The sequence below is a fragment of the Schistocerca serialis genome, chromosome 4 (genome assembly GCF_023864345.2).
Source record: "Schistocerca serialis cubense isolate TAMUIC-IGC-003099 chromosome 4, iqSchSeri2.2, whole genome shotgun sequence".
In the NCBI taxonomy this organism is placed as follows: Eukaryota; Metazoa; Arthropoda; class Insecta; order Orthoptera; family Acrididae; genus Schistocerca; species Schistocerca serialis.
In genome coordinates, this window is record NC_064641.1 from 312,719,151 (window position 1) to 312,791,239 (window position 72,089).

Below are 72,089 nucleotides of genomic sequence, written 5' to 3' on the forward strand. Positions count from 1 at the left end.
TCTCGCGTACAGACGTATGACACACGTGACACTCAGTCACCTCACCACATTCGAAGTACGTGAGTTCCGCAGAGAGCACAATGCACCTAATATAGGAAACTTATGGTTTTTGGGGTGTCCGGATACTTTTAATCACATAGTGTAGTAGTGTGGAATCGAATGTATATTTTCGAGAAAAATGTACAAAACTCACACTTTTACAACCTCGTTTCTACCTTGGTAATGAGTGGTGGTCAATGCTTTATTTTTGGTTCAGAGAACAGAGCCACACATTAGTTAAGAGGAGAGTCATCCATGATTACATCGTGTATTAATCTTGGTGCAGCCGTAAAGACAATTTCTTACTGAGCACTGTCCCTGTTCTTTGAATGTTTCGCCGTTACTATGGCTCCCGTTCCTGTTCTCCTTATCTATTTCCCACTTGAGCAAGTCATCAAACTGAAATTATTTCAGTATCAAGGGGAAGATAACCTCAAACCTGTTTACACTTACTCATACTCTGAATTTCGTCCTTTGACTTTTTTTCACGAGTAGGTCTATGTTAAACGGATTGCAAGGTACTCTCAATTATTGACATCCTTAAACTGTGTAGATCACAACAGCAAAAACTGTCCATCATATGTTCTTCTAGGCCATAATGATCCTTATGACCGCGGAGTAAGGGCAATTTTTACATACTTTTTACTGATTTAGTAAAATTATAAAGTATTCAAGTTCGCAAGGGCGCTGACATGTTCTTTTTCATGATGAAACGACCATGGCTTACGATTTGGGTGGAAGGGGTTCACATTGCGGTGTTGAGCAGGTATGAGCTTACTTTGACATATAGTTATATTGAACACAAAAATGCCTTTGTTGGCAATTAACGAAGTAGGAAATAACAACTGAATATAAGAGGGGGCCTTATTATATTTCTTTAAGTCAGGAAATAAAAACAGAACGATAAAAGGATTAAAAACTCATGAGAACAATGGTAACAGAAATGAGATAAATACCTTCCCTGTAAGAGTAAAATTGAGGCAACAGCAACAACACTGCAAATCACGATGTATGGCCTTTTTGCAATAAGCCACAGTAGACACAAAACGAAGATATCTTCCATACAGAACACCAGAAACGACTTATTTAAGCATTCACACACTCTTACTCACGTAACCTAGATCAGCTAAGTATTTCCTTCAGCAGGTACTCCTTATTAACAACTCTTATCACATCAATGAAGTATTGTGTACATAAGTTTAGATATTACACATCTCTCCATGAAGTTTCAGCTACGATTACAGCACAATAAACCGGAAGTAAGCTCTCGAGATTCTCAATACCGACCTGAATGCACTATTGAAATGGGCGCAGGAAATAAGGTAAGGCTCAGCCCATCCAAAATCCACGCGGTATTGGTCAGTCATTCTAGGTTCATTAGTCTGAATCTTTAAATGGGGAAAATATCAACTTCCGCCTCTCAGGAGCGGATCTAGGAGTACTAATGGATGAAAATCTGAATCTGACTGAGCACGTAACTACAGTATGCCAGAAGGCATCAGCGCTTCTCAATGTACTACAAAAGCATAAAAAGGTCTTCTTCCTTGACCTGAAAAAGAAATTTGTGCAAATACTTACACTTCCAGTGACTGAGTACAGTAATCTTAGCTTGCAAGGTCTTTCTCAGGAACTTTCACAGCTCTTGGATCTGGCTGTGAATGCCTGTCTTTGTTTTATCAGTGATGTTCGATTGTTTGATCATATTTGACCATCATATGCGAAGCTATCACGTCTGCGTACAGACAAAATTGGAGATTGGCGTGGCCTCTGTCTTCTACACTGACTTATTGACGTCCACTGTCCCTCATTTCTCTCCTTGACCCTAACGTTCTTGTCTCAACAACATGGCTGAATCTCCTGTTCCCATTACAGTAATATCCTTTTTGTTCCATTCCATCGTTCAGCCACTTTCTCGATGTCCTTCTCCGTAGGAGGAACCCGACTCTGGAATAACTTAGCGCTTTATAATGGAGAACTGAATGACATTTCCAGATTCAGAAGGCACTTAATAAAATATGTTGTTGTTGTGGTCTTCAGTCCTGAGACTGGTTTGATGCAGCTCTCCATGCCACTCTATCCTGTGCAAGCTTTTTCATCTCCCAGTACCTACTGCAACCTACATCCTTCTGAATCTGCTTAGTGTATTCATCTCCTGGTCTCCCTCTACGATTTTTACCCTCCACGCTGCCCTCCAATACTAAATTGGTGATCCCTTGATGCCTCAGAACATGTCCTACCAACCGATTCCTTCTTCTGGTCAAGTTGTGCCACAAACTTCTCTTCTCCCCAATCCTATTCAATACCTCCTCATTAGTTATGTGATCTACCCATCTAATCTTCAGCATTCTTCTGTAGCACCACATTTCGAAAGCTTCTATTCTCTTCTTGTCCAAACTATTTATCGTCCATGTTTCACTTCCATACATGGCTACACTCCATACGAATACTTCCAGAAATGACTTCCTGACACTTAAATCTATACTGGATGTTAACAAATTTCTCTTCTTCAGAAACGCTTTCCTTGCCATTGCCAGCCTACATTTTATATCCCCTCTACTTCGACCATCATCAGTTATTTTGCTCCCCAAATAGCAAAACTCCTTTACTACTTTAAGGGCCTCATTTCCTAATCTAATTCCCTCAGCATCACCCGACTTAATTAGACTACATTCCATTATCCTTGTTTTGCTTTTGTTGATGTTCATCTTATATCCTCCTTTCAAGACACTGTCCATTCCATTCAACTGCTCTTCCAAATCTTTTGCTGTCTCTGACAGAATTACAATGTCATCGGCGAACCTCAAAGTTTTTATTTCTTCTCCATGAATTTTAATACCTACTCCGAATTTTTCTTTTGTTTCCTTTACTGCTTGCTCAATATACAGATTGAACAACATCGGGGAGAGGCTACAACCCTGTCTTACTCCCTTCCCAACCACTGCTTCCCTTTCATGTCCCTCGACTCTTATAACTGCCATCTGGTTTCTGTACAAATTGTAAATAGCCTTTCGCTCCCTGTATTTTAACCCTGCCACCTTTAGAATTTGAAAGAGAGTATTCCAGTCAACATTGTCAAAAGCTTTCTCTAAGTCTACAAATGCTAGAAACGTAGGTTTGCCTTTCCTTAATCTTCCTTCTAAGATAAGTCGTAAGGTCAGTATTGCCTCACGTGTTCCAGTGTTTCTACGGAATCCAAACTGATCTTCCCCGAGGTTGGCTTCTACAAGTTTTTCCATTCGTCTGTAAAGATTTCGTGTTAGTATTTTGCAGCTGTGACTTATTAAGCTGATAGTTCGGTAATTTTCACATCTGTCAACACCTGCTTTCTTTGGGATTGGAATTATTATATTCTTCTTGAAGTCTGAGGGTATTTCGCCTGTTTCATACATCTTGCTCACCAGATGGTAGAGTTTTGTCAGTACTGGCTCTCCCACGGCCGTCAGTAGTTCCAATGGAATATTGTCTACTCCGGGGGCCTTGTTTCGACTCAGGTCTTTCAGTGCTCTGTCAAACTCTTCCCGCAGTATCATATCTCCCATTTCATCTTCATCTACATCCTCTTCCATTTCCATAATATTGTCCTCAAGTACATCGCCTTTGTATAGACCCTCTATATACTCCTTCCACCTTTCTGCTTTCCCTTCTTTGCTTAGAACTGGGTTTCCATCTGAGCTCTTGATATTCATACAAGTCGTTCTCTTTTCTCCAAAGGTCTCTTTAATTTTCCTGTAGGCGGTATCTATCTTACCCCTAGTGAGATAGGCCTCTACATCCTTACATTTGTCCTCTAGCCATCCCTGCTTAGCCATTTTGCACTTCCTGTCGATCTCATTTTTGAGACGTTTGTATTCCTTTTTGCTTGTTTCACTTACTCCATTTTTATATTTTCTCCTTTCATCAATTAAATTCAATATTTCTTCTGTTACCCAAGGATTTCTACTAGCCCTTGTCTTTTTACCTACTTGATCCTCTGCTGCCTTCACTACTTCATCCCTCAAAGCTACCCATTCTTCTTCTACTGTATTCACTTCCCCCATTCCTGTCAATTGCTTCCTTATGCTCTCCCTGAATCTCTGTACAACCTCTGGTTCTTTTAGTTTATCCAGGTCCCATCTCCTTAAATTCCCACCTTTTTGCAGTTTCTTCAGTTTTAATCTACAAGTCATAACCAATAGATTGTGGTCAGAGTCCACATCTGCCCCTGGAAATGTCTTACAATTTAAAACCTGGTTCCTAAATCTCTGTCTTACCATTATATAATCTATTTGATACCTTTTAGTATCTCTAGGGTTCTTCCATGTATACAACCTTCTTTCATGATTCTTAAACCAAGTGTTAGTTATGATTATGTTGTGCTCTGTGCAAAATTCGACCAGGCGGCTTCCTCTTTCATTTCTGTCTCCCAATCCATATTCACCTACTATGTTTCCTTCTCTCCCTTTTCCTACACTCGAATTCCAGTCACCCATGACTATTAAATTTTCGTCTCCCTTCACAATCTGAATAATTTCTTTTATTTCATCATACATTTCTTCAATTTCTTCGTCATCTGCAGAGCTAGTTGGCATATAAACTTGTACTACTGTAGTAGGCGTGGGCTTCGTATCTATCTTGGCCACAATAATGCGTTCACTATGCTGTTTGTAGTGGCTTACCCGCATTCCTATTTTCCTATTCATTATTAAACCTACTCCTGCATTACCCCTATTTGATTTTGTGTTTATAACCCTGTAGTCACCTGACCAGAAGTCTTGTTCCTCCTGCCACCGAACTTCACTAATTCCCACTATATCTAACTTCAACCTATCCATTTACCTTTTTAAATTTTCTAACCTACCTGCCCGATTAAGGGATCTGACATTCCACGCTCCGATCCATAGAACGCCAGTTTTCTTTCTCCTGATAACGACATCCTCTTGAGTAGTCCCCGCCCGGAGATCCGAATGGGGGACTATTTTACCTCCAGAATATTTTACCCAAGAGGACGCCATCATCATGAAATCATACAGTAAAGCTGCATGCCCTCGGGAAAAATTACGGCTGTAGTTTCCCCTTGCTTTCAGCCGTTCGCAGTACCAGCACAGCAAGGCCGTTTTGGTTATTGTTACAAGGCCAGATCAGTCAATCATCCAGACTGTTGCCCTTGCAACTACTGAAAAGGCTGCTGCCCCTCTTCAGGAACCACACGTTTGTCTGGCCTCTCAACAGATACCCCTCCGTTGTGGTTGCACCTACGGTACGGCTATCTGTACCGCTGAGGCACGCAAGCCTCCCCACCAACGGCAAGGTCCATGGTTCATGGGGGGGGGGGGGTTATAAAATATATACTACAGTAATACAGAGGAACAACTGTAGTTATTAATAAAATATATACTACAGTAATTACTACAGTTGTTCCTCTAAGCGCTCTTTACCCTTATACATTTTTCTTCCAACCAGATCCTCCATATTTCCCAGGATTCTTAGCTGGTGCAGTCCCCTTAAGCTCCTTTCCCCAGAACGTACTATTTCAGAAAACATATATTTCATACAATTGTAAATTGATTTTGTATTTGCCATTATCAGTATTGTTACTTTTGTCTCCGTTTGTATTATTATTAATGTTATCATTATTTCTACTCTCACTATTAATGTTTGCAGCAGAACTAGAAGAAATACTGTCAGTATTAACATTATTAATTCACAGTCAGTATTATTTACTTATTATATTGTATTGTATTGTATTGAAGTGCAGACCTAGAAACAATGGAGAGGCTTCGTCCCCGCCGTAGCCCTCAGTGGTACACAACCCCACAACAGGCTGCAGCAGTCCACTCCCTCCACCGCCGCCTCACAGGTTTGTTGTGCGGTTCGGCCCCCAGTGGACTCCCCCGGGAACGTCTCACACCAGACTAGTGTAACCCAAATGTTTGCGTGGTAAAGTAATTACGGTGTACGCGTACGTCGAGAAAGTGTCTGCGCATCAATCGCCGACATTGTGTAACTGAGGCAGTATTAGGAGAACCAGTCCGCATTCGTCGAGGCAGATGGAAAACCGCCTTAAAAACCATCCACAGACTGACCGGCACACCAGACCTCGACACTAAACCGTCGGGCGGATTCGTGCCGGGGACCAGCATGCCTCCCCACCCGGAAGGCAGTGCGTTAAACCGCACGGCTAACCGGGTGGCCTTATTTACTCATGCTGTCACTATAGAGACTCAACATATTTTAATATATTTGTCACATTAAAATTGTTATTTCTTAGGTAACTACAATGTCAAAATGGCACTGTATGTATAAAACCCAGGTCCAGCGTTTGAGAGGGCCTGATCACCTTAATAAGAACAAATTACATAAACAAAATAATACACTACTGGCCATTAAAATTGCTACACCATGAAGAAATGCAGGTGATAAACGGGTATTCAATGGATAAATATACTATACTAGAACTGACATGTGAATACATTTTCACGCAATTTGGTTGCATAGATCCTGAGAAATCAGTACCCAGAACAGCCACCTGTGGACGCAATAACGGCAGAGATACGCCTGGGCATTGAGCCAAACAGACCTTGGATGGCGTGTACAGGTACATCTACGTCTACCTCTACATCCATACTCCGCAAGCCACCTGACGGTGTGTGGCGGAGGGTACCCTGAGTACCTCTATCTGTACTCCCTTCTATTCCAGTCTCTTATTGTTCGTGGAATGAAGGATTGTCGGTATGCTTATGTGTGGGCTTTAATCTCTCTGATTTTATCCTCATGGTCTCTTCGCGAGATATGGAGGATGGAGCAATATACTGCTTGATTCTTCGGTGAAGGTATGTTCTCGAAACTTTAACAAAAGCCCGTACCGAGCTACTAAGCGACTCTCCTGCAGAGTCTTCCACTGGAGTTCATCCATCATCTCCCTAACGCTTTCGCGATTACTAAATGATCCTGTAACGAAGCGCGCTGCTCTCCGTTGGATCTTCTCTATCTCTTCTATCAACCCGATCTGGTACGGATTTCACACCGGTGAGCAGTATTCAAGCAGCGGGCGAACAAGTGTACTCTAAGCTACTTCCTTTGTGTTCGGATTGCATTTCCTTAGGATTCTTCCAATTAATCTCAGTTTGGCATCTGCTTTACCGACGATTAATGTTATATGGTCATTCTATTTTAATCACTCCTTAATCCTACTCCCAGATACTTTATGGAATTAACACCTTCCAGTTGCTGACCAGCTGTATTGAAGCTAAATGATAAAGGATCTTTCTTACTATGTATTCGCCGCACATTACACTTGTCTACTTGAGATTCAATTGCCATTCCCTGCACCATGCGGCAATTCGCTGCAGATCCTCTTGCATTTCAGTACAATTTTCCATTGTTACAACTTCTCGATATACCACAGCATCATCTGCAAAAAGCCTCAGTGAACTTCCGATGTCATCCACAAGGTCATTTATGTATATTTTGAATAGCAACGGTCCCATGACACTCCGCTGCGGCACACCTGAAATCACTCTTACTTCGGAAGACTTCTCTCCATTGTGAATGACATGCTGCGTTCTGTTATCTAGGAACTCTTCAATCCAATCCCACAATTGCTCTGATAGTCCATATTCTTTTACTTGTTCAGTAAACGACTGTGGCGAACTGTATCGAATGCCTTGCGGAAGTCAAGAAACACGGCATCTACCTGTGGACCCGTGTCTATGGCCCTCTGAGCCTCGTGGACGAATATCGCGAGCTGGGTTTCACTCGACCGTCATTTTCGAAACCCATGCTGATTCCTACAGAGTAGATTTCTAGTCTCCAGAAAAGTCATTATACTCGAACATAATACGTGTTCCAAAATTCTACAACTGATCGACGTTAGATATATAGGTCTATGGTTCTGTCCATCTGTTCGACGTCCCTTCTTTAAAACGGGGATGACCTGTGCCCTTTTCCAATCCTTTGGAACGCTACGCTGTTCTAGAGACCTACGGTACACCGTTGCAAGAAGGGGAGCAAGTTCCTTCGCGTACTCTGTGTAAAATCGAACTGGTATCCCATCAGGTCCAGCGGCCTTTCCTCTTTTGAGCGATTTTAATGGTTTCTCTATCCCTGCATCATGATGCTCTAAACAGAACCAGGATTCATCCGAAAAAATGACGTTTTGCCATTCGTGCACCCAGGTTAGTCGTTGAGTACACCATCGCAGGCGCTACTGTCTGTGATGCAGCGTCAAGGTATACCGCAGCCATGGTCTGCGAGCTGATAGTCCATGCTGCTGCAAACGTCGTCGAACTGTTCGTGCAGATGGTTGTTGTCTTGCAAACGTCCCCATCTGTTGACTCAGGGATCGATACGACGCTGCACGATCCGTTACAGCCATGCGGATAAGATGCCTGTCATCAGGACTGCTAGTGATACGAGGCCGTTGGGATCCAGCACGGCGTTCCGTATTACCCTCCTGAACATACCGGTTTCATATTATGCTAACAGTTATTGGTTCTCGACCAACGCGAGCAGCAGTGTCACGATACGATAAACCGCAATCGCGATAGGCTACAATCCGACCTTTATCAATGTCGGAAAGGTGATGGTACGCATTTCTCCTCCTTACACGAGGCATCACAACAACGTTTCACCAGGCAACGACGGTCAATTGAGGTTTGTGTATGAGAAATCGTTTGGAAACTTTCCTCATGTCGGCACGTTGTAGGTGTCGCCACCGGCGCTAACCTTGTGTGAATGCTCTGAAAGGCTAAAAATTTGCATATCACAGCATCTTCATCCTGTCGGTTAAATTTCGGATCTGTAGCACGTCATCTTCGTGGTGTAGCAATTTTAATGGCCAGTAGTGTAATAACGAACAAGATGAAAATGGTTTACCCATAGAACAACACTCTCAACACACCTTGCTACCAAACAGAGTATCGTCAACACATGAGCTGTTCACACTGCTCTTCTGCGTGTAATATTAGTAGCAATTCATTATATTCAATGCATAGCTTCTCTTTAGTGCACGCTTACTTATAATACTCCCCCAATATAGCACTGTCGCTCACAAAAGCTCGTAGTTAATGCTCCTCCTAAAATCCTAGGGCCCTGAGTCTCCTCTCGAATCGCTGTCCTTTCCTCCAAGAAGTGGCTCCAACAACCCCTCCTGGTCCGTTTGTGTCTATGGTTAGCGGTCACATCCGATTTTATCCGTAATTGAAGTCGTGATTCCAGTTCCTCAGCACACCAACTGTCGAGAAGTTTTCGTGTTTCCGTTGTCCACCGACTAACTGCTCGACTCTGACCCCACAGCTGCAGCTGTGACCGCTGCGAAACCTTCGTCCTGAGACTCTGAGACTGATGATGATGGTGATGATGATGGTGTGTGGTTTGTGGGACGTTCAAATGCGCCGTCATCAGCGCCCGTACACATTCCCAATCTGTACACAGTCCAAGCTGGAGACTTTCATGAATGATAAGGAATGATGAGGACAACACAAACACCCAGTCCCCTGACAGAGAATATCCCCAAACCCGTCGAGAATTGATCCCGGGACCCCGTGATCCAGATGTAGCAATGATAGCCACTCGACCACGGGCTGCAGACTCCTGAGACTGAGACGAGTCGAGGCAACACGCCAGGATGGCGCCATCCCACAACTCGTCAGACGAACATGTCACTGCTACCTGCCTAAGCTCTGCTTGTTGGCATTGCACTGCTTTTCCTGCTCCACTGTCCCCTTCTCCAAGAGCACCCGCATTCAGCAACCTCGGCCACCGCCCCATTCTGGCTCAAATGGCTCTGAGCACTATGGGACTCAACTGCTGTGGTCATCAGTCCCCTAGAACTTAGAACTACTTAAACCTAAATAACCTAAGGACATCACCCACATCCATGCCCGAGGCAGAATTCGAACCTGCGACCGTAGCAGTCGCACAGTTCCTGACTGCGCGCCTAGAACCGCTCCATTGTCTGTCACGCTCCGCCATGACCACCGACGACGCCGCCGGCTTCCCGACCTTCATCCTGCAGTCACTCGAGGTCTGCTCACACTGGAAGCCGAAGAGGTGACTGACTTCTCTTCACCTAGCACTGACCAAGATCAGCAGAAGCCGGGCTAGTTGTGACACAAACACCACCAACCATTCTCTCTAAACAAGCACAAGTGTATTTCAGATTCAAAGTACACAAATATTTGAAATCTGATAGTTATTTTTCTACATCCATTTTTAAATATGTGTTGGAACTACTTTTCTGTTCCTGAAGAATGCAACACAGCAGAAGTTATTTCTGTATCGAACCAAAGGCAACAGGAAAGACATAGACCATTATAGAGGAATAAGTTTACTAAATGCAGGATATTAAATTTATCGGAAAATTCTTAAGCGGGATTCAAGCTGTTGCTGAAACAATAATTTCCGCAGAAAAATGAGGTTTAGCAAACGGACGTGTATGTAATGATGATAAATATATATCGTAAAAGTAAATGTACAATGTGCGTGCTGCTGAAACTTAGATTCGATCAACGGACTTTTATTGTTTGGTAGCACTCTATCCTCCATCCATGCAGATAGTTCCCGTTTTTACGTAGAGGGCGTGCCTTTGAAGACATACGGGCAGGGAAGCTTCGTCCTTTATAAATTTCTGGAACCCTCGAGAACATTCGAGAGTATTTTAGAACATCCAGAACAATGGACAGTATCTGCGAGCATTCCCCAACATTCCAGAATGTTCAGGAATGTTCCACAATGATCCAACAAGGTCTGGAATGTTCGGGAATAGTGTGAAAAATTCGGCAAGATTCAAGAACGATCGGGAACCTCCTGGAACATCCTAGATCATTGTGGGACGTTTCAGAACTTTCCTCGAATCTTGTGGAATGTTCTGGAACATTGGGTGCCGATCGGAGCTTTTTTGGTATGTTCTGGTGGGGCTACCCATTGACTGGGGTATATAAAGCATGAAATGTCGTGGGTTCGAACGTCAGTTCCTTATCAATGACGAAGAGAAGAATCGAAAAAGTAGTAGAGAGAGTGAATAAAAACAAATAGTGAAGTCGAAGCCGGCCGGTGTGGCCATGCGGTTCTAGGAGCTTCAGTCTGGAACCGCGTGACCGCTACGGCCGCAGGTTCGAATCCTGCCTCGGGCATGGATGGGTGTGATGTCCTTAGGTTAGATATGTTTAAGTAGTTCTATGTTCTAGGGGACTGATAACCACAGATATTAAGTCCCATAGTGCTCAGAGCCATTTTTAGTGAAGTCGAGTTCTTAAAGTGATACAGTATAGAATATAAATAAAAAGTAATGTGTGAAAAGTGTGTAAAGTCTACGTCGAACGAACAGGTGCACATATGGTTTAAATCTTGATTCTGCGGGCAGTAGCAAACATTGTTCCATGAAAGGAAAGTCCTTGTCTGACAGTGGGGTAAATTTGTTAACAGTTGTTGCGTCAACATTTGGAATAATAAACCGTTTACGTACTTTTATTCCATCTGTCACGTTTTCATTTGACTGCCCTTCTACTTTATGAAGTTAAATAATACTCCGAGGATAATTCTTAATAGCTTGCTGATCGGTTTGGGCAGTGAATATGATCATTCACGTTGGAAGAAAGATGCAGCCAACATTCGGGCGTTGTTAGCGACTTCTGTAAAAGAAAAGTGTGAAAGGAAGTAACCTGGAGCGTTATTTAGGGAATTGCTTAGACTTACGTCTGGAGGAATTTTTGGAAAGAGGAGCACACAATACGGATACCAACGTATGTACTACTACTAAGTTACGAACATACGGGGATAAGATACTAGAATCGGGGATGCAAGGATATGCGTGGAACATCCCTTCCATTTGTAAAACGGGTATACTTACTACAAGTTTTAAAAAGCGATAAGGCAAACATCTAGATGTCGTATGTAAATTGAAGGTGGAGGGAGGAGAAATGTCCCGATGCAGCTGATATCGGTAATCCCCTTTCCTTTCTTTTCTTCCCTCCCTCCCCCCCCCCCACCTCCTTCTTATGTATCATATATCACATCTGAGGATTCTACATGTGTCTGTTTTTTCGAAATCATCCGAAAGCACAGACCCCACGTAGTCATATGATACATTACACCTACACGCAACACGCATTCTCCGCGTTTTGATTCAGAGATTGTAGCCAATTGAGGCTACTGCTTACACTATTATACATCTATTTAAAGGCTATCCGCCTAATTACTCAAAATTTTCAGTACTAATGGATTACCGCATCCATTATACGTATGTAAGGGTGTTGTAGATATGAGTGACGATCTTACATTGCTCCATCACAAGAAAAGAAAAAGGAAAGCTGTGTTTTTTCAGTGAATCTGGAGCTGAGAAAAGAATATTCAAATAAACTGATATCTATTTAATATCATCCGTAACTTCTACTTTTACAATTATTTACAAATGTTTATATTTAATGAAGTTTATCTGTTACTAGGGCAAAAAATTTCAAAACAATTTTAGGCCCACAACGTTGTGGTACAGTTTTAAACAATTTCTACTAAAATAATATTATTTCACCCTCCTTTACAATTGTCACTATTGTACATCTACATCTATACTCCGCAAGTCACCTGACGGTGTGTGGCGGAGGGTACTTTGAGTACCTCTATCGGTTCTCCCTTCTATTTCAGTCCCGTATTGTTCGTGGATAGAAATAGTGTCGTATGCCTCAGTGTGGGCTCTAATATCTCTGATTTTATCCTCATGGTCTCTTCGCGAGATATACGTAGGAGGGAGCAATATACTGCTTGACTCCTGTGTGAAGGTACGTTCTCGAAACTTCAACAACAGCCCGTACCGAGCTAGTGAGCGTCTCTCTTGCAGAGTCTTACACTGGAGTTTATCTATCATCTCCGTAACGCTTTTGCGATTACTAAATGATCCTGTAATGAAGCACGCTCCTCTCCGTTGGATCTTCTCTATCTCTTCTATCAACCCGACCTGGTACGGATTCCACACCGGTGAGCAGTATTCAAGCAGCGGGCGAACAAGTGTACTGTAACCTACTGCCTTTGTGTTCGGATTGCATTTCCTTAGCATTCTTCCAATGAATCTCAGTTTGGCATCTGCTTTACTGGCGATTAATTTTATGTTATCATTCTATTTTAATCACTCCTAATTCCTACTCCCAGATACTTTATGGAATTAACTCCTTCCAGTTGCTGACCTGCTGTATTGAAGCTAAATGATAAAGGATCTTTCTTACTATGTATTCGCAGCACATTACACTTGTCTACTTGAGATTCAATTGCGATTCCCTGCACCTTGCGTCAATTCATTGCAGATCCTCCTGCATTTCAGTACAATTTTCCATTGTTACAACCTCTCGATATACGACAGCATCACCCGCAAAAAGCCTCAGTGAACTTTCGATGTTATCCACGAGGTCATATATATATATTGTGAATAGCAACGGTCCTACGACACTCCCCTCCGGCACATCTGAAATCACGCTTACTTCGGAAGACTTATCTCCATTGAGAATGACTCACTGCTACACGCGACGCCTTTTCTGTCTCGTAGTCTCCTTTAAGAAAATCACGTACAGACATGATAAACATTTCAGAAAGAAACTTCTCAGGTCTGTAATGCCTCGTTTCTAAGAGAAGACAGGTATTGTAATAATAATCAAACCCACAACGCAAAACTATTTACATTCATTATTGTTTTGTCTACCTCACAAACTCACTTTAAATAGTACATCATTATCCAATAATAAAGTTCATATAAACAAGCAACAAAATAATTATGTGAGAGGAACTACATTCATTATATATTTCATATGTTATTGAACACTGGAATTCACAAACATACAGAAAAAAATAAAATAAAAATTGAATATATGTAGTACATTAAGTTCTTGAGATAAACTTAGGTAGATTTTAGAAGCTTTATGTCTGTAGAAACAACATTAGCAACAATCATGATTCATTTGTTCGAAGGTCTTCACACTAGTATAATGTTTGATTAAAAGTTTGTCAAATTATTATGGTTATATAAAGACTGCCAGTTAGCACGCATCTCAGTCACTGTATGTAAACAAGCAACATATGACAAATTGGACATAAATAATAAACGTATTTAACCAAAGTGCACATCATTCATTAAAATATAAAATAAGCAATAAAATTACTTCATGGTGACAATTTTTACTTGTGGACCGTCTAATTACAACTGAATGAAAAACTTTCCTGACATACGTCTTTCGCATATATATTTTGGAACCCATTTTCAGTCTCCTGGAATATGTATATTTTTTCTTGATACTATTCTTCATGTTTATGATGTCGTACAAATAGGCTGTGGACAGCTGTGACACATTTTGATTTTCTGTGATGTAGAAATAATTTAAAGCTCTAGTTACAAATTTAGTGAATGTCTAATTCCACGTTCTAGTTTTGGTCCTTTGTTATTGTTGTTCAACTTCTTTTAACTCCCATCTGAAATCTTCTTTTATGCTTCACAGCACTAGGAACTGAGCACTCGTTTTGATGATATGGGCCGGCCGCTGGTGGCCGAGTGGTTCTAGGCGCTTCAGTCTGGAACCGCGCGACCGCTACGGTCGCAGGTTCGAATCCTGCCTCGGGCATGGATGTGTGTGATGTCCTTAGGTTGGTTAGGTTTAAGTAGTTCTAAGTTCTAGGGGACTGATGACCTGAAATGTTAAGTCCCATAGTGCTCAGAGCCATTTGAACCATTTTAAATTTTGATGATATGTTTTGGTTGGTGTTGCGAACTGTGGAGTCTTATTGTCTGCTATTGTATTAGTTTTTGTGGTTCTACGATGGATTTGTGTGTGTGTATGTGTGTGTTTGCCATTACTGTTTACAAGCTACAAATGCCAAATTCTGAATGCAAACTGTTATAACCAGGAATAACACAATAACTTCTCCAGTCTGGTTTATTAAATCACAAATCACTTTTTAACTATTATGTATGCCAAGGGTCTACCCAGGCTCACACTCAGAAGTAATGCATAATTAAAGTTCGGTTATACCAATGTCCAAATGTGCATGGTGGGGTGCACGTCCCGTAATTGTTCCCAAGTCCAGTGAAGTTCAGTCTCTTCAAGTGAAGTCGCAAGATTTCCGCCGAACAGCCAGGTAACCTCGAGTGGTGCGGCGAGTCATCCACAAGCAGCTGGAACACGGCGTACTGCACTTCCCGATGAGAACTGTCGTTTGCGGCGGCGGCCGGGTTTATATAAGGCTTGCTAGTTAATGGAGCCGTCGGCTGGGGTCGCTGTTTTCCAGGGAAAACCAATCGCAGTGTTTCCGGGCGTAGCCAATTGCTGGGTGCTGACAAACGCGCGCGCGCGAAGGCGGCCAGCTATGGTAGCCGCGAGCCGCCCGGAGAAGTGCGGCCTGCGATGTATTTCTCGGCCACGTAAGGGAGCGTGCGTGTGAAGACGGCCAGCGATGGAGGCAGCGGGCCGCCCAGAGAAGTGCGGCCAGCGATGTATTTGGCGGCCGCGTACTGGAGCGCGTTGTTCGGTGTTTGTTAGAAGTGGTGTATACCACACAAACTAAGTACTATAAACAAAAATTTGTACATATTCCAGGCTAGTGAAGATGGCTTCTAAAGAATAAAGGAGAAACGCGCATGGCACAAATGTTGTGTTTCATTCGGACAAACACATGTGGACATTTTGTAAGACGATTTTGACGGTTAGTCTGTTACAGAACTGTTTACTAACACATGTATTAGATGGTTGGATACCTCATACTTTTCTTTACTGTTTGACAAAGTCAGAAAGCGAATAGATGAAAAATACGTTTATTACAATTTCTTCCTTCTTCCGGTACACAGAAAAATGAAGCAGTAGGAGATTAAGTAAGGTAAAGAGGATGCTCTCGTGAACACCGTATTCCGCAACCCTTTAACAATTTTTGAAGACCATATTACTCTTAAATTTTAATCAACAGTAATGTCGTTGCATTTTTATCAGACACACTGCTATAGCATAGAACCGTCGCTGACGCGGACATCGAGGGGCAACTAACTGTGAAGGATGATTACGAAACTGTTGCAGTCGGGCGAGTTTTGCCTTTGTGAAATGTTGTTTCCTTGTGGTTTTGGTTAGTGAGAGCGTAGACTATTATTAATATGGCGCCAGGAGTGGAGGGGTGGGGTGGCTAGTTGCTTTGAAGACACGGGCACTTTGAGGACACGAACACTGAAATCTGTCACCTCGAGTGTGGGCTGTAACGGCGGCAGAACGTAATTTAGCGCCGTTTCCACGAAGTGCCAGTTAAGAGCACGGAAATGGGACACACACATTCGTGGAAGCATGTTTTAAATTAGGAACTCACTGCTACACGCGACGCCTCTTCTGTCTCGTGGTGCCCTTTAAGAAAATCACGCCCTGAACAAACTGTGGGAGTATCAAATGTCCCCGTCGTTATTAAAAGTTCGTTTACATACACATTCGATGTGCACATCTACATCTACATGATTACTCTGCCATTCACAGTTAAAACCCTGGCGGACGGTCCATCGAAGCATCTTCAAGCTATTTCTCTGTCGTTCCCATCCCTAACAGCGCAAGGGAAAAACCACTACTTAAATTTTTCTGTGCGAGCTCTATTTCTCTTGCTTAAGATCATCACAGCCTCTTCGTAAGTGGGCGCAAACAAAATATTTTTACACTCTGAGGAGAATGTTGGTGATAGAAATTTCATGAGCGGATCCTACCGCCACGAAAAATGTCTTTATTTTAACGATCGTCACACCAATCTGCGTGTCATATCCGTGCAACTCTCTCCCCTATTTCATGACAGTGCTAAACGAACTGCTCTTCTTTAAACATTTTCCATGCCCAAGTGGTAATACAGGCGTTGTGTTAGCAGTCTCCGTAGCAGACTTTCGACATTTTGTGAGGATTCTGCCACTAAACTGCAGGCTTTGGTTTGCTTTCCCCACAGGATTCTCTATGAGATCATTCCAATTTAAATTATTCGTTATTGTAAATCCTATGCATGTAGTTGTATTTACAGCCAACCGGAATTAAAAAGGACTCTTAGTACCCTTGTGGATGACTTCACACTTTTCACTATTTACGGTCAACTGTTACTTTTCGCACCGTACAGGTATCTCGTCTAAGGCACCTTTCCATTTGTTTTGTTCATCTGATGACTTTATAAGACGGTGAATGACAGCATCATCTGCAAGTAATCTAAGAGGACTACTCAGATTGTCTCCTAAATGGTTTATGCAGATCAGGAACGTCAGATAGTCTATAACACTTCCTTGTGGAACGCTGGGTGTTCCTCCTGTTAACTCGATAACTTTCTATGTGTTACAACGGACTGTCACCTTTCCGACAGAATCTCACAAATCCAATAGCACAGCTGAGACGATACTCTACAGGGACGCAATGTGTTTAGACGTCGTTCATGGAGAAGTGTCCAAAACATCCTGGAAATGAAAAATAAGGGTCAGTTTGATATCCCCTGTCGATAGCGCCCATTATTTATGAGAATTAAGCCCAACTTGTGTTTCACTAGAATGACATTTTCTGAATCCGTGTTGGCTGTTTGTCAATATATCGTGTTCTTCGAGGTAACTCATAATGTTCGAATACAGTAGATGTTCCAAAATCATACGACAAATCGACGTTAGCGTTCAAGAGTACGTAATTCAGCGTATTACTCCTAGTTGCTTTGTGGGTATTGGTGTGACTTGTGCTAGTTTCCAGCTGTATATGATTGCTAAGTAAGGAACTATCGTATCAGCATACTGTGAAAGGAACCTGACTGGTATCCAGTCTGGACCGCCGGCCTCGCCATTATTAAGTGATTCATGCTGTTTTGTCACACCGAGGATATCTATTTCTAAGGTACTCATATCGGCAGTTCTAGATTCGAAATATGGAATATTTACTTAACTTTTTTTTTGTGAAAGAACTTCAAACATAGCAAAAGAAATCCTTAAAGCTAATACACTTTTAATTTCAATGAGGTTTATTCATTATTTTAATGTGCTTACACGCTTTAATCTTTTTTATTTATACTGTACTATTTCATGATATCTGCAGTACTTAACGCAGATTTCTGCGCAATATTTCTATTACATGCATTGTGTATCAGCACCCTGAACATTGTTCTACTCTTGTATTGATTCCGAAGAATACATGATTTTCTCAGACAGATACATTTTCCTTGGGAAACACTTGTAATTTGCGATCCTTATAGAATTAGCATCGTAATAATGAGTTAATATTTCCTGAGGATGCTGCTTTCAATCAATAAAGTCTGTGTACCGTTTTTGGTACGTATCTAGAGCAATATTTCTGTTTTAAAGAAATCAGGCTCAATTCCTTTAAACGTCGCAACATGAGACACTTCTTGTCATGAAATGCAACGATTTTCCTACGTTAAATTAGACACAAAATTTCCTTAAAATCTGCAGAATTTTCTCAAGAATGTCAGGGTTGCGCCATGCTGCGGCTCACGTTGGTGACGTGTGCAGGTTTCTGCCAGACCGTATCGTTTAGTTGGCATGGTTGCGTTGTTTGTCTTCATCTCGTGTTCACTGGCAACACTCGGTTTCATAAGCGTTGCCTGTCCGCTAGTGGCAGCAGCGGTGCTTATCGATATGTAGTTCTGTTGCCCTATCTTTGGGGCGACCGAATGCTTCTTCTGTGTGGTGTGAGTGTGGAGATCAGTTGGGGACGAGGAGCAGCGAGGTCCGCGCAGAGCCACAACACGCCGTGACCGCTGGCGGCCTTTATGAACTACCGGACATAACGGCAGTGGTCACGAGGGTGCACGACCTCGTCGAAACCGGATCCCTCGTGTTTCAGTTGAGCGCATTGCAATTTGCGTAGAGATACCTCCAGCGTTCTGAAATCTCGCGATTCTCCAGTGACTTGGGTTCGTGTTGATGCTCGTAATGTCGCTGAGGCGAAAAAAAGAGAGTGCAGTACATGGGGAAGACGGATCTGATTAGCCTTCCTGAGCTTCTACTATTTTCAACTCCCTACATTGTTAAGTTGAACCAGCGGCATTTTGCTGTCTTGTGGCCGCTAACGCCCCAGTTACCTGCTCTAAGGGTTAGTATATGTAATGTCACTGTACTTCTCCTCACCTTGCCGCTACTGTCCGGTGAGGCGTGCAAGTTTGACAGCTTCTTGACTGTAGGTTGGGTGGCGTTCTTCTACCTTAGTGGTAGTCATTCCTTCTTGTTCCTGGCGCTCTGAGCACAGTATTCTGCGGGCGGAGCCCAGACCGCCGGTTCTGGCTTTGAGGTAATTTTAAATCTTGCATTTCTTTTGTTGGATATCAGGCAGCCTCACCAAGATTATTATTAATCGCTCGTTACACTGCCACTAGTCCGAGTTACCATCTTGTGATTTGAATGCAACTTTGGACTGCCTTTCTCTTCGCTGGCGAAAGTGTTTTTGGTGTGACCTACTGAGAGGATGATTCCTGGAGAACCGTGTGTCACTGGCCCTTGTGTCTTATTTTATTATTGATTTATTAAGTTACCATCATTTGTCTCTACTGTTTGGTAATCTGTTGTTTGTTTATTTATGTTAACTTTTGCTGTGCCATTCGCTGTTTGACAGTATATTTGTTAAAGTTTTTATAATTGCCATTTTGGCGTTAAATGTCTTCAGCCGTGGTTACTTGCTTCAAAATTCTGATTGCGACCGCATTGGCTTCTTCTCAAAAATTATTTGCTGTCTGTATTTTATATATGTTTGTTAAATTTGTTAATAATTGCCATTTTGGGCATAAAGGCCTTCAGCCGTGGTTGTGGTTACTTGTTTTAAAATTGTGATGGCGAGCACATTAGCTCGTTCTCAAAAATTATTTGCTGTCTGCATTTTATGTATGTTTATTAAACTTTTTAATAATTAAAGGCATTTAGCCGTGATAGTGGTGACTTGCCTTAAAAGTCTGATTGCGACCTCATTGGTTTGTTTTTCAAAAATTGTTTATTAAAATAAATAAGGCTAATTGCAAAGAAAACCCATAGAAATTGATTGGCTTCCCGTTCACAATCGTAACCCAAACCTGCCTTCCTTAATTACTACGTTTCACTGGTAGCGTGATGGAGCCCCTTAGGGAGGTAGCGGAAAGGTCGGGCAAGAAGGCCAGTGTTCACTCTGTCTGCTTGCCGGGGGGTCTCATCCGAGATGTGGAGGAGGCCCTGCCGGCGGCGATAGAGAGCACTAGGGTGCACCCGACTGCATGTCGGCACCTATGACTTCTGACGTCTGGGTTCAGAGGTGATTCTCAGTTCACACAGGCGGTTGGCGAAGTTAGTGAAGGCGGAAAGCCTCGCTCGCGGGGTGGAATCTGAGCTAACTATTTGCAGTATCGTTCCCAGAACCGATCGCGGTCCTCTGGTTTGGAGCCGAGTGGAAGGCTTAAACCAGAGGCTCAGACGATTCTGCGCAGATGTGCGGTGCAAATTTCTCGACCACGGCTACCGGGTGGAGAAATGTAGGGTCCCACTGAATAGGTCTAGCGTGCAATAAATGCAGGGAGCGGCTACAAGGGTAGCGGAGTACGTGTGGAGTGAGCATATGGGTTTTTTAGGTTAGAGAATTCCCTCCCTAGGCCTGACAAGACGCCTCCTGAGACGCGACAATGTAGTACTAGGCGAAGCGCAACAGGGAATAACAATATTAATGTGCAAATAGTAAACGCAGGAGCGTCTATAGAATGGGCCCAGAACTGCTCTCATTAATAAACGGTCACAACGCCCACATAGTACTAGGGACAGAAAGTTGGCTGAAACCAGATGTAAACAGTAATGAAACTCTAAACTCAGATTGGAACGTATACCGCAGAGACAGGCTGGATAGTGAAGGGGGAGGCGTGTTTATAGCGATAAAAAGTAAAATACTATCAAAGGAAATCCGAAATGTGAAATAATTTGGGTGAAGGTCACGGTTAAAGCAGGCTCAAACATGATAATTGGATGTCTCTATAGGCCCACTGGCTCAGCAGCTGTTGTGGCAGAGCACCTGAAGGAATAATTGGAAAATATTTCGAGTAGATTTCCCGACCATGTTAATGTTCTGGGAGGCGATTTTAACTTGCCGGATATAGGCTGGGAGACTCAAACGCTTATAACGGATGGCAGGGACAAAGAATGCAGTGAAATCTTTTTAAGTGCATTATCTTAAAACTACCTTCAGCAGTTAATTAGGCAACCGACTCGTGACGATAACATATGAGACCTTCTGATGACAAACAGACCCTAACTATTTGAAACAGTTAACGCAGAACAGGGAATTAGCGATCATAAAGCGGTTACTATATCGATGATTCCAGCCGTAAATAGAAATGTTAAAAAAGGCGGGAAGATTTTTCTGCTTAGCAAAAGTGACAAAAAGCGTACTTCAGAGTACTTGACGGTTCAACACAAACGTTTTGTCTAAAGTACAGATAGTGTTGAGGATCAGTGGACAAAGTTTAGCCGGCTGGTGTGGCCGTGCGGTTCTAGGCGCTTCAGTCTGGAACCGCGTGACCGCTACGCCTCGAATCCTGCCTCGGGCGTGGATGTGTGTGATGTCCTTATGTTTGTTAGGTTTAAGTAGTTCTAAGTTCTAGAGGGCTGATGACCACGGATGTTAAGTCCTATAGTGCTCAGAGCCGTTTTTTTGACGAAGTTCAAAACCATCGTTCAATATGCGTTAGATGAGTATATGCCAAGCAAGATCGTAAGAGATGGAAAAGAGCCACCGTGGTACAACAACCGAGTTAGAAAACTGCTGCGGAAGCAAAGGGAACTTCACAGCAAACATAAACATAGCCAAAACCCTGCAGACAAACAAAAATTACGCGAAGCGAAATGGAATGTGAGGAGGGCTATGCGAGAGGCGTTCAGTGAATTCGAAAGTAGAGTTCTATGTACCGACTTGGGAGAAAATCCTAAGAAATTTTGGGTCTTATGTCAAAGCGGTAGGTGGATGAAACCAAAACGTCCAGACACTGTGACCAAAATGGTACTGAAACAGAGGATGACAGACCAAAGACCGAAATACTAAATGTCTTTTACCAAAGCTGTTTCACAGAGGAAGACTTCACTGTAGTTCTCTCTCTAGATAGTCGCACAGATGACAAAATGGTAGATATCGAAATAGACGACAGACGGATAGAGAAACATTTAAAATCGCTCAAAAGAGGAAAGGTCGCTGGATCTGATGGGATACCAGTTCGATTTTACACAGAGTACGCGAAGGAACTTCCCCCCTTCTTGCAGCGGTGTACCGTAGGTCTCTAGAAAAGCGTAGCGTTCCAAAGGATTGGAAAAGGGCACAGGTCATCCCTATTTTTAAGAAGGGACGTCGAACAGATGTGCAGATTGGAAAAGGGCACAGGTCATCCTCATTTTTAAGAAGGGACGTCGAACAGATGTGCAGAACTATAGACCTATATCTCTAACGTCGATCAGTTGTAGAAGTTATGAACACGTATTATGTTCGAGTACAATGATTTTTCTTGAGACTAGAATTCTAACCTCTAGGAATCAGCATGGGTTCCGAAAAAGACGATCGTGTGAAACCCAGCTCGCGCTATTCGTCCTCGAGACTCAGAGGGCCATAGACACGGGTTCCCACGTAGATACCGTGTTTCTTGACTTACTCAAGGCGTTCGATAAAGTTCCCCACAGTCGACTAATGAACTAAGAGCATATGGACTATCAGACCAATTGTGTGATTGGATTGAAGAGTTCCTAGATAACGGAACGCAACATATCGTTCTCAATGGAGAGAAGTATTCAGAAGTAATAGTGACTTCAGGTGTGCCGCAGGGGAGTGTCGTAGGACCGACCGTTGCTATTCGCGTTATATATAAATGACCTTGTGGATAACATCGGAAGTTCACTGAGGCTTTTTGCGGATGATGCTGTGGTATATCGAGAGGTTGTAACAATGGAAAATTGTACTGAAATGCAGGAGGATCTGCAACGAATTGACGCATGGTGCAGGGAATGAGAATTGAATCTCAATGTAGACAAGTGCAATGTGCTGCGAATGCATAGAATGAAAGATCCTTTATCATTTAGCTACAATATGGCAGGTTAGCAAGTGGAAGCAGTTAATTCCATACATTATCTGGAGTAGGCATTAGGACTGATTTAAAATGGAATGATCATATAAAATTGATCGTCGGTAAAGCAGATGCCAGATTGAGATTCATTGCAAGAGTGCTAAGGAAATGCAGTCCGAAACCAGGGGAAGTAGGTTACAGTACACTTGCTCGCCCCCTAATTGAATACTGCTCACCGGTGTGGGATCCGAACCAGATAGGGTTGATAGAAGAGTGAGAGAAGCTCCAAAGGAGAGCAGCGCGCTTCGTTACAGGATTATTTAGTAACGGTGAAAACGTTACGTAAATGATAGATAAACTCAAGTGGAAGACGTTGCAAGAGAGACGCTCAGTAGCTCGGCACGGGCTTTTGTTGAAGTTTCGAGAAATACCTTCACCGAGGAGTCAAGCAGTATATTGCTCCCTCCTACGTATATCTCGCGAAGAGACCATGAGGATAAAATCAGAGAGATTAGAGCCCACACAGAGGCATACCGACAATCTTTCTTTCCACGAACAATACGGGACTGGAATAGAAGAGAGAACTGATAGAGGTACTCAAAGTACCCTCCGCCACACATCGCCAGGTGGCTTGTGGAGTATGCATGTAGATGTAGATGTAGTATTTCTACGATTTTAATATCGCCATTTCAGTTAATGTTTGTTTTATTGATTAAGTCTTGTTACTGTTGTACAATTTCTTTCTTTGATCTTTGGTTCTGTTTTAGGGGATCAACTCTGTAATGGCGGTCAGGCAGTGCCCTGGAATCGGTCTATTTAGGAAGGACCACCTCATGTATGAGCTGGCGATAAGATGGCAACCTATTGAGGGCAATGTTCCGGACATAGCAACCAGCTTGCATGCTAGCGTCCTTCAGCCAGTTGATGTTACGCCGGATGTTGTGGGTGAGACAAAGGCATCCATTGAGTTTTTGTTTAAAGCTTTTAGGAGTCTCGAGGACAATGGTGGCATTTTAGAAGGCACTCAATCTAGTGGTAGTCACTTACACAGGATGCAGGGGCAGTTGGTACATTATGCAACGGGATATCTGACTTAAGGCATTACAGTAAGAGGATCGTGATAAGGAATTAACCGCTGAATTGGGGTCCTTGGTTAATGAACTTCAGTGTCACAGAATTAGATATAGGCCGACGCGAGCAAATTGAAATTTTGTTATGGTTGCTGGTTTGCTTTGAGCAACACGCTAATGCGTGATTCCCATCAAGTAGTTTTGTCTATTTTGTATCCTTTAACTAGAGGTGAATTGAGGACCCTAGTATCCAGGGCCAGGCAGAAGGGTTGCCCTTGCAGCAGTTGAGGGACCTTGTTACTAGCAAAAGGTTAACCACGGGAGTTCGCAAACAACTCGAATGTCGCTATAGTTTGCAGATGCTTCAAGATAAAGGGCAGTTACATTAATATGTGGAAAGAGTTAGGGGAAGAACTTCGTGGCGCCGTTGTAGCGACATCCGCGATGCCGCTCTCGGACGATGGATACCGTGAAGTTAAAGTTCAGCTCGCGGGCGTCATTGTGGGAAACTCCGGATTACCAACATCAGCAGTCTGCTAAAGGGGAATCGCGGCGTTGTCTTAGGTGCTATAGAACAGGCCATTTAGTTCGTACTAGCGCTCAGCTGCGGACACTCAGAATCAATAAATGACGCCCGGCTGGGCAGCGACCCCGGGGTCGAGGCCTTAAACCCTGGTGTGCCCGTGTCGCTGCTCGGTCATCGCCGTCACTGCCTTATATTTGTTCTCGAGTAGGTGGTGCAACTATTTATTCCATTTTGGATTCTGGTAGCTCATTTTCATTGTTGAGCTTGGAGACTTAGGCTGGTCCCTCCTTCGGTGTAGAGATGTCGATTTGCCAATGGGCAGTTGTTGCCTCTGCAGGGTTGGGTCCGAGGCAGTATCTCGTTTAGTGATTTCTTGTGGCCCTTGTCTTTGGCCATGTTCAAGCAGCTGCCGGTTGATTTGATTTTGGGATGTGATTTGATCGGTAAAACTGGTCTTGTATTATTTGGGGTATACCTTTTCCTTTAAGTTCGATTCTGATCTGAAATTTGACTTCTGTTACTGTACTAAACGCAGGTGCATCGAGATGCGGGAATGCTGGCTGTTGATGCTAAGGTTAGTGGGTTTGATCTCAACCATCAGTCTTCCCAACAGGCAATTGAAAGAAGGGGTTTGTTGGAGATGTTCACAGAGCTCCTCTGTGACAGGATGGGGGTTACTAATGTTCTTGAATACCATATTCGTCTTTCTGGCCATATTGCTGTCAAGCAGTCCCCATATCGCCTCTCACAGCCGAAGGTGAAGATACTAAGGGAAAAGATCTCTAAAATGCTTGAGCGGGGAATTATTGGACCTTCTACATCCGCTTATGCCACCCTTAAATTGCTCGTTCCTAAGAATCAGGAGCGGGACTTTCGGCTTGTTGTTGACTACCGTTTCCTAAATAAGAAGGTCGTCCTTGAATCGGTTCCTTTACCTGATCATCATAACTCCTTTACTTCGTTTGCCGGTGCTAACTGGTTTACTGTGCTCGACTTTAATCAAGCCAGTTATCGCTTTCCCTTTATCAAAGAATGTAAACACTTTACAGCATTTTGTACTGATTGGAATCTGTTTGAATATAAGATGGTCACCTTTGGTTTGGCTACTGTCACAGCCCTCTTTACTCGTTCGCTGGATAATATTCTCGAAGATTTGAAATTAGTCTGTGTTTAAAATTACCTGGACGATCTGGTAATATATAGTCGTTCGTTTCAAGAGCATATCCAGCAGGTTTTTGTTAGGTTGCAAGGAGCCGGTTTAACTGTTAAACCCAACAACGTGACTCTAGCCAGGCAGCAGGTATCCTTCTTAGGTCACATAGTATCAGGCGAGAGTATTCTCACCGATAAGGAGAAGACTAAGGCCCTTAGAGCCCTTCCGCCGCCCACGGATAAGCTAGAGATTGCCAAGTTTATAGGGATGGCGAATTATTTTAGGGGTTTTGTTCCTAATTTTGCTCAGTTGGAGGCTCCTCTAAATGAACTGCGCCGAAAAGGGGTACGTTTTGAGTGGGGATTTGCTCAAGACAACGCGTTGGAGCATATTAAGGCAGCCTGATTTTAATAAAAAATTTATTGTCCAAACCGACGCATCGAATGCAGGAATTTCGGCAGTCCACCTTGAAGAGTTCGAAGGTCAAAGGCAGCCATTAGCATACGAGGCTCGTCAGTTAACCAGCGCTGAGCTTAAATATTCTGTTTACGAATGTGAGGCATTGGCCGTCTTGTTCTTTCTGGATAAGTACCAGTTTCACCTTGAACATAGAGTATTTCAGCTAGAGAAAGACAATCAAGCCTTAAGCTGGGTGCTAACCTGGCCGCGTACAACTAGCCGTGTCTCCAGGTGGGTAGTTCGAGGTTAAGCATATTAGAGACACTGAGAATGTGCTCGCGGACGTCCTCAGCCGTATGTTTACTAAACAACCATCCAGTGAGGGTGCCCAAGAAGCTGCGGAAGGCAATCTTAGTTGGGTCGTGTTAGGTGGTATTCCTCATTTGTTTAGTGACATTGCCGACCATCAGGATCAGGTCCACACTTGGGGACCGGTTAAGAAACGGCTTTTGGCGGGTGAGCATTTGGATGAACACATTATCAGAAAGGGCATTTCGTGTAAAGGGGTGGGACAAACCAAGGAACTTCAGATCTGTCTACCAAACACCCTAAAACACTCGGTTTTCCATTATTTTCACAACTCGTTGATTGTCGGGCCTTTAGGAACCTATAAGACCTTGCAGAAGATTAAGGAGCATCTGACTTGGCCATCTATTAACCGAGACGTTAGGGAAATGGTTTCTCGGTGTCAGTTGGGTCGTGTGGCCAAACCGAACAATGCTCTTCAGCAGGGGTTCCTTAGTTATGAGAGTAAGTCTTTCCCCTTGGACAAACAATATATTGATTATGTGAGGCCCTTACCTCGCATCAAAATGGCCATTGGTGTGTATTAGTCACTATCGACGCGTTTTCGAGGTTTATCTGTTTTCTTCCGAGTCGTAATGTGACTGCTGCCACCACCATTGAGCATTTAACTAACTTAATTAGTGTGTTTGGACCTCCCAAGCAAATCGTTAGTGACAATGCACCGGCTTTTTTGTCGGTTCCTTTCAAGGCCTCCTGTTTTCAAAGCAGTGTTAGGCATATAAATACCACTCCGTATTATCCGCAGGGGTCCTTTGCGGAAAGGGTCAATCGTAACCTTAAATCCGCACTGATTATCTTTCATCAGAAGTCTCCCTGTAAGTGGTATTCTAGTCTCCCTTGACTTAGTTTTGCCTTCAATACCGCCAGCCATGAGGATTTGAAGGCTGGCCTGGTTTTCTTGGTGCTTGCTTATTCTATTAATTCCGCCCCTTTCGAACTTATGGGGGATTAATGACTTAATTCTTGCGTAGATTACTCCTCAGGTCGTCAAGGGAAACTGAAATCATGCCAGGTGCAATATTCTCAGGGCCCACAACAGACAAGCTGATCGTTATAACCGTAATCGGCGTGTTTTCAGGGGTAAGCCGGGATATCAGGTATATGTCCGTAATTTTCCTGGGAGGGAGGTGCGTGTTGGTAACCTTGGTAAATTTACACACCGTTTTCTGCGTCCGTGTACGATTATGAGGATTTTAGGCCCAGTCAACATTCTGATTAATGACAACCATCCCTGTAAGTAATACTGGGTCCATCTTATTAAAATTAAGTTTGTTTAGGCCGCTAGTTGGGTCTCAAAACACACCACTCGCACCCCCCCCCCCCCGCCCCCCCCCCCCCCCCCCTCCCGGGATATCTCCTTCAGAGGGAGAGTTTGAGCTACGCTAGGACTCGCATTCGTGCCGTGTGTGTAGGCTTCTGCCAACCGTATGGTTTAGTTGGCTTAGTGTCATTGTTTGTCTTCTCGTTTTCACAGGCTCCACACGGTTTCATAAGCGTTGCCTGTCCGCTAATGGCAGCAGCTATGCTTATCGATATGTAGTTCTGCTGCACTGCCTTTGCGGGTGACCTCGTGCTTCTTCCGTGTAGTGAGAGTGTGGAGTTCTGTTGGGGACGCCGGAGCAGCGAGGCCCCGCAAAGTGACAGCTTGCTGGGAACGCTGGCGGTGTGTATTGACTGCCAGATCGAAGGGCAGTGGTCACGAGGGTGCACGACCTCGTCGAAACCGGATCCTGCATGTTTCAGTTGAGTACATTGCAATTTGCGTAGAGAAACCTCCACCATTCTGAAATCTCTCGATTCTCCATTGACTTGGGTTCGTGTTGCTGCTCGTAGTGTCGCTGAGGCGAAAAGCGGAGAGTGGAGTACCTGGGGAAGACGGATCTGATTAGCCTTCCTGAGCTTCTAATTACTATTTACTATTTTCAACTCCTTACACTGTTAAGTTCAACCAGCGGCATTTAACTGTCTTGTGGCCGCAAACGCCCCAGTTACCTATTCTGGGGTTTAGTATATGTAATGTCACTGTACTTCTCCTCACCTTGCCGCTACTGTCCGGTGAGGCGTGGAAGTTTGACAGCTTCTTGACTGTAGGTTGGGTGGCGTTCTTCTACCTTAGTGGTAGTCACTCCTTCTCGTTCCAGACCCTCTAAGCACAGTATTCTGGCGGCGGAGCCCAGACTGCCGGTTCCGGCTTTGGTTTACTTTTAATTTTGCATTTGTTTTGTTGGATATCAGGCAGCCTCACCAAGATTATCATTAATCGCTCGTTAGACTGCCACTAGTCCGAGTTACCATCTTGTGATCTGAATGCAACTCTTGGCTGCCTTTCTCTTCGCTGGCGAAAGTGTTTCTGGTGGGACCTACTGAGAGGTCGATTCCTGGAGTGCCGTGTGTCACTGGTCTTTGTGTTTTATTTTATTATTGTGTTATTAGGTTACCATCATTTATTTCACCTGTTAGGTGATCTGTTGTTTGTTTATTTATGTTATCTTTTGCTATGCCATTTGTCGTTTGACAGTATATTTGTTAAAGTTTTTATAGTTGCCATTTTGTCGTTAAGGCCTTCAGCCGTGATTGTGGTTACTTGCTTTATATTTCTGATTGCGACCACATTGGCCTAATTTCGAAAATTATTTGCTGCCTGCGTTTTACGTATTTCTTAAATTTTAAATAATTGCCATTTTTCGTGTTATAGGCCTTCAGCTGTGATTGTGGTTACGTGCCTTAAGAGTATGATTGTGACCTCACTGGCTTGTTTTAAGAAAATTATTTATTATAAATGAGTGAATTTGCAAAGCAAGCCAAGAGTAACTGATTCGCGCTCCGTCCACAATCCTATCCTAATCCTGCCTTCCTTAACTGCCATGGTTCAACGGTGTTCCTGCCACATATTCGTTGCCGTTTTTATTGTTACCTTTTTTTCTGAATTTCTTCCCTCAGAATTCTGAATAGAAGTCTCACAAAGGCATACCCCGAAATATGAAATCCATATGGCATTAGTTTGAAATAACACTGAATACTGTAGAAAACTACAGTGGGCTTCCATGATAATCAAAGTCCAATGGCAGATAGCTACTAGTATCATACAAATTTGATAAATATTAAATGCATCTGAAATTTTGAAGTACTTCTTTCAGGTAATGTTCTACGAGGCAGAACCATACAATTTGTTGTTCTTTTATCAGCTACCAAACAAGCACTACCATTTACTTCAACACAACGTGGATTCTATTAGCGTCACAGCTGTCTGAACATTCAATCATCAGATTAATGAACATTTCAAATGATTCCGTTGTTAATTCGCACTTGCAGCCGTACAAATGAGCATATCTCTTCAAAACTAGTATCATATTGTATCTGAAACATTAACTAATTGATGTCCCTGGTTCTCTGACACCATAATGTTCTATTGATCTTTCCAGAAATTTCATTGTCGTCATAGTATCTCTTTCGTCCTGAATATTCTGATTATGATCATCTTTGTGCATTAAGTCATCACTTTATCGATATTATCATTACTGAACTGTATGTTGTATCCCCTTCATAATCCTGTTATAATAACTGCTCCTCTTTTCCCTGCATCTTCAAAAATTCCCATATTGTGTCCGCGGTGCAATCTTCACTCATATCCGTCAGTTCATTAAATCCGCCCTACTCTTGACCGCCACATCTCAAACTAACAGTATCATTTTCATAATTGAACGTATTCCCGTTTTCAGTTACTCATTCAAGATTATAAACTTTGTAACCAGCTGATAGGTTGCCTGTTAGGTCATCTGAATTGGGAGAGTTAAGGCGTGGAGTGAGCGGACGACGAGGATTTGGAAGGAAGTACAGTGTTTGACGTCCCGTCAACATCGAGGTCACTACAAATGAAACAAAAGGTCGGAATTCTTCAAAGAAATGGAAAGAAATCATGTGCTCCTTTTCCAAGGAACAATCCTGGAATTTACCTAGAGCAATTTAGAGAAATCGTGGAAAACATAAATATGTACTGTCGGACTCTGATTTCAATGAAGAGTAGGGAAGCGTACAATCCATCTGTCAGCTGCAAGAGTGTTACGGGAGGTTAGTCATTCATAAAATGCAGGGCTTAGCTGCGCATTGTGGTAGGAAAACGTGCAAAGTTTTCCAAAGCCAGAAGTCTGCCGCACCATGTTTGGCTCACTAAGAAACCCCTTCCTCACACAACCGAGAGAAGGAGGCTCAAAGCAAAACGGAACCTCCTCATTGCTCTGCATTCGAACTATTCAACTATGTAAACTCCGTGAATCAAAATGCACTGTTGTCGAAGTCTGAACGATCGCCGGAGAGTTAGGCAAGACAATGTCCATTGTTTAACTGTAGACGAGTGAGAGACCGTTTGTAGCGTCCTATGCTCACTCACTTCATGAAAAATTGTCCAAGGAGGCGTATGTTCGCTTTCAGTGGCTATGGTGTAGTATGTATGCAGATGATAAGACGTGGACCAGGATTTCCGAACGATGTTTTTGATTCTTAATTACTTTCTGTATTGGGAACACTGATTAAAACTGCATACATCGAATACTTCCTCTAATTAAGAGTTACTTATATTTTAGTATGTTCTATGCAACTGGACTCATCAGGGCGAGGGAGTAAACTAAAAGTTTTAATAATAGATATACCGTCTACGTCGTGTGTTAGCCTTATCACGTCATTGACTTTTCTATTTCAGTCTTTACAAGCGCTACTAATTTCTTAGAAGTTACCTCAGCATGGAACACTGTTGTTTTGCAGAACATATCAGCTGATACTTTGAACGGTGGGAGGCCCCCTGGCTGGCCTCTTTTATTATTCTCCTTTATTAATACTTCTGGATGGGAGCTGAATTAGTTTAACAGGAGTCATTATTTCTCATTGTTGGCATCAGGTGATTTCACTTCCTCTTCTTAATCTTTTATAACCTAATGTTGTTATCATCAGGGTGCTTTATGGGAGGTCTCTGCAAGTGAGGAGTGCTATGGATATGAGACAGGCGACTAGTAGCGAGGCCTGGCGAAATGAGCTACGTGGGATGCGAGCATGCCATCTTACGCAGAAACACGAGGAAGAAGAACTGTAGGTATGGCGCTTCGCCTTATCAGGTGGATGACAGTCACTTTGTCGACCGAGAGCAGGTGGAGACGCCATTGTCAATTCATACGACTGTCGGCAGGACGGCCGAGGTAAAATGCATTTGTTCGAGAAGACGGAACTGTCCTAGCGGATGTTAGACGTTAGGTGCTTCTTGAGAGAAACCGTTAGCCAGATAGGCATCTTCTACCTTTCCTAGAAACGTGACAAAACACCTCTGACATTAAAGTTCGGACACTGGAGAAAAGTCAGGAACGAGTCTCATAGACAGCTTTTAACGATTAAAATGACGCTAGCTGGTGGCGGAATGAGCAGAGATAAGTGACTTAGAACTGATGTTAGGAGAGCGTAACACTTACGAGGAAGCTTTTATAGAGGAGAATAAATTCAGTATTCGGTTTGTGGCGTGTCACCGTTCGTAGGGGCCACATTTTGGTACAGAAAGGCTGTAGTATTTTGGGAGGATTGGTGGACTTTTTTTTGTGGGACCACAGGAGCAATCTGCGTTTTAGGGTCTTAGAAAATTGAGATGTGGAGTAGATGCAGACGTCAACAGATGCGGACAAGACACGGGAAGGAGACAGTACCAGAACTTGTGCAGCGCCCTCATGTCGTGGGTACGTCTGACCTCCAACGTTTGAGTCTTCAGCTGCCAGGTCGTATCTCTGAATTTCAGCCCACTGAGCCGTAGTTCTCCACTCTGGTCACATTATATTACTAATTATGGGAAGCGCTGCCCACAGCTCTAGCATATTTACACAAGTGTCTGTGCGGTAGTTCCAGTTCAAGATACGTGTCACTGTCTCACATTCGTCATTACTACCTCAGATCTTTGGGATTCTCAGGTGCTCGTTTCAGCCAAACAGTCACTATGATCGACTTAGTCAGGTGGCAGTATATTTCACAAAATCAGATTCGAGACTAAACTCTATCTCATGTAGTAACTTCACACACTCAGAACTTGTGCAACTCTCATAACAGAGTACATCGTTGCCATGTACATATAATTGTTTTCTTACGCCTTATAACTTGAATTTCATTTCATAAAAGTCCTTAGTGTTCACTCAATAATGAGTTCATTATCAAATCCATTCCCTTTCTATGAAAAACACTGTGTAAATTCCTCGATTTCCACATTTACTGCAAGTACCTAAGCAAATTAAAGCGTTAATAAATCCATTGAATACATGAAATTCAGCACTCGATCTCAAGGTGTGCCTGAGTCTTGATTAATTAACAGTCAGTTAAATCTGACTTTGGAAAATTGACAGACTCTTCCTGGATTGGATTAAAAATAGGAGTTATAAACTGCAGTGAGACAGGAAACATTTTTAATGAGTCATTAACGAGAATTATTTAAAAGTGTGGTAATCTGTAGAATACGTTTGATGTTGAAAATTACTAATCCATATATTTATTTTCAGATTTATTTTTTATAGACCTTTGTTCCATGTCTCAGTGATTACCTAAGTAATAATATCATTGCCGCAAAGGTTTTGATCCGATATACTATATGTTGAAATAAGTTCAAGGTATTTGTTGCATAATCTGATAGGTTGAGAAATTAGCTGTAATGAGGTTTATTTCCTTTTTCAGATTCACTGCAGGGAACAGTAAAAATTTTGAATGAGCATGAGGAATAAGATGGGAACAGAACAGCAAAACATGGATTAAATGATTAAAGATACGGTATGTGGTGATTTAGAAGAGGAGTTGGTCTGTCCCACACAATAGTCAAGTCTGAACGTCAGAGACAACGACGTAACTCATCTAGACCACAAAATGACAAGACATAAATAATACAGATGGTAAGGACAAAGAGGAGAAAGAAGAGGTCGTTTCATGACATACCGAAGCAATCGTGATTAATCGAAATCACAAGGTAGAAGAGGATGACAGGCTGGAAATTACAGTGCGACGAGATGAGCTTACTAGCCTCTTCTCTAAATAGAAAGACATTTAGTGGCGAAGATAGTTTCACAATACCTGAATTTTTAAAGAAGATAGATGAGGATGCACAGGAGAGGGGAGATGAGTGACGGAAATGGACAGATGAAATACAGAAATGGACAGATAAAACATAAAAGAACTTTAAAGAAAGGCAAAGACAAAAAGATGATATTTAAAAGAAAGTGCTGGAGGCTCGGAAGGATGCAAAACGTGAAGCAGAAAAGACTACTTCAATGGCACTCCAATCATTGAAAGACGCAGAAGAAGCCAAGAAAGTACTGCTACTGTCTATGACTAAAACTACAAGAAAAAGTAATTACGGTATGAACTGCAAAAATTAACTGGTGGAGCCGGCCGAGGTGGCCGAGCGGTTCTAGGCGCTACAGTCTGGAACCGCGCAACCGCTACGGTCGCAGGTTCGAATCCTGCCTCGTGCATGACTGAGTGTGTGGTCTTTAGGTTAGTTAGGTTTAAGTAGTTCTAAGTTCTAGGGGACTGATGACCTCAGCAGTTAAGTCCCATAGTGCTCAGAGCCATTTGAACCATTAACTGGTGGAATCGAAAGCCTGTAAGAGGCCATCAAAATGTTTCCGATTTAGGGCTTTGCTGCGGAGTATATACAAGGTAGAACGATGCTGATACGGGTATGGAAGCACCGACATGTATTTACGAATTAGTGTGGAATTCTTGCCTTTCCGACGTACATGTGGTAAAAGTGGAAACGTAAACTATGGCAATGATACCTTCAAATGGATCCAAAAGTAACTTGCTGCTATTCTTTTCTTGACAGCCGAAGGACAAACACTGCCAGACTTCCGTAGAAGAAAGAAGATTGTGTATATGGGGCGCCTATGGAAATCCACCGTTTTAGATTGTTGCGCCGACTTACAGCCATCTAATGGATAGGTGATGCTCACTATCATGGCCCACGGATTATGGGTTTCAAGAAACTGGTTTCTCTGTCATTGGGGACTAATACCGTGCAACTGTCGAGAAATTAAGGCATGCAAGTATGGCAAAAGGCTTGAGAGAACTGCTGCTTCATGACAACACACATTTCCATACCGCAGATGTCATAATGCAGAAGTTATGCCATATCAAGTGGGAGATAGTCGAGCACCAGACCAATACCCCTTTTTGTGACTACTCCCTAACCCAAGGTCCTCGGCGGTACTTTTGGGCAGCCACCACAAATTGTTTAAAGCGTGGGTAGTGACCAGGATGTAGCTATTTCTGTTGGCCGAAAAATAATTAATGACAAGAATTACGCCAGCTAGAATGAAGAGCTAACTTATCTTTATTTCTGACAAAACGTGCACCAGCAATACAAGTCCACGTAATATCCAAGAGTAATTCGTGTACTGAGCCTAGTCGAATACAATAGCAAATATCACACTGCAATGACTCCGCTATAAACTCCACGAAAGGCTAGCAATAGACAATCGACAATAGACTGTCCATCTCGGAGCTAGCGCTCCTCCTTATATGCAAAAGGCAGAGGGCGCTGCGGACCCGAGCTCAGCCATGGCGCGACCTCTTCCGTCGGCGGTAACGCCGTGAGACGCCGACGGCCGCGACAGGAACTGTTGCCAGCGATGTCACAGTCAGGGCACGCGTGCGCGAGTTGGTTGGTTGGTTGGGTCCGTGGGTACAACACCCCTGATGTCTCCCCATGCGATCATACTATCTGTGGTGTCACCGCCAGACACCACACTTGCTAGGTGGTAGCTTAAATCGGCCGCGGTCCATTTAGTACATGTCGGACCCGCGTGTCGCCACTGTGTAATCGCAGACCTAGCGCCACCACCAAGGCAGGTCTCGTGATACGAGAGAGCACTCGCCCCAGTTGTACGAGAACCTAGCTACCGACCAGATGTACGAAGCCTTTCTCTCTCATTAGCCGAGAGACAGAATAGCCATCAGCTAAGTTAATGGCTACGAACTAGCAAGGCGCCATTAGCCATACAGTGATTGTACTTAAAGTCTCCTGTGTATCGTCAAGATCGATGTACCACCATGATTGAGTAAAGTTAAGTATTAATCCTGCTCCGTACTTTTCTTCCTAACATTAATTACGTATCCTGTTCCAGTACTTCACGCCCTTCTGCGTTAGTCTAGCTTGCCTTTTCAGCCATCTCAACTTCACGGTGTCGGCCCCGATACCGACACAACACTATCACACAAGCTCTTATTTTTTCTGAAAGTGACATGAAAACAGGTAATCTTTATGTTTTAGTGTGTAATGATATGGAAAAAGTTAGTGCAAGAGTAGTTCTTCTTTTGAAGGTATGATAACCTTACGTAATTGCCTGTATACACCGATGCATGTATTTACCTTGGAATTAAATCATTGAAGGCACAACAGCTTTGTCTGTAGTTTGTAATTTCCTGCTGGTGGTTTTCTGATTAGTGTCAAGCAGTAACCGGCTAACACTGATGCACTCCATTTTCCTTGGTATCTCGATTCCATATCGGAAGTTTGCTGGTGGAAGCGTTCTCCATGATCGTCGGTTAAAGCACCAGAGTTGTGAGGAAAGAAGTCGATTTGGGAATCTAGGAAATGTATCTAAGAAGATGTTGCACGTCAGTCTAATGCAGCAGTGCAGAAGGTTTTCCACAACCTCCTTATACAGGGTGGTCCCGAATTCATGGTACAAACTTTAATGGTAGGTACAGGACATTGTAACAAGGATTTATTGTATAGGAATGTATAGTCGCAGGTGACGCGGTGAGGCGTAAACAGGGGAAAGAGAAATGGAGTGATCGGTTGGTGTCACTGCCGGTAGAGGGCAGTAGATGAACATGATGTATCGCAGTAGGGACAAGCGCCATTCACAATTGTGCTGCCGTAGACGATGGGTGACTTTACGTATGCAGAAAAAGCAGACATGCATTACATGTACGGCCGTGCAAATGGTAACGCCAGAGCTGCGTTACGAATGTATCGCGCGGAGTATCCTAATCGACGAATGCCGGATCATAGAATTTTTCAACGGTTACATCGTCAACTTTGTGAAACAGGTACGTTCGACGTCAACAGACATGACGCTGGTCGATTAAGAGCTGTACGCACTCCAAGACTGGAAGAACGCATCTTGAACATAGTGGCTGATAGACCCGAGTCAAGCACAAGAACTGTTGCGCGTGACGTACATGTGAGTCATCAGACTGTATGCAGAGTGTTAAATGAAAATCGCTTACACCCCTTCCATTTTCAAAAAGTACAAGCATTGAATCCGGCAGATTATCCTCTTCGCGTGAACTTCTGCCAGTGGTTGTTGCAGCAATGTGCGTTGCAGCCGGATTTCGTAGGTCATGTGCTATTTACAGATGAAGCGACATTTTCACGCGAGGGTGTCTTTAATGCGCACAATTCCCATGTGTGGGCAACAGATAATCCACATGCAACGCGTCCACATGCGTATCAACAACGTTTCGGTATTAATGTGTGGGCTGGTATTGTGAACGACTTTTTGATTGGGCCATACTTACTACCCACGCGACTCTGTGGCGAAAGCTATCTTATTTTTCTGCAAGAAGTGTTACCAGAACTGCTGCAAGATGTTCCGCTCGCCATTCGTAACCGCATGTGGTTTCAGCACGATGGAGCGCCAGCACACTTCAGCACTGCTGTACGGAATTACCTGAATGCCACGTTTGGTGCTAGATGGATTGGGCGTGGTGGACCAGTCCCTTGGCCACCCCGATCTCCTGATTTCTCTTGCCTCGATTACTTTTTATGGGGACATCTTAAGAGTCTTGTTTATGAGACTCCAGTTGACTCAGGTGAGGATCTCGTTGCTCGCATATCTGTAGCTGCTGCAGGTGTGCGTGAAATACCAGGCATCTTTGAACGTGTACGCCAATCGCTGCACCGACGCTGTCAAGCATGTATCGCTCATGGTGGACGCAATTTTGAACACTTACTGTAAACATGACACTTGTCAACAACGATTTCAATAAAATCTTTCGTTTTCCTTTCGGCCGTTATTTCCCCTGTTTACGCCTCACCGCGTCACCTGGGACTATACATTCCTATACAATATATCCTTGTTACAATGTCCTGCACCTACCATTAAAGTTTGTACCATGAATTCGGGACCACCCTGTAGTTCTCTGTTCTCTTATTTACTAGAATGTTTGTTGACACTTTAACAAAAAAATGATTCAAATGGCTCTGAGTACTATGGGACTTAACATCTATGGTCATCAGTCCCCTAGAACTTAGAACTACTTAAACCCAACTAACCTAAGGACATCACACAACACCCAGTACACTTTAACAAAGGCACCACTAGCTAACCTTTCATCACATGTCAGGATGGTGTTGAAATGTTCAGTTTCATACAGTCTGATTATCTGAAGACCCACGAAAGCCCCTCTTTTATTTTCGCATCACTAAGGAGCAAAAATTTCTCGCGTGGATATAGAAATCCCTTCCCAATTCTGTCCATTGCCTTAACAAAGTTTTTGGGTTAGACCCAGTTTTATATGAAGAGAAGGAGATTTATATTCTTGGATACGACAAGTTCCTAGTCGTAAAATTGTGAGATCCTAGTCCATGTTACTGTCGCTCGGGCCTATATTTCATAATGAAGTGCTTTGGCGCGGCTATTCCACAGACACGGAAAGCAACAGAATTTGGTGTAGCGGCCCATGTATTTTGCCTATGAATTTCAGATTCCCAGAAATCTACCATTTAAACTTGTCATAGTTTAATCCCAATAATAACTGTTTCATGTTACCTTCAAATTCTCTCAGTTAAGTTAGATAACCGATCGGAAACGACACTAACAAGTTGTTATTTTACAGTCGCACACACTTGGTACTTGCAAGAGTCAATGAACAACATTCACTGATCACTTTTATAGTCCATGCCGATAGCTGCCATCAATCGCTGTGCATCACTACAAAATACCGAGTTCCTTTCACTTTCGGAAAATGGAAGGGATGGTATATGGCGGTTACAGAACGCAGTCACATTTACCGTCTTGTCAAGGAAATTTCACTGTTGTAGTGTTTAGACTAACATTTCACCTTTCCCTTTTAAGCAATTCCAGATCCCTCACTAGATCACTAAGTTCATACGGAGTTATTTTGTGAATATCTGAACACTCGTCGTTAATCACAAAAGCAATATCTTTCGCATAACTGGGTTTTGAGAGTCATGATACAGTTCTGGTTTCACTACCGCCATCCTCAGTATGACAGTCAGGTGGGGCAGGAACAGGCTGCCCATTTCTGAGGCACAAGTAGCATGGCCGACAGTATGTTAATCGAGTTGTCATTCAAAAGTGGCAATCAATCTCATGGTTTTAAGATTCTCGCCAGATCATGGATATAGCGAAACCCATGGAGGATCTTTTACGATGCAATCACAAATGAAGACTCAAAACACAAGATATGTAACATACATGAGGAGCCCCAGTCTTGTAGTGGTCCCTGATTTCACAGCCAAAATACCGTCTTCAAAGTTCTTAACATAGGCCTAAATGGCTTCCTTTAGGATTTCAATGTGGCCTGTCCATAAAAGTAGCAAAACCTGTTAGCACTGTTAACGGAACTGTAGGGCATATTGAATAAAGGAATTACTACGACCACACACACTAGCTACACTTTTGTGACACGTTCTTCCAGCACACGAACAGAACACAGCTTGTAACAGACTGCAAATAGGCTTAAATGAAACATGCTCCGCTTCTGCCTTATTCTTCCCCTTCCACCTTTTTCTGTGAGCCCAGAGTAAAAGTAGTGACGACATACACACAGCTATGTTGCCTGAAACTTCATCACTCTCTCTAGCACCAGCAGAATTTCCAAGCCTATATCGAAAGGGACTGACAATGAATGCTAATAAAATATATTTATGATTAAATGCATCCCCTTTAACTTGTAAACGTGAGGTAATTCGAATGTTTCATTGTCGTTTTTCTTATTAGTGTGGTAAATATAGTCAAGAAACATTTATTTCATCCTATTTACATTTTCACTGTTGGCTAGTGCGGTCACAACTTCGGTCGCTAAAAAAGGCCTTGACAGGTCGACGTCGATGATTGTTATTGGATAAGGATGTGCAGCAGGCTGTTATGAGGTTACTCACACCACGGGACATAGTGCTTTACTTAATGGCTACTGTGAACTTCGTGTGTCGGTGGAATCATCGCCTCAGTGCTCTCTGCCAGTCAGGCATCCTGATTCTGGACTGCATGGCCAAAAAATGGAAACCATTTGATCGTCACTTATACAGTAGATACAGAATCAAATTACGTTTTTGGAACAAAGTCGAATTAAGCTGAACATAGAGATGTTTTTAGAAAAGACAGATAAGTGGGTTGAAAGGATTGGAGTGCAGATTAAAAAGCAGTTACAAGAAGCCATACGTCAATTACAAGTTCACAGCCTTCAGATAATAGGAGAGGACGACGAGAAGAAATAAGGAGACGATCACAACAGCGGTTTTATCATGTGCAAGAGAGGATGAGACACTCAATTTCTAACATTTTATGTCTGTCTGGAAGTCCCAAAACATAAGGTAATGGAAGCATGTTTAACCCGAAAGCTTGGATTATGCAATTTGATCAGTTGTTATCATCTTTTTGGCCTTTTACATATAAATTACAGTTTCTTCATGCACATCTTGAAGGAGCAACAGCAGAGATGGTGAGAGGGAAAAGTACCGCTTGCACCTCATATCATGAATTTAGAGATGTTTTCCACACATATTACTCATCAAGAGAAATGCAAGAACGTACTAAGCCCAAAATGATAAAGTGAAAGGATTTGATAGCATCAGGATGCAAGAGACCACTGAAGTTCTTTGAAGCTGTGGTTAGAATGAATCAATTCTGAGACAGTCCTTGCAATCCAGGTGATGCTACAAGGAACCACAGTCTAACTACCTGAAAGTAATTGCAGGGCGATGGGATGAAGATACGAGGGCATTTAAGAATACACTTCATGAGCTCTAATTCGGTTTTGATCAGTCCAGTGCACCACAACGACGGAGAGTAAAGGAAAGTAACTTCAACAACCTTCGCCATGCCGTAATAATATTACGAATAATAACAGAAACCGGACACCTAGGGGAATAAAATATTTCCACTTTCAGTCAGGAGGAGAAAATAGTATATGCAGTCACCCAGCTCAGGGATGAGTCTTAACATTGACCAACATTTTGTGGAGAATGTAGCCACTCCGTATGTGAGAGAAGGAGGTGAAAGCATAGAAATCAGGCTACCAAATCAAAGGGGTGATGAACACGGCAGTGTCTCATCACCATACTGACGAGGTTTAGCAGTGGGGGACGGCTGCTGAGACACCTGTAGAATAATTCAGTATTAGCCAAGTAAATTTACTCAAGTACAGTGACATATAAGAGTTGGTACTGAAGAAAAAGGAAACAGTTAAGACACATATGTATCCACTAACTAAAGTCATTATAGGAGTTCAACGACTGAAATGGATACTCTTCAACAGCCTATACACCGTAAATTTTATCCTCTGTACAACGGTCTATTGATAAGAGGAACGGCGATGCATATGGATTCGAACTGGAAGAAAGTAAGTCGAAAAAACGTGGTGTGGCAGCATCAGACCCTTCTCAGAATACGTTAGAATGTACTGACATGGGAAGAGCAGTGTACTCAGATCAGGACGTTTTCAGTCAGTAATGGAAAGAGCAAACACAGAAAGTGAACAAGTTACAGTGCATACCTTTGTGTCGTCACTGTAGGCTTGTACCAAGCAAAGTACGAAGAGGATATATGGTGGCTGGTATCCTCTTTCTATAACACAACTGCACGCATACATTAACCGGATCCTTTATTCGTAAGAACAGAAAGTTGCTTAACTCAAGATAGTCCAGGTGTAGTGGTACAAGCTCTCTGAAACAGTCCACGTTATCCTCACTGCTGGTGAAGTACAAAATTCTGCTATGTGCACTACTTAGGTCGCTATGTGCTGCCTGGGACTAAGACTCTGTCTGTGACTCCCGACGGCGAGCGACTGAAGAGTTGACTGGGTGACGCACTAAATGACTGACTGGGCCCTTCGTGGCGGCGACCTAAATACTGGCGGTCGAGACGGCGTTGGCGATGAGTTGGTTGCGAATATGCTTTTGGTCTCTCTCCTCTTCTCGCAACCTCCTTGCCACGTGGTGTGCTGGCAACAGCTCACGCCAGGACATTCCTACCAACCTCACCCCCTTCGCCCCCCCCCCCTCCCCAGAAATGCCACGCCGTGGTCGTGTAGTGAGACTGTAAACGACAACAGGGAGGGAGGCAGGACATTGGACAACTCTTGAATGGTGCTACGTGACGTGGCAGAGTTTATAGGCACCTCAAATGGAACTTGCTAGAAGAGGCTACCAGTATGAGTCAATGAGTGTTCCCGAATAGTCCTGCAAAGGCAATGTTCACTCATTGCCATGGGGACTGAGTCTTAGGCCAAGCTGAGAATGTCTGTGGCAGAACGGATTGGTCCTCTACGCATGGGTGACACTGTGACATCATCTGTTCAATGTGGGCGAGAAACAGGGAGGGAGGCAGGACATCGGACAACTCTTGAATGGTGCTACGTGACGTGGCAGAGTTTATAGGCACCTCGAATGGAACCTGCTAGAAGAGGCTACCAGTATGAGTCAATGAGTGTTCCAGAATAGTCCTGCAAAGGCAATGTGCACTCATTGCCATGTGGATTGAGTCTTAGGCCAAGCTGAGAATGTCTGTGGGAGAACGGATTGGTCCTCTACGCATGGGTGAAACTGTGACATCATCTGTTCAAAGTGGGCGTCCATGCCCTGCCAAGTACAATGCTGATGCGCTAACTGTTTAGTGTGAACAATTCCCAAAAATCGTTTGTGGAGCAATCACAGCACCTCCTTTTGCAATACTTCCTCGGGAATAAGCACACACGATTGCGCACTTTCAATTAGAACTAGAATCACATCCTGCTGAACTGTAAGGCTTTGCCGACTTGCAAAATATCGCCACACAACTGTGTGCTGTAGACTGTTCAATGAACGAGACTAAGACGTGTGAATATAATGGAACAAAATCTTGATATCTGGGACTGCGTCCTGTAGTTCAAGGGAAAAAGATTCCAGCAATTCAGAGTCTTGAGCATCAATTTGCCATCAAGATGCCGCAGATACATCAAAATCAGAGTCTGGGAAAGGCGAGACAGGCCGTATGGTTCAAATGGCTCTGAGCACTATGGGACTCAACATCTGAGGTCATCAGTCCCCTAGGACTTAGAACTACTTAAACCTAACGAACCTAAGGACATCACACACATCCAAGCCCGAGGCAGGACTCGAACTTGCGACCGTAGCGGTCGCGCGGTTCCAGACTGAAGCGCCTAGAACCGACAGGCCGTATGCATTGCCATGCTTTTCCGTCAGTCTGTACACAATTTCATACTGATACTGAGAAAGTAACAAAGCTCAACGTTGAAATTTTTGGGCAGTGCGTGCAGGAACCGGCTTTGACCGATAAAAGAAGGACTGTAAAGGCTTGTGGTCTTTCACTAAATGCAGCTTGCGACCACACAGATAGTGATAGAATTTCGTCACACAATACGCAATAGTGAAAGCTTCTTTTTCAATTTGAGAATAATTTCACTGAGTTTAACAGCTTTGAGGCAAAGCAATAGGTATATCATCTGCAAAAATTCTGTCGAAAGCACAGCGCCGATTCCGTAGGAGAAAAAAATCGACTTGCAAAACTACCGGTTTGGGAGGATCAAAATGCACTGAACATCTGTCAGTGAGCAAGGCATTTGAGTTTCTGTAAGGCGTCTTGACTGTCCTTAATCCACACATAGGTACATTTCTGCGACGCAAGCTATGCAATGGTGCTGCGATCAGAGCGACATTCGGTATCAACCGAATGTAGTATGTTGTCTTGCACCGATACTCACTGCATTTCAGACACAGCGCGAGAAACAGGCACGTCACGGATTGCAAGCAAATGAGATTGGAGGGGATGCACACCCTGACTGTTTATCATATCACCAAAGTACTGCAGTTGAGTTTGAAAAAAGTCACACTTTTGTTTTGGAGTCTACGCTTGAGTGCTGCTTGTGACAAAACTAGAAAAAGAGTACGCAAGTTGGTTTACGACCTGAGACGACAATATGGTGAAGGTAGTCTGAACAAAATGGCAGTCAGCTGTTCCAAGTAGCGTTGGAAAACCGTGGATTCGGAAGCACTGCCGAAAGGGAAATGGAAATACTTGAACAGTCCTAAGTGTGTATTTACAACAAACACTTTCTGTGATTCTTCATCCAACGGAATTTGCAAGTAGGCATCAGGCAAATCTATCTTAGGAAAGTAACTTCCTGCACCAAGGCTGTCCATCTGTTCCTCACGGCGAAGTAACGGGTAAGTGTCAACTACTGTCTGTGGGTTGACTGCAGACCTGAAGACAACGCAAATTCGAATGCAACCAGAATGCTTCACCAACGAAACGAGAGGAATAGCCTTTTCACTAGCTTGAATGCGAATAATAAACCCATTATTTTCCAATTCTTTCAGTTCACTGGCTACTTTCTCTCTTATAGAAATTGGAACGCTGCGGTCCCGGAAAAAGTTTGGCTATGTATTGTCTTTTAGGATAATAAGTGCCACAAAGTTATTAGATTTTCACATTCCTTCTGAATTAGTTCAGTAAATTGTTAAAACAAGCTAGCGACACTGTCCTTAGGATCACAAGCCGATATGGGAAGTACATTGTCTAGGATGCAAAGGCCAAAATAAATCAAAGGCATCTGAGCCGAAAATGTCCTCACAGTCTCTTGATTTCACAGTAAAATTCACTGCACTATTGTGAGATTTGTACATAAGCAGCAAGAAACTACACTGTCCTAGCACTGAAATTTTCTGTCCGTTGTTAGCAGTGAAGTGCTAGCTAGATCTATAAAGTCGTGGTGAGCCATACAGTTCGTACGTGGCACGATTAAGCAAAGTTACTAAAGCATCTGTATCTAACTGGAAGTTCACACGACTGCCAGCAATATGTAAGGAGACAAATATTTCGTTATAACATCATTGCACAGCACTGTGGTGACACGAAGGCACTATCTTAATCTTACTTTTGGCAGATCCTTTTGTAGGTTTGGAAAACACAGCGTTCAGTGCATGTGGACGAGCCGGTTTTATGTCGGAGCGGGCAGGTTTGGCGTTTATGTGCCGTTGCAAACAACCTGCTTGGACATGGCCTCTTTTTCCACACGTGTAAGACCTTGCATTACTTGTTGAGCAATACTAGAATTTATGGAGAGCAAAACGTTTAGGGCAAGATTTCACTAAGTTCGCAAGTTTCTTTACATTTCGACGTGGCTATCCGAGCGGCTGTGTACGCGCTTGTTTGTGGTCCCTAGCAAGAGGCGAGTCGATCCGACAAATCAGGGCCTCGTCAGACTTGTCGGACCCTATGACACCCGAATCATACTGCTCTAAGATTTGCAACACTTGAGACAGTGATGGATCAGAGTGCCTTAGGATCTGTTCAACTATTCTCTGTGTGGGACACTACATTTTATTGCATGCCTAACCATTAAGTCACTGTAAAAGTTGCCACAACAACACTTAAATTTACACTTCCTAGTCATACCCGTTAATTGTGTGTACCACTGACAGTACGTCGGTTCTGGATTTTTCGGCAAGCGAATAAAATGATATCTGGCAGCAGCTACTTGGACTTTCTGATCACTGTACTTGGTTAACTCAGCGATTACTTCGTCATAACTGAGTTCGTCGCGAGACGCACTTGGGAATAGTTTTGTATTAACCTGAACACTGCGGACGCCGCAATCGAAATAATATATTGTAGCCTAACAGTACCTTGAACAATATGAACTTCACAATATGCTTGGAAGTGTGACAAGTATGCGAGCCATTCCTCTTCGGTCTCATTCAATTGCCAGAACGGTGGTATCCCGGTCGGCGGCACTTCATACTAATGACGGTTTTTCTGTTGAGCGGCGATCGCGACATGTGCAGCAAGTAATTGAACCGTCGTCATCAAGGCAGAAATTTGTTGGCTCTGAAACTGAATAGCTTGTATTAGTTCCAGCACATTGGCCGTCTACGGCAGAGGCGCAGGCGAAAGGGTTGGTCTTGTGGGGTTTGTACAAATATGTTATAGCAAAAAAAAAAGTAAAGCCTCTGAAAGGAGAAATATGTTTAGTTCTACAACTCAGCTCCAGGAATATGTGCAACAACAAAAAAAAATTAGCAACACTTGAATACAATCACCCCTGACATCTGGAACAGAAGAGAAGGAAGCAAGTGAACAATCTGCACTGAATTATACTCGTCGCCAATTTTTGTGTCGTCTCGTTGTCACTGTAAGTTTGTGCCACGATAAAAATGGAGAGGACGTTGTTTGAGAGCCATTGTCCCCTTTCTAGAACCACTGCACGAATATATTAACTGGGTTTGTTATTCATAACAACAGAAAGTTACTTAACTCAAAATAGTCCAGGTGTAGTGGTATAAGCTCCCTCTAAAAGTACACTTTAGCCTCACTGGTGATGAGGTACTAAGTTCCGCTACGTGCACTATTTCGGTCGCTATTTGCTCCGCGAGACTAAGACTCAGTCTGCGACTCACACTGGGCTGCAACTGAAGACTCGACTTCGTGACTCACTGACTCACAGTACGCGCCGGCGATCTAAATACGGCGGTCGAGATGACGTTGACGGCGCTTTGGAGGCAAATCTGCTTTTGGCCTCTCTCCTGATAGGCAAATTGCTTCCGCCTACTATCGATCTTGACGAGACCTCTTTCCCAAAAATGGCTCTGAGCACTATGGGACTTAACTGCTGAGGTCATCAGTCCCCTAGAACTTAGAACTACTTAAACCTAACTAACCTAAGGACATCTCACACATCCATGCCCCAGGCTGGATTCGAACCTGCGACCGTAGCGGTCGCGCGGTTCCAGACTGTAGCGCCTAGAACCGCTCGGCCACTACGGCCGGTACCTCTTTTCCGCCTGTTGTCCCGGTGACAGCTTACGCCAAAATACACTCCTGGAAATTGAAATAAGAACACCGTGAATTCATTGTCCCAGGAAGGGGAAACCTTATTGACACATTCCTGGGGTCAGATACATCACATGATCACACTGACAGAACCATAGGCACATAGACACAGGCAACAGAGCATGCACAATGTCGGCACTAGTACAGTGTATATCCACCTTTCGCAGCAATGCAGGCTGCTATTCTCCCATGGAGACGATCGTCGAGATGCTGGATGTAGTCCTGTGGAACGGCTTGCCATGCCATTTCCACCTGGCGCCTCAGTTGGACCAGCGTCCGTGCTGGACGTGCAGACCGCGTGAGACGACGCTTCATCCAGTCCCAATCATGCTCAATGGGGGACAGATCCGGATATCTTGCTGGCCAGCTTAGTTGACTTACACCTTCTAGAGCACGTTGGGTGGCACGGGATACATGCGGACGTGTATTATCCTGTTGGAACAGCAAGTTCCCTTGCCGGTCTAGGAATGGTAGAACGATGGGTTCGATGACGGTTTGGATGTACCGTGCACTATTCAGTGTCCCCTCGACGATCACCAGTGGTGTACGGCCAGTGTAGGAGATCGCTCCCCACACCATGATGCCGGGTGTTGGCCCTGTTTGCCTCGGTCGTATGCAGTCCTGATTGTGGCGCCCACCTGCACGGCGCCAAACACGTATACGACCATCATTGGCACCAAGGCAGAAGCGACTCTCATCGCTGAAGACGACACGTCTCCATTCGTCCCTCCATTCACGCCTGTCGCGACACCACTGGAGGCGGGCTGCACGATGTTGGGGCGTGAGCGGAAGACGGCCTAACGGCGTGCTGGACCGTAGCCCAGCTTCATGGAGACGGTTGCGAATGATCCTCGCCGATACCCCAGGAGCAACAGTGTCCCTAATTTGCTGGGAAGTGGCGGTGCGGTCCCCTACGGCACTGCGTAGGATCCTACGGTCTTGGCGTGCATCCGTGCGTCGCTGCGGTCCGGTCCCAGGTCGAGGGGCACGTGCACCTTCCGCCGACCATTGGCGACAACATCGATGTACTGTGGAGACCTCACGCCCCACGTGTTGAGCAATTCGGCGGTACGTGCACCCGGCCTCCCGCATGCCCACTATACGCCCTCGCTCAAAGTCCGTCAACTGCACATACGGTTCACGTCCACGCTGTCGCGGCATGCTACCAGTGTTAAAGACTGCGATGGAGCTCCGTATGCCACGGCAAACTGGCTGACACTGACGGCGGCGGTGCACAAATACTGCGCAGCTAGCGCCATTCGACGGCCAACACCGCGGTTCCTGGTGTCTCCGCTGTGCCGTGCGTGTGATCAGTGCTTGTACAGCCCTCTCGCAGTGTCCGGAGCAAGTATGGTGGGTCTGACACACCGGTGTCAATGTGTTCTTTTTACCATTTCCAGGAGTGTACATACCATCACTGCATTGTGTACTGTAGCGCCATGTTCTCTGTGCATAAGGAGCTATACATTTTCTTGGATTGGAAGTAATGAGACTGAAGAAGGAACGAAGCGGTCTCTGAGAATGCTGACGTTTTATTAAGTGAATAGTAATCCATGGACATGAAGAAGGAATGTCGGTACTAGAATGTACTGCTGCAGACTAGATGCCTAGATGAAACCAATATATGATAATAAGTATTGTAATACAGTAATGTTGAGCATAAGCTGAGAAAATATCAGTGTACATTCCACTGGGTTAATGGGTGCTTGGAGAGATTGCATTTAGGTACAAGATAGGTAGTATAAATTTTTCATGAGTTGCATTTGTCTTCAGTTGGTTGGTGGCTTTTCGTAGGAGAATATGTTTGTTTTCACCCACTCCGAAGGAGATATTTGGAGGTGGCAGGACATACAGATGTACTGTCGTCTTTGCAGTAATTGCAAATGGACAGGATTTATTAGGAAGTGAGTGTCTTAAATTCAACGTTAGACTTTCAACTTGATTACAGTTCAGTGGCGACTTTCTTTTGAATTTTGGTTACAAGAGCACAAAATGTGCTTGTTATTGTATGGAAAAATAGGTTTCTTGTCTTACGGGGAATGCTAAACGTAACCTTACATCACGGCTATACGAGTGAATAGAGAGAATCCACCCAAGCAACCATCAACAGTAACCCAACTGACAGCAACGTGATGTTAAATTTGATGAGAATTTTACGAAAATTATTTTGTCTATGTGTTTTTTAGAATTCAGCAGATTCGAGATGAACGAATGACAGACGTGAGATTGTGATAGATGATGTCTGTGTAGCTATGGAAGTAATGAACCTAAGTTTAATATCAGTAAAAGAAGATCGTAAAGAAGCATGTAAGTGTTTTAATGGAATAGCATGTAGTATTTTTAATTCTCTAAAAATAGTGAGCACCACTGAGGAACGTCCAATCAAGTTATTTTAATATATATTTTTGTGTTGCGTTTTGTGAAGTAATCGTTTTCAGGTGAAGACAAGTACACAGAGAGCACTAACAAGGCCAACTAGTGAATCAAAGGGAATAAAAGATAAAAACGTGAATAATGGGGTATACAAACTGAGGAAAGAGTGTAGAATAATCAAAAAACGGGCATATTAACAGGAAACAAAACCTGATTATATAAGCCTTGGTTGAGATCTCTTATTTTTACTTCAACATCATTGTGGATGATCTGATGGAGGACAAATAACTGGAATATGACATGCATTAAAATAATGTTTCGTAGACACAATGGGATGTGAAAGTTTGGTTGGACCTGGAAGCATGCCCGTATGGCTGTAGGGGTAAGCCTAATTCTCACAAAAAGCGGGATATCGCAGTTGGAGTGTCTATCCAGTACTTATTTTCAGTTCTCGCTACCAGGTAATATCTTGTTATCCATTGCAACTAAAGTAAAAAAGATTCCGCAATTGTGAAAAAAGTCATAAATGTACTACAACTCCAAGATCCTCACCAATGGCTGTTCCTGCAGACTTCGTTAGGAAAGAAATATTACAAGGTTTGGCGGGCAAAATAACGTCGTAATAATAATGTTGAATACGTTTGTCTCATAGACAAACGTGCTAACGTTGGCGTTGTTAACAGGATGACATCTGGAGATTTTGGTCGGTCCAGAAAAGTGTGCTCGGGAGACGACATGGTAAGGTGACTGTTCGTGACAAGTGATAAATCTGGGTTTGAATCCTGTTCTGGTACAAATGTTAACGTGTTACCAATAGGTCAACAATTCGTTTCAAGTGCTGCAAAAGATGTCGAAGATGTCTGCAGTTGCCAACAAACTTCATAAACTAATATATTTGCTTGGCCAGCAACAATTGCACTCTCATCAAATTGCAGCGAGAAATTTACGGTTTATTTCAAAGTGGTAATGGCAAATTTTTCCGGCATTTATTCAATTCTTCTCTTCGCAGCTGTATTTTGTAATGTAATGTGATTTATTTTTTGGATTAATTCATCGAACAAAGAAATACTGATTACGTTCGCTGAATGTATATTAAGTTCTTCTCCCTGTGCGTGAGCTGACCTCTTCTCTTTTATTTTGGATGGTGGTTAGAGTTTTTATGTAAGTATCTGTCTGTGTGCGTTATTTTTCTAAAAATCTGTTGTTTCAATATTCCATCCGTCTGTCTCATAACTAAAACATCCAAAAACGGTATTTTGTTATCATTTTCTCTCTCCATGGTAAACAAAATACGGTTTTTGGATGTTTTAGTTATGAGACAGACGGATGGAAGATTGAAACAACAGATTTTTAGAAAAACAACGCACACAGACAGATACTTACATAAAAACTCTAACCACCATCCAAAGCAAAAGAGAGGTGTGATTACAAGTCTCGTTGACAGAACCAGACGGATTTGCAAGCCGGAGTATCTAGACGACAAATTAAAACATCTGAAGCACGCTTTTGAGAAAAATGGCTACTGAAAGAAGGAAGTAAGCAGAATTCTGCACCCAAACAACAAAAAGCTTAAGGACAAGTCCGATAAACGATGGAAGAATGCAGTCTCTCTCCCTTTTATAAAGAAAGTAACGGATCAGATTGGAAAGATTTTAAGTAAACATGATATTAGACCAGTTTTTAGACCAACGAAGAAAATTTGTCATGTTCTTCGGTCTGTAAAAGATAAATGCGCTCCTCTATCAGCCAGTGGCGTATATAAAATTCCGTGTACATGTGGTAAAGTTTATGGTGGAACAACAAAAAGAAGGATAAATACACGGTTAAAAGAACACAGAAGTCTTTGCCGATTAGGAAAAACAGATAAATCGGCTGTAGCAGAACACGCTTTTCAGCCAGGAAATCATCAAGTGAAGTTTTCCGAAACAAAAATTTTATCTACGACGACGAACTACATTCCTGGAAATGGAAAAAAGAACACATTGACACCGGTGTGTCAGACCCACCATACTTGCTCCGGACACTGCGAGAGGGCTGTACAAGCACTGATCACACGCACGGCACAGCGGACACACCAGGAACCGCGGTGTTGGCCGTCGAATGGCGCTAGCTGCGCAGCATTTGTGCACCGCCGCCGTCAGTGTCAGCCAGTTTGCCGTGGCATACGGAGCTCCATCGCAGTCTTTAACACTGGTAGCATGCCGCGAGAGCGTGGACGTGAACCGTATGTGCAGTTGACGGACTTTGAGCGAGGGCGTATAGTGGGCATGCGGGAGGCCGGGTGCACGTACCGCCGAATTGCTCAACACGTGGGGCGTGAGGTCTCCACAGTACATCGATGTGGTCGCCAGTGGTCGGCGGAAGGTGCACGTGCCCCTCGACCTGGGACCGGACCGCAGCGACGCACGGATGCACGCCAAGACCGTAGGATCCTACGCAGTGCCGTAGGGGACCGCACCGCCACTTCCCAGCAAATTAGGGACACTGTTGCTCCTGGGGTATCGGCGAGGACCATTCGGAACCGTCTCCATGAAGCTGGGCTACGGTTCCGCACACCGTTAGGCCGTCTTCCGCTCACGCCCCAACATCGTGCAGCCCGCCTCCAGTGGTGTCGCGACAGGCGTGAATGGACGGACGAATGGAGACGTGTCGTCTTAAGCGATGAGAGTCGCTTCTGCCTTGGTGCCAATGATGGTCGTATGCGTGTTTGGCGCCGTGCAGGTGAGCGCCACAATCAGGACTGCATACGACCGAGGCATATAGGGCCAACACCCGGCATCATGGTGTGGGGAGCGATCTCCTACACTGGCCGTACACCACTGGTGATTGTCGAGGGGACACTGAATAGTGCACGGTACATCCAAACCGTCATCGAACCCATCGTTCTACCATTCCTAGACCGGCAAGGGAACTTGCTGTTCCAAAAGGACAATGCACGTCCGCATGTATCCCGTGCCACCCAACGTGCTCTAGAAGGTGTAAGTCAACTACCCTGGCCAGCAAGATCTCCGGATCTGTCCCCCATTGAGCATGTTTGGGACTGGATGAAGCGTCGTCTCACGCGGTCTGCACGTCCAGCACGAACGCTGGTCCAACTGAGGCGCCAGGTGGAAATGGCATGGCAAGCCGTTCCACAGGACTACATCCAGCATCTCTACGATCGTCTCCATGGGAGAATAGCAGCCTGCATTGCTGCGAAAGGTGGATATACACTGTACTAGTGCCGACATTGTGCATGCTCTGTTGCCTGTGTCTATGTGCCTGTGGTTCTGTCAGTGTGATCATGTGATGTATCTGACTCCAGGAATGTGTAAATAAAGTTTCCCCTTCCTGGGACAATGAATTCACGGTGTTCTTATTTCAGTTTCCAGGAGTGTATTACCCACGGCTTTGTAGAGAAGCAATTGAAATATATAAACATAGGGATAATTTTAATCGGAAAGAAGAGACCATGAAACTTTGTGATGGACAGTAGCACTACAGAATTGCTAGACCGTTTTATCCGTGACGAGATTACGATCGATAGTTCAGTTTTATCTCTGACAAAGATTATCTCTGCATATAACGTGTAACTCTGGTCACGCCCACTTTCTACGATGTATAAGTCGCTCTCAGACGTCCGACCCGTCAGTCGGCAAGACTCACCGAAGAAGAAACACCCCTCTGAAGATGTCCAGCGCAGCTCTGGACGAAACATTAGGAGCTGAAGAGTTTCATGGACCAAGACCTTACATCCCGGAAGGTTTACCAGAAGAGCAGATACAATCATACGACAAAACAAAATGTCAGTTACAGAAGATGGATTCCACTGACGAAATTGGAAGTATTGTAGGAATTTAAAAGGCACTGTTCACACTCATCCTTGGCTCGCTTGTGAGAGTGCAAACCGTGCCTGTCATCGTCGTGCCTACGTGTCACAAATTCTGTTTCGATTCGTGTTAACATACACCTTCTGTAACGAGTTCCCTTTTAGTGTCACAAAGGGAAACTATTGACGTTGAAAGCTAAACTGCCCAGTCACATTAATGTGAACACATCTCAAAACTCTGAATAATCACATTCTGCTGCCTGGACCACTGCGAGATGCGCAGCTGGAGAGCCAGTGGGTTCCGGAAGCTACCGACAAGGATGAGGAGCCTTTCCGACTCTCACCAACGGCCCTACGTTTGTTGGTTCAGAATGCATGGAACCGGAAGCCTGACATTTTGCACATTGTTGAATTTGGTACTCTGGGAAGTATGATCAACTCATCCTCGTGCTCTTCGAACCATGCACATATGCTGTGAGCTGTGTGACACCGTGCATTATCGTCCTGTTAGATGCCGTCACGCGGATGATAGATGAATACTTGTGTTCATCCACTGTGTCTTCCATAATGACGAGTTCACCCAGAAAATGCCACGAAAACATATCTCAGAGCAATTTACTCTATCTTCTCCGGCCTCGACCATTCTGAAGACTGTTGCATAGTGTTTCCTGTCAGATGTTTGATTAGATGAATCTTACAATACGATTCTTTTGGAAAGGTCACCTGTCGTCCCTCAGTGGACGTCCAAGTACGGCACAGCCGTGCTAATTTCCAGCCTGATTAGCTGATGAGCAACAGTCATCATGGGTGCATGAATCAGGTACCCGCTACGGTAGCGTACAAACAGCAACGTTCGCTGAACGGTTGTTGAGGGGACACTGTTGGTAGTCCCTAGGTTCATCAGGGCCGCTAGTCTCTCAACAGTTGCGCTTCTCAATGCTGTCATCTATGGTCCTTGCTACACCACAGCTGCCTCGGAGCTGGTTTTTGATAGCGTCATTTTGCCATGCACTGTATACTCGAACCAGACTAGCATGTGAACAGTTCACAAACTTAGCCGTTTCAGTAATGCTTCCACATTTGACCCAAAAGCAAGTGATCATATCCTTTAAAACGTTAGATAACACTAAAACAGCGACTGGTTCACTTGACGCCCACTTTTTAACTCATTCGTCACTCTTTTGCATTATTGCCTAGAGTGTTGAATTTCTGTGACTTTTATGAAATAATGTAATTAGTGATTACATTTAACTTTACATTGTACGGGGAGACAAAACAGAAATATGAAGATTCACATTGAACCGCGGACGGGACAGATCTGACACCTCTGCTGCAGCCGCTGTAAGAATCGCATTTTCCGTGTAACTGCATGCTTATCGTTGGACTGTGTTTGGTCAACAATCAAAAACTCCCTTTTATCGCACTGCCTGATGACGTCACAGTTTTCCAGCAGGGGAGGAGAGGGGGAGAAGGTTAAAACACGTCTGACCGTGTATGGAACTTTTGCGCACCCAGTGCTTTGTTTCATGAAATACGGTTTTAGTAGTGCATTCAAAAAAATGGTTCAAATGGCTCTGAGCAGACTCAACTACTGATGTCATCAGTCCCCTAGAACTTAGAACTACTTAACCTAACTAACCTAAGGACATCACACACATCCATGCCCGAGGCAGGATTCGAACCTGCGACCGTAGCGGTCACGCGGTTCCAAACTGACGCGCTTAGAACCGCACGGCCACACCGGCCGGCCAGTGCATTCCATCTGTGTAAATAGTGCGTGCAACATACTATTTTATTATGACCAAACGTCCACGAAAAAGAACAGGGCATTCATTGTGAGCCGGTCGGTGTGGCCGTGCGGTTCTAGGCGCATCAGTCTGGATCCGCGTTACCGCTACGGTCGCAGTTTCGAATCCTGCCTCGGGCATGGATGTGTGTGATGTCCTTAGGTTAGTTAGGTTTAAGTAGTTCTAAGTTCTAGGGGACTGATGACCACATATGTTAAAGAGCCATTTGAACCAGAGCCATTCATTGTGAATGCGCTAAATGAGATTTTGGACCATGTCTCTGAGAGCAAGCCTGCGTCTCCATCTGAGAAAGAATTACCGCCACCTGCAGTTCCAGGTTTGTCATCAGAAGACGATGTTACTCCTCAGAATATTTTACTGAATATTCATGAGGAACGCATGCATTTATATGTGTTTGTTTTTATAAAAATTATTGTTTATTTGTCTGCTGCACAGATACAGCTTTCATTTGCAACACTCAGGCTTATACGTTGTTGCTTTCTTGAGTTTTTAACAAATCTTACACTACATTTATGAAGTTGTGTTTTTTATCTATATTACACAACATATTGAATACTAGTGCGTGATGTAATACTACTTACTATTATTACAGGAACGGCTGCCAAAAAAGCTAGGTCATCTCGTGGCCGTGGGCGTCGTTGACAACGAAATAACCAAGGCTGTGGATTATTTCAGTTTCCTTCAGGTAGAGACGTTTTAGCACCAGACGGAACGACCTGGAAAGTGGCCGTTGTAGGCGACTGTTTAGCTGGCAGATACGGACAAAAGAACGTTTTTAAAGACCACGCAGGACCACCTCCGCATGCAAATCGAAACGTGAATGAGACCTGCTAGAGAGATTGACTTCTTATGACAACGGATGCAATTTTGAAACACATTGTAAAATTCACTGAGCCGAGGCACCTCATGAGCGTTGCAGAACTGGAAGCTGGAATAGCTTTATTACACGTCCTTAGCGCTATAGCAGTGAAGAGCTTAGACCTAAGCACATTGTGGTCAATGAACTTGGGAAATAATTCTGTGAAGTCAACCAAGGCTCATGACAGATTCAGAGAAATAACGTGTTATTTCAGATTTGACATTAGATCCACAAGATTAGAAAGGCTGAAACAAGACATGTTTGCCTTGGTATCAGAAATCTGGCATGAGCTCAATGTGAACGCACAATGTAGCTGTATACAGTGTTCATATGTAACAGTCGACGATTAGCTGTGTCCTTCGAAGTGCCACTGCGTATTCACACAATTCATGGCATCAAATCCCAACAAATAAAAGGAAAACCTATTGGAGGGAAGTCGATAAAGACTCGAAATATATTGCGAATAATTTCCTCTATCTAGGAAAGGTAGACTCTATGCCGAGTGATGAGCGTCTTGGCAATTTTGTTTTGAAAAAAGTGATGCCACCTTGACGCAAGAAAAGAAGAAATCTCACATGTGTCAATCTGATCACCTCCTGGGCTCTCCCTATACCTTGAAAGCAAATGCTACAAGTCCAGTGGGCACCAAAAAACTCTCAAGAAGGCAAGAGAAGTGTTACATAGCACAGTATTGTTGAAGAAGTATGATACTGCACTGAGAGTTTACTACGGAAAGAGCAACAAAAATGTTCTCATTCTTAACCGTATGTTTCCTTATGTTAAAACAGAAGATGGTTTGGAATAGAAGCCAGATACAGTTACACTTTGTAACGGCTCGAAATATTGAGTGCACGTGATCGACCAAATACTATGTTAAAACACCATCGAGACGTTGGCCCGTTCACACATTTTACACCTGGCTGGAGTTGGCAGGAATATTTGCCTGGATATTGCTCAATCCTCTAAAAGATAAAAAGTTGAAACGCAGAGCTGGGGAGGAGCTTGCTTGGAAATACGCAGCAATTCGGAAGACTGGTACCTACGTCACACCCGAAAATATTTTGGTGAGATAAGAATAGTGCACACGGTGCCATGTAAAGTCTAACTGTGAAGGAAACAAATCATTGGCTAAGTCGCGACCCCTCTCACCGGAGGTTTGAGTCCTCCCTTGGGCATGGGTGTGTGTGTTGTTCTCAGCATAAGTTAGTTTGAGAAGTGTGGAACACTAGGAACCGATGACCTCAGCAGTTTGGTCCCTTACAAATTCACACACATTTGAACATTTGAAACGTGTCTACAAAGAAGAAACCTGTCTGCACCAAATGAACGTCAAAACAGTGTTATTTATGATTATTATATGAAAAAGATCCGCGGCTCGTGGTATCATGGTAACGTTCTCGTTTCCCGAACTCGAGGTCCCGGGTTTGATTCCCGGCGGGGTCAGGGATTTTCACTTGACCCAAGATGACTGGGTGCTGTTACGTTGTCTTCATCATCATTCATCCCCATTAGGGTCGGAGGAAGGCCACGGCAGACCACCTCCATTAGGACCTTGCCTTTATTGGCTACTGCAGATTTCTTCCGATTTTTTTGCAGTAGTTGGAATGAAGTTTTTACCTATTGGTGACAGACTGACATTTGTGCCGGAACAGGATTCAAATCCAGATGTCCCACTTGTCACGAACAGTCACCTTACCATGTCGGCTACTGAGAATAATTCCCTGGACCGACCAAAACTTCCAGATGTCATCCTGTCTACAACGCCGTCGTTAGCACCTTTGCTTGCATACCCGCCACAGTGTTTCAAGGAGACAAACGTATTCAACATTATTATTGCGATCGTTATTTTGCCAACCAAACCCTGTAAATTTTTTTAACAATGTTTGAAGGAACAAATACTGGGGAGGATCTTGGAGTTGTAGTAAATTTATGACATTTGTTCGTAGTTCCGGAATCTTTTTGACTTAAGTTGCACTAGATATTAAGATATTACCTATCAGTGAGATCTGAAAATTTTTACTGGATTGTGACTCCAACTACGATATCCCGCTTCTTGTGAAAATTCGGCTTACCGCTTCAGCCATATGAGCATGCGTTAAGGAAAACACATACCATAATGTCTACTAAACATTATTTGAATGCATGTCACGTTCCAGTTATCTGTCCTCCATCAGATGACGAACAATGATGTTGAAGTAAAAGTAAGAAATCTCAACCAAGGCTTATATAATCAAAATGTGTTTCCTGTTCCTATGCCCGTTTTTGGATTACTCGACCCTCCCTCCTCAGTCTGTATACCCCATTATTCACGTTTTTATCTTTTATTCTCTTTAATACTGTAGTTGACCTTATTAGAGCTTTCTGTTTACTTGTCTTCACCTGTGAACAATAACTTCACAAAACGCAACACAAAAATATTTATTAAAATAACATGATTGGGCATATGAATTGCAGTCGACATTACTCAGTAGTGCTCACTATTTTCAGATAGTTAAAAGTAGCTACACACCATTCCGTTAAAACACTTACATGCTTCGTTACTGATATTAAACTTAGGTTCATTTCCTCCATTCATCTCGATTCTGCTGAATTCTGAACAGCACATAGACAAATAATTTTTCGTAAAATTGTCATCAAATTTAACATCACGTTGCTGTCAGTTGGGTTACTGTTAATGGTTGCTTGGCTGGGTTCTCTCTATTCATTCGTATAGCCCTGAACTAAGGTTGCTCTTAGCATTCCTCGTAGGACAAGAAACCTAGTTTTCCATCCAATAACATGCACATTTTGTGCTCTTGTAACAAAAATTAAAAGAAAAAGTCACCATTGAACTGTAATCAAGTTGAAAATATAACGTTAAATTTAACACACTCACTTAGTAATAAATCCGATCCATTTGCAAGTATTGTGAAAACCATGTCACCTCGAAATAGCTTCTTTGGAGTGGGTGCAAACAAACATAGTCAAGTGTCCTCGGAGTCTTGCGACGGCATATATGAATAAAACGTTCTCGGACTTCCAGCCGTGTCAGTTCGAATAAAATGCTCGAGCTTTCGATGGCCATCGCCGCCATCGTCCTCAGGAATTCACTGACTGCCGGGGCTGTTATGGTCTCCCGCTTGTATAAGCATGATGACATCATCAGCAGCCAATTAGATCGATCCAATGTGGCGCGCGCTCGTAGGTCAAACCGGGCAGCTAGCGGAGCTATTGCTCGTGGCAGCACCGTCGACGTCAGGTGGCGCCAGGGGCAGGCGCCACGTTTGAAACTCCCGCGTCGCGCATCTGACTCTGCATTCTTTCGATGTCCAAAGCTCTCTCCTCCAGTATTTAGATTGCCGGCGCGGACTGGAGAGCCCAGTCGGTCATCCAGTGAGTCACCAAGTCGAGTCTTCAGTTGCAGCCCAGTGGGGGTCGCAGACTGAATCTTAGTCTCACGGAGCAAATAGCGACCGAAGTAGTGTACATAGCGGAACTTAGTACCTCACCAGCAGTGAGGCTAACGTGGACTTCTAGAGGGAGCGTATACCACTACACCTGGACTATCTTAAGTATGTTTCTGTTATTATGAATAACAAACCCAGTTAATATATGAGTGCAGTTGTTATAGAAAGAGGATAATGTCCCCCAACCGACGTCCTCTCCCTTTTTCTCATGGCACAAACCTACAGTAACATCGAGACGACACAGATATTGGCGACAAGTGTAATACAGTGCAGGTTGCTTCTCTTGTTTATTTCTCGTGTGTTTCAGATTGCTGGGCTGATCGTATTCAAGTGCTGCTAATTTTTTGTTGTGTTGTTGCATGTGTTACGGGTGAGGAGCTACAGAACTAATCATATTACTCTTTTTAGAGGCCTTGCTTTTTCTTTTTCTATAACATTTTTGTATAAACCACGAATACCCCTTCCTCTCCATCCCCTCTACAAGCTGGATCTAACAGAAGCTTTTCAATTTCAGAGCAATGCAAATTTCTGCCTTGGAGAATATCTTGATAATCCTACTCAAACGGTAAATTCAAACAAGACATGGACACATCCCACCTGTGCCGACACCTTGTGAAAGATGATCAGTGCGGATATCAAATACTGAATCACTCTTTAGGCAAACGAAAGCTGGGCGTTGTATAGTATGGCTTTGAAATGTGCGGTCGGGTTCGTGAAACGGAACTTCTTAAATTGCTTGGACAGAAAGGGTGCATCGTCGTCGTTATCCAACGACGGGGGATGGTTGAAGGTGGCGAATATCCCAGACAAATGGCTCACGGTCACTGTACTGCTCATCACAAATACGTAACGGTTTCCGTCCTTAGCGTGGGTAGTGATCTGAGAATCAATGGACATATTGTCAATGGGATTACTTTCTCACTTGGATTTGTGAATCGTGTCAAGATTTTTGCTTCTTTTTGGCGACCTTGTGATCTCTGCACTCCTCACTAATTTACGCACAACTTTACATATTGTGAGCCAATAAGGTGCTGTCTAATTATCTTGATGGTTTTATTCATGCTCACGTACCCACCAATAAGAGAGTTGTGAAAATAATAGTTGCCAGAACTAGTTCCTCGTGTATAGAGGCCTTAAAGCATTTGTTGTTCTTAGTATTATAACACACAATCCCTTACTTCAGTTCATAGCCTGGCACCAGTTCCCCAGTAAGATGCCTTTGCTTGATCCCCTGAATCCACGAAGAAACCCCCTTAGACTGCGGCAAAACCTGACACCTATAGTTCCTTTTCTCGCTACTGGAACATACGGCTAATGGCATCTACTATCTGGTTATCTCTACCCTTGATGTGTCTGACAGACAAGCGAATGGAGGAATACCTGCACCCCACATCACGATGCCTCTTATCTTCTTGGGTCTGACGAGCACCCAATTCAAAGCCTGACTGCATTTCCGGGACAAAATGCCGGTTATTCCACTAAAACTTATATTTTTCCAAGGTAAATATGGTGGGGAAAGCCTACCGATCAGGTCTGCCTTCTAAAATACAGTTCAACGGATGACATGGCTCCAGAAGCATTAGCCGTAAGACGACATTCACTATCGTGTTCTAAAAGGACAGTAGCGATCCCATAATTTGACGAGTTCGTTTGCCCAATAAAGGGTTGCTCAAAATTAGTAATAACCTTGGCTGATTAATCGTGTCAAAGGCTGTATTTCCCACCACTGGAAACCCACCCCTTTCTTCCTCAATCTATTCAATGGCGCTGCCATGCACAAATTTTCCAAAAATATTTGCCATGATGATAAAGCGAATTACACCCTTCTTTCATTCAAGGAGAGAAAATTTCTGAAGATCAGAAGTCCTTTCCTGACCTACTTTAACATATTTGACTGAAAGAAAATGTCCTAAGAAGGAAATCTCACTGGGAGTTAGATTCATCTAAGATAATTTAATGGCCAAACCCACTCCCACAGGCGGGTGGGGACCTTCTTAACGTATTGAATATGTTTAGAAATGGGGGCACTGCAAAGGAATACATCATTCAATTTGCTATAGATTTGAACTTCAGGTCACTTAAACCATTCCTTGAAACACGTGACAATACTGGTGGTCCTTTGGATAAGCCGAATGGAATATAAATGAATTTGTATAGATTTCACTCTATACGAAATACTGTGAAATGTTTCAAGTCCTCATGGAAAAGAATCTAGTGGTAGACCTGATTCAAATCCAAGACGGTAAAATAGCGAGTTCTGGTAAACCACATAAAACAGTTATGCTAGTCCGGTAGTGGGACAGACAAAGATGACTTTCTGATTGAGAACTGGGCAATGCACTACCGGACGATAACTACCCACTTGCCCCTTCAGTACCAGAAACAAGGTTGATGCATGTGGAGAGTTACCACGCCGTAGCAAAGCATCTTAGCCATCAGCTGTTGGAAGAGTTTCATTTCATGTGGTGACAACTGAAGTTTCGTCCATTAACCTGATCGTATACTGAATCCTGTTGGTGATTCCAAGTACTTCAAAGGCTTTAGCTTCGCACTGTCCGCAAATAACTGACCTAGTACTATCTTTCACCGCGACACTATTGATCCACTGGATAGACTGACAAATACAGAGCTTAAAATCACCATCTGGTTAGCATTTGAAAGAAACCCTCTTATCAACGTAAGTAACAATTAATCCTGTTCACTGTATGAAATTGCACCCCAACAACCAATTCGCTGACAATAATTTGACTATTGACAATTTCCTGGCTACGAAAATTCCAGTACAGTAACGGTTCACCGCAAACAACCCCAATAGATGCAACATCTGCCTGTTGGCAGTTTCTTGCTTGGGGGTGAACTTACAAACACTAGGCCTTTCCAATTATCACTCACGATCAATAAGACCAACACTACTCGACAGGTTCATGGTTGACATACTCTCAAACAAAAAGGTAGGTACACACTAGTTACCGCCCTGATGACGTTACACCCCTTGTGTCGAGACGAACCATCAGAGCACCTAAGCCTCAGGCGTTACCTTTTCAGATACACACTACTCTGTACGGGACTCTGGCGCACCAAATGACTGGTGTCGCCACACCGAAAACAACGTTTTAGCCTATGATGGAGTCGGCTGGCTGACCCTTTCACACTGAATATTGCTGTGTTTTCACCTTTCGCTGGTTTTTCAAAACTGTGCCTTGCGTCGGCGAAACATGCACTCTTGATTTCCAGTTCATCTAACTCGGAATGGTGGTAAGCCACTGCAAAAAGTCAATCGTGGCATACATTCAGGATAAATCTCTTCCAAAACATTCCCAGCGGCTTCCCCTCACATACCGGCAATTCCAACGCAGCGACGACAATGCGAATCTCCTTTATATATTGTTGGGGAGTTTCACCATGTACCTGAATGTGAGATAATATTCACTCACCAATTCGCTCCTAACTAGCGGTGATATTCTGTCTCGCACAACCATTCTCCTGAAGCCTCCTAACGTTCACCGAACCTCCAACCTCTTACCTAACAAACCTGTGATCAGTGTATACATCAACTGAAGGATCCGCTGATGTGGAACGGTAAGGACATCCACGTGTTTCTCAAAACGTCTTAAAAATCATGAAACTACCTTTTGGTTGTACTACATCTATGTACAGTACCGACAAAATCTGAAACAGATAGGTAATCGCATTTGGCAGCCTTAGAAAAGTTTCAAACGCGATACGAGAAAGTGCTTCACTTACAATAAACAACCTGCGTCATTAAGGTTATTATGTGTAGGACTGCCCTCTTCTTTAGTAGCCTTCTACATCACGCCAACGCAACCTACTATGTTTTGTTTGCAATTGTGTGGGTTGAGTGAGCAATTGTTCAGATGAGCACTGAAGTAGCCTGAATTTATGCAATCTACTGAACCAATGACTGACTTGTGCCTGGTCGCGGAATTCCTCCGTACGAATTGGATTGCTGTCTTCCAAAAACTCTGATTCTCTCGCCCACGGGAGAGGGCCGCCGAGCAGAGCGATGAAGCAGGACCGACATCGACGGTTTTCAGCTGTCACGAGCAGTAGACAGTGAAAGACATCGCGCAAGCGGGTGGCTAGGTCAGCGATATTTCCACCTCCGATTCTCCGCGAATACGGAGTTTGTAGCTAAGCTGTTCCATTTAGCGGAGGACCAAACCCAGGCAACATATCGGCTCTACTAAACAGGTGCTGTTACACTGAAATATGCGACGGGACGGAAAATAAGTGCTGTTGAAGAGTTCACACGAACTAGACCTATTCATCTAGTAAAGGGATTTGTACCGTCACAAACAAATTACACTAAGTTTCTACATCCCGACAAACGCACTTACAGAAACAACAACTAATTACAAATTCAGTTGTGAATGGTGCTACAGAATTTAAGTATTGGTCACCGCTTCCATACAAACCACTCTGTTGGCTAACATTGTTATGGTAGTTCACGCGCTTTAACCAGCCTAATACGCTGTTGAACGGTATCACTGGGTCAGAGAATAAGAAACAGCATTCACAGTTGACAACACCAATATAACTTTAAGGGGAACATTAACACAGATACTTTAGACCCCTCGCCCCTTTTTCTGCAAACAATTAACAAGGAAAATTATCAAAATCTGCCGTTTAGTTATAAGACTTTACCATAGATAGATTATTTTTTTCTTTTATAGACTTTCGATATAAAATTAAAGAAATGCCATTAAAAAATGGTGCAAATGGCTCTGAGCACTATGAAACTTAACTACTGAGGTCATCAGTACCCTAGAACTTAGAACTACTTAAACCTAACTAACCTAAGGACATCACACACATCCATGCCCGAGGCAGGATTCGAACCTGCGACCGTAGCGATCACGCGGTTCCAAACTGACGCGCTTAGAACCGCACGGCCACACCGGCCGGCAAATGCCATTAAAATTCACCGCAAACTGATAGTAATTACTGAACAAATACATTACACCCACGACGTAAGTTCGGAATAAAGCGAAGTAATTTCAGTACAATATCAAACCCATTTAGGCTGTTATGATACAACAGACGGGATGGCCGGAGCAGCCTTGCCACCCACGGATGTACTTGTTTTGGGTAGTGTCCCATACAAGGTCAAGTACAACGCATTGAAAACTAGTAACAGTGCTTTATTTTTACAACAAAGGAAGGACACATTCTTGTACATAACAAACTGCAACCCCGACATAAATTGGTAAAAATATATGCCCGATGACTACATTTGGCATTAGGTAAACTATTTGTGCATCCAACTCAGAACTACAATGGGCTCTACAATCCTTAACAAATGGATAATACCAGAATTACAGTAGCAGGCGATCAGATAAGGCTTTAATACCCCAAAATTATTTTACCAAATTAATTCTTGTAATAACTGAAAATAATAGCTCTTAATAAAATAAACTTCGTTGGTTTTAAATAGCACACAAGAGAAAATCTCGACCCACAACATTGTTTTGCAAATGGTTGCACATAGTAACTGCAGTGAAATGACAGCTCTTACTAAAGTAAACTTCAGCACTGAAATGAGCTTCACTTCTTACGGAAAGAACCGCACAGACGACAAAAACAGCAATACGGTTGAGGGGAAAGTGGTCGGAAGTTAACGGGGCAAGCACACAGTTTAACGAACTCACCAAAGTATCTGATGAATCAACAATGAAATGGCGCGCTCTGGGTCTCCACAAGCTCAACTCAGGCAAAATTCCAGAGTATACCATCGCCCCACAATTAGCGGTAGAACGTCCTTGCGTCCCCAGGTGCACTTTTCGCCTTCGCTAACAGTCTCAAACTCCTACCCACGTGCCGGTCGAAGAGCCTGGTGCACGGCTATCGCGATCGAGAGATCGATCTGAGCCGGCACGGCTTTATGGCTATTATGATCAAACGATCCATACTTTTGGAATACGCCACGTACCAGAATTCACCTTCAGGCCAACGGGCAGAACGGACGAATCGAAAAAAATCCACACAATTGTATACAATCCATCTTCACCAAATTTGCTTGAAAAGGTATCTAACTCTGAAACTCCTCGACAGTTCTAAGAGATATAGCCTCCTTTTGGCAGAGGCGAGAGAGAAATACTTTCTAGTTGGTACACGGAAATCGCTGTCTGTCGGTGGCAGCACGTTTTCAACATTTTACGAGAGCTGTTCGGAATGTAAGATCCGATCGGTCGCGAAATGGAAACCACAGTGAAAATCAAACATCTATTATTCGCAACAGTTAGCCACACCTTCCAGCTACCTCTCTAGATAGTCACCGCTCCGACTTAGTCATTGGTCTTGGCGTTGTACAAACTTTCCAGTACCCTCGTCACAGAAAGCAGCCGCCTGTGCTCTCCACCAATTCTCCACGTTGGTCTGCCTTTCGTTGTTTGTGCCAAAATGTTGTCTTCGTAGCCTGTGCTTCATGTGAGCAGAGAAGAACAATGGAGGACGCCAATTACGGGTTGTACTGTGGGTCATCAAACACTTTCCATCGAATACGCCGCAGGAGCGTCTTTATTGCCGCTGCAGACTGAAAATTTCGTTGAAGAAAATAACGCATGACATTTCTGATATGTGGGTTGCATGACTTCAGGCGAAATATCTCACCAGATCCACATACTTAGTGCGAGACACTGTTGTTTTAGGCATTTCTACGTGATCACTTTGCGCTCTGCACTGAAAAGAGCGACGTGAAGCTATCGATAGCCACACTAAACACTGTGGTTTCCATTCCCAGCGTAATCGGACCTTATTTCCGAATAAGCCTCATACCTCAGCGTAACAGGTGGGAAGGAAGCTGAAACAATTGGGACAGTAAGTGACTTGATCAGAGTTATATTCAATTAAGTTTCACTGCACTCACTTCTTCAGCAGCCCCTACACATGTTGGAACAATGATAATCCAACTCCTGATGCACTTAGTCTCGGTTACAAGGATAGCGCACCTGTCGTTACCACAGACTGGACTGATGTAGATGAAATGAATGATAAATATATCGTTAAAATGTAAACGAATCAGTGTAATAACTTCATTTTCTTCGAAGCTGATGTTACAAAGTTTTAACAGTTTTAGAACTACTGATCGCTTAAATATTATCAAATACGTATTCTCAGAATCAAGTAGTTTTATTGTAACATCGGCTTTGTGGAAAAATTAAATAGAACGAACATAAGAAAATTTAATTTATAAAATTACTGTTTTATGACCGTGCATACTTCTACGACTATGTGCTGAAAAGTAATGCTGCCGAATTTTTATGTGAAAAATCGTTAAGCTTCTTAAATATAACAAGTGTTATCAACGTTCTACAACTTTATTCTTTACGTCCACATATTTGTTTATCAACGTAGCCATCCTGGCGACGAACAAATTGCTCCCGACGAGAGATCAGTTCCTAGATTCGGTCACTTTAAAATGTTTGACTTGATGGACGGTGCCACACCCTCACGTCTTCTTGCACTACTTCAGCAGTCAGTACTGTCTATCTGAAATCCTTGAAATTCTTCTTTAAGTTTTGGAAACAGTTGGAAATAGGATGGGGCCAAGACCGGACTGTGTGGCGGCTGCTATATGACAATAAACACAAGGTGTCGGATTGTTGCAGTTGTCGTAGCGCTTGTGTGTGATCTGGTGTTGTCATGCTGATGGGAAGGGTGCTCCATGTACTGACGAGCTCTTCGAGTTTGAAACTGGTTTACAAAAATGTTCAAATGTGTGTTAAACCTTTTGGAACTTAACTGCTAAGGTTATCAGTCCCTAAGCTTACACACTACTTAATGTAAATTATCCTAAGGACAAACACACACACCCATGCCCGAGGGAGGACTCGAACCTCCGCCGGGACCAGCCGCACAGTCCATCACTGCAGCGCCTTAGACAGCTCGGCTGAACCAGCGCAAACTCGATTGCAGTACGCTGTTTCTGACGCACCGACATAGGTACGTTACAATGTTATATGCTGCTATTCGGAGGCCTCCAGTGGCAGAGTACTGCAAATACGGAGACACGAAGAAAAAACCAGTAAAATGTTACTTAAAAAGTCTTAAGAGTTTTCACATCTTAAATTCGGAGGCATTACAAAACTCTAAAATATTACGAAAACAGCATTGCAGGTCAAAGGGAACATATCTGATAAAAAAAACAGTCCTATATGCTTTTGTTCTGAATGCCGAGTTCTCTGCATGTACTTCAATTAAAAGGCGTAATACGCAATCGGCTCTGGCCTCCATCCAATGGAAACTGTTTAACACGGCACTGCCGCCAGCAGCTTGAGTTCGAAATCATGTATTTCACATTATCACACCCATCATTTCTAATGTCATTAATGCATTAATGCATTAAATTTTTAAATTAATATTTGATTGCTTACAAGGTTAATCGAACGATAAATTTGTTCGACGCCTGCTACGCATTCCTATTAGAAATCTGAACGAACCATGTTGTCATAATTAAATTGACATTAATTTTTCGGTCATAATGCCATTCGATTACGGACACTGAAACCGTAACATTCAATTACACTTGTGATCAGTTAATATTATCCCTAATTTCCGCAAAATCGTATGTCTGTACCGCGTTGGTTGTTTAAAATAATTGCAACTGAAAAATGAATTACCATGTCGCATTTTGGAGTAATAATATTTTTTTCTGGGTGTCGTTCTGATTACTGTAACACATTCATTTTTCCGAACATCTGAATGCCACATAAAATGAAAGATATATATCAGTCAGATCTTATGATAAAACAAATCAGAGTAGGGCGAGAGACGCAGGTACTAAACGGCTACTGGTCCCTAAATTACCACTTCGCCGTAGCCTGCCAGAACAGATGTGTGCGCAAATAAATTCATCTAGGGGACTACGCACATCATCGGAGTTATCTGTTCCGTAAGTAGCAGCGACCTGCTGAAAAGATTAGAAAGTTCGGTAGGGGCCGCGGTGGTCTCGCGGTTCTAGGCGCGCAGTCCGGAACCGTGCGACTGCTACGGTCGCAGGTTCGAATCCTGCCTCTGGCATGGATGTGTGTGATGTCCTTAGGTTAGTTAGGTTTAAGTAGTTCTAAGTTCTTGGGGACTAATGACCACAGCAGTTGAGTCCCATAGTGCTCAGAGCCATTTGAACCATTTTGAAAGTTCGGTAGGCATACGGACCTACTTCAACGCCTTAGGCGACACTCGAATTGACTTAATCTTACAACTTTTTACTCCGTTAAAGATGAAACAGCACGATAATTCGAATTCTGGCAGCATCGACTTGATAGAAGCAGGAACCTGATAAATCACCGATGATCAGTTCCACTGATTACTTAAGTTCTCATTGAACTCCATGTAAAAGAATAGCACACTCAATTTATATAAATTATGAGAAAATTCCATAGTTCCGTCATCAGAGTAACTACTCTGACGGAGACCAGGAAGGAATCATGCGACATAAGAGAGTATCGGTAGACGTGTTCGTACGTCTGAAAGATAGCGTCGGTTCAAATTTAGCAGCAGTCGCATATAAATGGCGGTACTGGAGCCGCTGAGTATGTAAATCAGGTTTGCGTTACAAAAAAGGCTGTAACGGTCCGAAGGGTTAGTTACCTTTGAGACTGGATATGGAGAGTTGATATCAGTCAAGAACGCCTTCGTAACAAAGGACAAAGACACCGTTATCAAAACCTCACTGAGTTTGAACGAGGTCGTGTAACAGGGCCATGAGCAGCTGGATATTCCTTCTGTTGTACTGCAGAAAGACTTGCAGGGACGCAGGCACTCTACATGATTGCTGCCAGCGGTGTTCACGAGTATGTCCGGTCTCAAGAATATCAGTCTCCGGACGGCCACGTGGCACTACCGAGAGGGAAGACCACCTCGTTCGGTGTATGACTGTGGCACGTCGTACTGCATACTGAGCAGCAATTTAAGAAGCAGATGGCACGACAGTGACATAACGAACTGTTACAAATTGGGTACTTCCAAGGACAGCTCGGAGGCAGACGCCCTGCCGCGTTCATTCCCCTCACCCCAAACACCCGCCATTGGCACTTCAGCGGCGTCGAACGAGAGGGCAGCATGGAGGTTTGTTGTATTTTATAATGAAGGAAGGTTCTGCCTAGGTGCCAGTGATTTCTGTATGTTGGTTAGAAGGAGGCCAACTGATTCCTCCTACCAACAAGTCATTTAACCTATCACGTAAATATATTATGTAGTCAAATGTATGCCCAAAATTTTATTACTCTACAGTAATTATTTTTTGGCGTTGCGTTTTCTTCTGTCAGTGCATACTGTTCATAGGTGCTGTTGAGTTCTTAACTCGAAGTTTGTGCTAAGTCACTGTCGAGGTTTGATCTAGAACATTGATATGGAAAGACGGCTTTACAGTACCAACGATACTAGCGACTGCGACTGAGTCGCCGCCAAAGGATATCCTACAACAAGTTTTCGTAATTTGGAAATTGATCCTACAAAAATTACGTACGTATCTCATTTGGTCTGTCTATATGTATCTGTGTAGTGGGAAATACGAGGGTTTTTCGGAAAGTGAGGAACGATCGGCCGCGAAATGGAAACCACTGTGATAATCCGAAGATGCTTTTCAGACATATTGGGCAGTTTCTCTAGAATGCCCGTCGATAGCATAAAGACCCACTTTTCACTTGTGAGCTCACTGTGTGCGAGTAAAGGTGCCTAAAACAACACTGCCTCTCATCAAGTAGGAGGGACAGCTGAGAGACTTCGCCTTAATGAATGCAGTCCACATAACACAACTACCTCACACTCCTTTCTTCATTCTAGTTCTCAGCCGCACTCTGCAGGGGCAGTGAAGACGCTCCTGTAGCCTTTTCGATGGGAAGTGTTCGATCACCCACAACGCAGCCATAACTGGCTCGTCCTGAGTATGATCTCTGTTCACGTGAAACGCTGAATACGAACACAGCACTTGGGCGTAGGTTACGTGCTATAGACCAGCGTCGAGAATTATCGGAGAGCACAGGCGGCTGCCTACTACGACAATGGTGTTAGAAATTTGGTATAACGCTCCTACAAATATCTAAGCCGGAGCGGCGACTATTTAGAGAAGTACCTGGAAGGTGTAGCTAAATGTGCAAAGAAAACAGTTTTGATTTTGACTCTGGTTTCCATTTCGCAACCGATCATTCCTTATTTCCCGAACAACCTTCGTAGTTCGTCTTTCTACTAGAGCATTCATATTCGTTACATGGTTCGCATTATCTCGTAATTTACAAAATTAACGTTAATGTTAATATTGACCTCTTTTCCTATTTAGATTACCATAAATGTGTATTACGAAGTTATGCAGTTGATAGCTGGTGCTGAACATGATGCCTACTAAACGGCACAATCTATTTATGTTTACGATTGTACCAAATATGTTTATATTTGGCATAACGATGTGTACTGACCTTCATGGTAGTGTGAAGTGCATTCGCAATGTGAGGCGACTTGCAACACTGATGGGCAATATGTTGTAAAAGTTTTAAAGCATAAGATCCGGCCATGACCGCATAGCTCTGTTGAAATCGATCATCCTATAGAATTCTACTTTTAATGATCTTGGCTTTTGAAGTTTTCTTCAGTTATAATGTATTATGATGCTGTAGATCTTCTAGCTTGACGCCGGCCGGTGTGGCCGACCGGTTCTAGGCGCTTCAGTCTGGAACCGTGCGACCGCTACGGTCGCAAGTTCGAATCCTGCCTCGAGCATGGATGTGTGTGTTGTCCTTAGGTTAGTTAGGTTTCAGTACTTCTAAGTTCTAGGGGACTGATGACCTCAAATGTTAAGTCCCATAGTACTCAGAGACATTTGAACCATTTTTTTCTAGCTTGGCGCAAGGTCGAGTGTCGTTATGTTTCTCAGTCCTACTTTTTTACAGACTGTTCATGTAATATTGATACTTCGAGTTTTTGTGATAATCTGGTCTATCATACGGCAATTCCGAGTAAACGAATTGATATCCTTTACCAGCAGGTATCCAAAGATACGCTGGTTAATAAAACGTGGCAAATTTTTTTGTGTTATATTTTTTCAAATGCAATGCATATTTCTGTATTTCACCAATGTTATCTTTTAATACAACAAGCGTATCAAGGGCTCATTAACACCAGTAACTATGCTTTCGCGTTCTCTGTAAGTCAGTATACTTATTTACTAGCATATCGGTAACCTGTTTAACCAAATCCTTTAATATTATTCGCCGTATTCCGCCACACTGCCACTGGTTAGGACGGAAGTCGGTATCCACATTCAAACTCATGGATCGTAAAATCTTTTCCTGTGTGTCACTGTCATTGTCTCGCTCCGTAAATGCGGTTAACAGACACCACCGTATGCGCCCTAAATGTGTCCTTAGCGAACATTTCCAGTTTGTAAACACACACCAGCATAGCACGCATTTAGCCTAAATGAGGGCCGGCGCAGGTCGCACCTACGACTCACAAGCAGTTCGAAACTACACTAAGCACTTTTAACCAGCACTTCAGTTTGAGGTTACGAAGAAATAGTGAGAATGACTTAATTGGGAAGAACAATTACTATGCCTATTAAATTAAAAGAAACGTCACAGTGGACACACAACGACTGTGTTGTTAACATACGATATATCTGCCTATAGTACTAACAACGAAATTCATTGGCGAGTATAAAAACTTTTGAGCCTATCTAAAAAGAGATGCATATGACATTATTGTCAGGGATGTGAGAATTCAAATAGTTATTATACGTTGCTCTGTATAACTTAAGGACAATCGAGATGAATTACCATAGCATAAAAATTATGAATGAAATGGTGGGGGCATATAAGTAGAGGCCTTCCAGTCCTGCACTGAAAGTTGGACGTCGCAAGGAACGAGGTACGAGTGACTATAGCACCAAATGGTGCTTTTTCCAAACCACTAAGCAAGTGACAGAATGGAAAAGGCAATGTGTGTCAATCATCTAGCAGTTATAGTGCACTTTGGTGGTGTTCTTCAGTACGATGTGGCTAGGAGACAACGTTTTCTTGATTTCATGCAGGGAAGACTCATTGGTAGACTGGAAGAAAGACGAAGTGTGAGCGAGTATAGACATGATATTTGTCATTGCTTACGCCATTGTTTCACATGCACGGATAACGTTCCGAGCCACA